Source organism: Hyaena hyaena, unplaced genomic scaffold (assembly GCF_003009895.1).
Source record: "Hyaena hyaena isolate Hyena2069 unplaced genomic scaffold, ASM300989v1 scaffold_1078, whole genome shotgun sequence".
NCBI classification, from domain to species: domain Eukaryota; kingdom Metazoa; phylum Chordata; class Mammalia; order Carnivora; family Hyaenidae; genus Hyaena; species Hyaena hyaena.
In genome coordinates, this window is record NW_024081714.1 from 282,436 (window position 1) to 354,524 (window position 72,089).

A 72,089-nucleotide genomic window follows, 5' to 3' on the forward strand; every position below is an offset into this window, starting at 1 on the left:
GTGTTTAGTGCCACTTTAACTGTGGCATTAAATTCCATATTTGTTTTCTAATACAAAAAAGCAAAAGCATAATTTATATTTATGTAGCTAAGTCAGGAGAATTATATGTGTTTTTAATAAAGATGTCACATTATTTAAGCATGGAAGGGCACCTGGGTGGCTCAGTGGGTTGAGCGTGGGGCTCTTGATTTTGGCTCAGGTCATTATCTCACAGTTCCTGAGTTGGAGCCTCTCATCAGGCTCTATGCTGACAGCACAGAGTGAGCCTGCTTGGGATTCTGTCTTCCTCTCTCTCTGCCCCTCCCCCTCATGCTCTCCATGTATCTCTCTCAAAAATAAAAAAAAAATTAAAAAAAGAATGGAACAAACAGCATAATCTGATTATGACTTTCTTCTACAAATTGCTGATATAAAATGTAATTCTGTATGAAAAAAATACCCAGCTGTGCCCTCTTTTGTTTCCATTCCAAGAATCCTTTATTTTGTTATCATTTGAAGTGAATTACTAAGCTTAACTGTTTAAGATTGACTTTGTTTTAAAATCAAGTCATGAAAGGAAATTAAATATTTCTCAATATTATACATTCTACTAACAGCCATTTATAATCAGAGAGATCAGTTAATTGCCCTATTTATTTCCACTTTGGTACAATAATTAAGATAATTTTCATTTATTGATATATTTTGTGGGAATGTGTAAGGCACTGATTTTCCCAAAAACTAAAATCAAAATTTTAATTCTTATCATAGCCCAAAGAAACAACAACAACAACAACAAAACAAACTCCATTCTGTAACACACAGACACGTTTTCCTAAGTTTACTTGCTTGGTACAATAAACTTAAACTGGACACAAAATAAAGACTTTTAGATTTCCCTCTAATTAAAATGTACTAGGGGGTGGCTCAGTCAGTTAAGCATCTGACTTCGGCTCAAGTCCTGATGTCGCAGTTTGTGGGTTCGAGCCCCACGTCGTCGGGCTCTGTGCTGACAACTCAGAGCCTGGAGCCTGCTTCAGGTTCTATGTCTCCACCTCTCTGTCCCTCCCCCGTTCATGCTCTCCCTGTTTCTCAAAAATAAATAAGGATTAAATTTAAAAAGATAAAGTGTACCAAAATTCATATAACAATTATATAGATGAAGATAAAAATCTTAATATCTTGATTGTTCATGCATATGTTTGTATGTATATATGTACATATGTATGTTTTGTATACATCATATATAATATACATGTTCTTTTTTCCCTTCTTCTTCTACAAGAGTAGAACTGTAGATTGGCTCATAGTTTGGAATTTTCAAAGATGGGTAAAATAATTTCTCCCATTGTATATTCTCTTCATCTAGTACAATTTTGACACGCTTCTCATTGTGTAGTGCAGAGTCTGTTATACCCTCCTGGATCTGGATAAGTGGGTGAATATGGCAAAAGTGATGCTCTGCGACTTCCAAAGCTGGGCCATCAAAGACAAAATGGTTTTCATTTGACCCTATTGAGAAACCTTTTCTTTTAACAGAGCTACTGTGTTGTGTGAACTTTCAAGTAGCCTGTGAAAAGTTTCACATGGAGAGAAACTACATGAGGCTGTCTTCGCCTTACTCCCCACTTCCCCTGCCCCTCCCCGCCCCCCCCCCACCGATACACACAGTGGCCTGGTTGGGTATCTAGGCTGTAGCCATTCCCAGTTTACCAGTTATGTGACTGAGTCATCTGGCCCTCTGTCAGGCTGCTCCAGATGAATCCACATAGAAAGAGATGAGCCAGCCTCGCCAAGCACTGCCCATATTCAGATTCTCAAAAAAACAAAGGATTGTTTTGTTTTATGTCATGAAATTACAGTTACGAAAGGCAATTGAGTTTCCACCTGGTTCATGTGGAACCCTTGCGTTTGGAGCCTTGAGTGCTGTGGAAGACACGCAAGCCTGCCATTGCTGTCAGGATGCTCAAGTCACATATAAAGGCCATTGATAGGTGAATGACAGACTATCAGCTTGTTCCCATCCCACCTGCAGTGACAGCCACCATCAACTCTCAGGTACATATGTAAACAAAAAGTTTCTAGATGAGTCTTGCCTCCATCCTGGCCAGCCATTTCTAATCTCCTTCCCACTCAGTCCTTACATATCAAGGAACAGAAAGAAATCACTGTGCTCATTTTGACTTGCTGTTTCATAGAGTCTGTGAGCATAGTTAAATGACTCTATTCCTCCGTTAACTTTTGAGGTAAATTTTTACACACAAATAGATAGGTGGCCCGAAGGTGGTATCAGTAATGGGGGGCTGCTTTACAGAACCTAAAATATGTTGTAGTAGTTTGCTGTTGGTCAGTGGGAAAAAGCTGGAAAGGCCTCGAGGAGACCATTTATGACAGTCTAAAGGGTTTCAAAGACAGTGTTTGTAAAATTATAAAAGATTGTGAGGGGGTTGTAGGTGATGGTTTTTTAAAGAAAATGAGCAAAATGTTATTGGAAGTGGAGAGCCTTTTAGCAGAGGTATAAAGTATAAAACTGACAGCTATAGGAAAGTGGGGCGTATACTTACTAATGGACTTGATGATCTAGCTAAGGAGATTTCCAGGCAAAGTTTTGAATGTGTCTCACTTTTTTTTTTTTTTGGCTGCCAAATATACAAGGAGAAAGGGAAAAATTTAATTTATAAATGATCTTAGACTTGCGGAGTTTGCAAATGAAAGTGTCTCATTTCTAAACTCCGTTGCGGGGCGGGGGAAGATTCATAAAGTAGGAAATAGCCGTAAGTCATAGATTAACTCTCAAGCACTGTCAGGAAAATGTGTCATGGTAAAGATGAAACTAAGGGTACAACTTTAGAGCCATCTGTTAAACCCCCCCCCGAAAGGCCTCAGAGACCCTTTAACACATACAAAAGACCTTCAAAAGGATCTTAATGGCATGCTCTGTGGTCATCTCTGTTAAAAAAAAAAAGGGGTTTCTAAGAATCTTGAGAGGCTTTGTCTCATGGTAGATTCAGAGGGAGACCCCAGTGACAAATTTTTGTGGATGTGGCTTTTGTCTAATGGAGTATATTATAAATTGATACCCAGAAAGCCTACATGTTATTTTTTAAAAAATGATATATTGAGTTGATAGCAGAAAAGACAATATAAAATAAACGAAGGCTTTCACACTTCTTTAAGGAATGCAGGCAGGCAGCCTGAGAAAACTACTTAGTTGCAAACGCAAGCCATTTCTTATGGGGCTGGGGGAAGGAATGCCTGTAAGGGCAAAACCATGAACTCAGAGCATAGAGCCTAGAGCCTAGAGCCACCAACCCCTAAACAGTGATATATCTGGCTGGATTCTGAAAACACTCTAGAGTGTCTCCTCTTTTTGAATGGGAGTATCTATATCCATGCCTGTCCTGTGTTTGTACGCTGCCTTTATGGAGGACAGATAATTTGTTTCCTTAGTTCACAGGTCATAAGTTTGAGAGAAATTATGTTCAAAGACTTCTACATGAGGGGTCTCATATATTGTTGAAACAGATTTACCTGAGTATATCTTGGGCTTTGATGATCTGATGCCATATTAGGATAAGGCTTGGGGGTTTGGGAGGCAAATATTACTATATTTTGTTTGTGAAAAGGAAGTAGATTGTTTCAGTTAGATGGTAGAATGGTAAATTGTATTTTCCAAAGAGGGTTATAATAATATCTCCCATACCATATGTTCTTTTTATGATGCGATTTTGATACCTCTCTCACTGAGAGTTGGGGTCTATATTCTCTTCCTTTTAAGCTGGACAGTCTTGTTAGTTAGGATAGCAAGAAGGCTATGTCTGGTACATCCAAGTACAGATCATGAAAGGCAACATGGTTTCCATATGATTATCCTGGATCATTTGCTTTTATAGCCATGACTAACCATGCAGTCGATATATGTTGTGAACAAGTCAAGACCACAGGAAAGGCTGTGGGTAGGTGTCCTGGCCCACAACCGTAGGTGAAGCCCTCGCCTTTTGCATTAATATAAATATATATTTAATTGTTTTATATTTTTAATAATCATGACTGTGTTAAAAGTGATGTTTCATACTTTATATTCAGTGCACTTACTTTTTCTCATTTCAAAAAGAGAAAGTTTTCTTTTGCTGATTTGAAAATATTACATATATTTTAGAGCATGATAATTATTCATAATTTATTAAAACTGGATTTCCTTGCCATTTTTCACTCACTGATTTCTATATCTTCTCTTGAGTCAGACTGGTCATTACTTTAAGATTCTTTGAGCCACACTCAACTGTCCATCTCATAATATTATATTGTCTGGTTTTAGTCTACAATGATAGGAATATGATCCCCATTTCTTTTCCCTTTTCAAGCTTGCTATTTTTAGATGGTATTCTTATTGATTTGCTTACTCACCCTTATTTTACATATTTAATTAAGGTTTTTCCTCAGTTTATTTATATCCTTTTAATGCAATATCCTCTAATAAATATTTTATATGTTAAAATTCCTGAGTTCTTTAATTACATCTTTATTTTAAATATCAGTTTAGTTTGAAATAAAAATTATAGTATCATACTGTTCTTAATCATTTACACTTTGAAAATATGATTCCATTATGTAAATGTCCCCTATTGTTGTTTATAAATCAAATATTGATTTGATGAGATTTTTTAAAGAAAATCTCAGTTTCACAATTATGTGTCTGGCTGTGGATTTTTAAAAGACCTTTATACTATGAGACTCTTTTAATATGAAATATTTTTTCTCCCTCTAATACTTGGATCAGTTCTCTTCAGTGCATCAAACATTTCCTTTGCTCTATATTTTAGCTCTTTCTAGGACTCTTAGGGAGTGACATGTCTATTTCTATGCTATAGGTACCTGAGGTTTGTATCCTTTCAATATTTTTTTATTCTTTTCTGATGATTTATGGAAGGGTTTTTAAACTTAATATACCAGTTCAATAAGATCCTACTTTTGGCTGCATTATTCTGTTACAGAATCCTCCTACTGAATTGTTTACAATTCCAATACAAATATATTTTTATAAAACCTATTTCTCTTTGGTTCTTCCTTATAATTTTCTTATCTTCATATTGCCAATCATTTTACAGTAATTTTGCTTTCCTTTTTCAAATTTTTGATGTTTTTATGTATCATAGCCATTATAATCCTTATGATTATATTATTAGGATTATGAACAACTAGGGCAGAAAATATACAGAAATAGGGGCTAAAGCCTAAAAATTTGCTTGTCCTGGTGAATTTAATAGCTGAGTTGAATATAGTCAGGACAAACAGATGCACTGAGAATTTCTATCCTCAGATTTTCTCCCACTCTACCTAAAAGTGAGTATCTCCTGCTTATCAAGGAGATACTATGTATCTACTTTTATGATGTCACTATCTCCTTTGTTTATTACTCCAACTCTTTAGAAATGGAGAGAAGAGGGAGAGAACACAGGCTAAAGCATCAGAAACTCATTTTGTTTTGGTTTTATGCTCCTTTTCCAGCCAGACTCTGGCAGCATATTGGTGCTTCCCTACATTAGGGTCAATTTTTACTATGCAATATTAAGCAACAGTAAAATATAGTGTCTTTTTTATTGAAGTTTAATTGACATATAACGTTATACTTGTTTCAGGTGTTCAATATAATGATTCAATATTTGTATATATTGTAAAACGATCATCACACTCTCAACCATCATCTCTGCAGTTAGGTCAATTTAGACTAAGCAATAATATGCACCTGTAAAATACATGTTCTTTTCACTGTACTCAGACAATTCTTTAAGTAGAAAATTGCATCTTTCAAAATAACATATTTAAGCATTTACCACTATATTCTATATTGGATTCCTTTTCTTTTTAGATTTAAAGAGCAATATAAAGGAAAAGGAGAAACTAAGAGAAAACTAAGAGCGGGTATCTCATGTTTCTTTAATTATATTTCATTGTGGATTAATTCATTCCTTAAGTATTCTAGGAAATATTTTAATTTTAATTATTTAATGTCTTTAAATTGTAATTTTAGTATGTTTAAAAAATTAACTCTGTCCACAAGTTTCTTGATACTCCTGCTTTTAAGAGGTGGAGCCTAATCCTACCAATTGTGGGGGTTGGATTTAAGCACTTGTTCCAACAAATAGAATTCATTTGGAAACAACTATGTATGTTTTTAGGGTCTAGATCACAAAAGGAACTGTAGCTTCCTCCTTATTCTCCCTTCCTCATGGATTGTTCTCTGAAAGGGTGAGTTGCCAAGTGTGGAAGATATTTAAGCATCCTATGAAGACATCCACCTTGTGAAGATGAAGACTTTTTTAACAGCCATATAGAGAAGGCATTTTAGACACAAATCTTAAACCCCCTGTCAAGCCTTCAAAAAAAAATGTAGCCCTATGTGAAATCAGGCCAGCAACCTCTAGAGAGATCCTGAGCTAGAACCATCCAGAGAAGATCTTCCTGAATTCCTAAAAAACAGAATAAATGTTTTCTCACTTAAACCACTAAACTTTGGAGTGATTTGGTAGGCAGCAAGAGATAACTAATAGGGCATCTTGAAAAGTAATAGGCTGATGCAGTTGGATTTAATTATTCTATTTTTAGAATATTTATAAATTATTGTTATCTTTTTAATTAGAAAGAATAATAAGAGTATGCTTATTTTGTAAGAAACCACCAACTGTCTTCCGAAAGTGGTGATGTCATTTTGCATTTCCACCAACAATGAATAAGAATTCTTCTTTCTCCACATCCTCACCAGCATTCAGTGTTGTCAGTGTTTTGGATTTTGGCCGTTCTATTAGGTATGTAGTGGTACGTCATTGTTGCTTTAATTTGCATTTCCCTAATAATATAAGATATGTGACATCTTTTCATATGCTTATTTGCCATCTATATACCTTTTTTGCTGAGTTGTCTGTTAAGGTCTTTTGTGTTTATTCATTTTCTTATTGTTGAGTTTTAAAAATTCTTTTCATATTTTCTATATCAATCCTTTATCAGACACATCTTTGCAAATGTTTTCTTCCAGACTTTCTTCAGCCTTTTTGCTTATCATTTTCTTTTTCTTAAGTTTATTTATTCATTTTGAGAGAGAGAGAGAAAGAGAGAGAGAGAGGGAGAGAGCATGTGCAGGTGAAGGGCAAAGAGAGAGAGAGGGAGAGAGAATCCCAGCAGGGTCTGCACTGTTAGCACAGAGCCTGATGCAGTGCTCAAACTCAGGAGCCTGACTAATAAGTAATTTTCAGTGTTAATTTTCAGATCATGACCTGAGCCAAAACCAAGAGTCCGATGCTTAATGAACTGAGCCACCCAGGTGCCCCCTTTTAATTTTCTTAACAATATGTCTTTTATGAATCAGAAGTTTATAAACTTAATGAAGTTGGGCTTCATTAAAATTATCAATTGTTTCTTTCATAGATCATGACTTTCCCGTTGTATCTAAAAAGTTATCTCCATATTCAAGTTTACCTAGATGCTTCCCTATATTATCCTCTAAAGTTTGATAGTTTTGCATTTTACATTTAGGAATATAACCCATTTTGAGTTAATTTTTATGAAGAGTGTACTGTCTGTGTCTCAATTCTTGGTTTATCTAAGGATGTCCAGTTATCTATTACTGATTTGAAAAGACTATCTCTTGTCCATTTATTACCTTTGTGTAGCACATTTTTATAATGTGGATTTTGTAGCATTATTTTAAAAATATTAATTAATTAACTAATCAATAAATTAATTAATTTTGAGAGAGAGGGAGAGAGAATCCCTAGTAGTCTCCATGCTGTCAGCACAGAGCCCAACATGTGGCATGATCGCACAGCTGTGAGATCATGACCTGAGCTGAACTAAGCCCCTCAGGTGCCCCATGATTTTGTATTTTCTTACCTGTGTGTTTTAAGAAGCATAAATTTAATTTTTATGAAGTCTAAATTTTGTATCCTATGTAGGGAATCTTTGCAAGACCATGGACACAATTTTTTTCTTCTCTCTTTTCTTCTAAAAGCTTTACAGTTTGACCACTTATATTTATTTCCCTGTTCCATTTTGAATTATTTTTGTCTGTAATGTGAGATATGGAATGGAGATTATTCTTTCATATATAGATGTTTAATGTTTTCAGAATTTTCTTTCCTTTCGTAAGGACTACCTTTTCTTTGTTTTCTTGTCGCTTTCATGGAAAATAACCATATATATCTCATTTGGATTCTGTAGTCTCTTCCCATTGATTAATATAGTTATCTTCACTCTAAAACCACACTGCTATTACTTAAGACAAATTAGTTTTTAATTTTGTTTGTAAAGCAAATCATAACTCTACCAAAAGAAAAAAAAATGAAGTCACATTTACAATAAGTATCTGTACTGCTTCTTTGGAAGTGTTTAGAGTACCTTTGTGGACTTCTTTTTCCCCTAAATGTAGAAGGGAATAATCATTTAGCCAATTTTAATAACTGGAAATACAATCATGTAAAAATAAATGTTTTATTCCTTTGTATTTATGTCAATGAAGGTTACAGAATATAAAAATCTAAATATAATGATTGTAGTGATTCATTTTGAATCATTAATATATGATATAGTCAATTTCTGATTTTATAGGCTCTTAAATATTTTAATCATACTTCTCAGAAATAATCTGTTATAAAAGTCATTAAAATATATGATGACTATGTATTTTTTCACACCAAGGAAATAAAATGTCACAAAATCACTAACATTGATCTTAGGTACTCTGTGTCAGATTTCTTACAAAAATTACATGTTTCTTAAAAGTTACATTTATATGTCATATAAGCACAAAATTAAAGACCTTAGTGTTTTCCATATTATTTGTCTTATGAAGCCACATAATTAACGGAGTGAATAAAGAAAAATTATATACAGTCTTGTTTTGTATGAATTAGATTGAGATTCACTAGTCTAAATTCTGGCCTTGTTTTCCCCCGAAACTAGTGTTTTGTTTTGGTTTGTTTTTGTTTTGTTTTGTTTTGTTTTCAAACTGGTAAATAATAAGAGCTAGACCCTGGTATAAGTTTATAAGTAATTTTCAGTGTTAAATAACTGATCATTATTCCAGTTCTGCTCAGATATGGAGAGAGATGAAAAGAGGGTAATTACCACACTTACAATAATATGGAAGGACAAACTTCAAATTAATTAACTCTTCTTGAAGTTTGAGAAGAGACTGATATCACAAGATAAACAATTAACCTGAAATCTAGAGACAGGTCTTCAGGGAAAAGCAGAAGCTGAGTATTTTCCTCCTTGGCACAGATACTCCCTGCAACCATCTAAGCCAGTAAGAAGATACAGCTAGAAACTTTTACAGTATCTGCAAAAGCCTAATGGGAGCCACACAAGAGCTGTTGCAAGTTTTCATTCAGGAATACCCCAAGAAGCTCAAAGGACTCTTTGGCAAAACTGTGGGAAATTTTCCATCATGGTGCTGGCTAGGGGATGAGAAGACCAGCCACTGTCAAACCTGCCTGCAACTCATCTCCCTATCCTCCCTGTGGACCAAAATATTTAATCTTCAGGGTGAATGACAACAAATGGTAGACTGAGGCCATTGGTGGAAATCCACTGCAGTTGGGGTTAGGGAAATAGAGGAAAAACAAACCTCTGTCTCTCATGGGAGGGGATGGCATGCTTACTAGAGCCAACATGTATCTGGAGGAGAGGCAGGAACATTTCCGAAGGCTGTATTCTTAGATCCATGTTTAGACCATCAGAGAACCCTTCTCTCTTTCCCTCTACCCTGAAAGGGGACAACTATCACCAACCAATATTAGAAAACAGCCGGGATATTGGTAATAGAGTCTCCTGAGGAGTAGCACAGAGAAGAAACTCAAAGAAAAGCAAATATACTCAAAATTTAGTAAACTTCAAACCACTAGTAGCTTCTGTCTAGATGAAAACATACGCCACAGGAAAATCCAAAAAAGGCCTGCAAAATGTGGGTATATGTGTATGTATGTATGTGTATGTCTATGTCTCTATGTGTGTATATATTGGTATTGTCTGACCTAATCTACACAACATTTTTAGCTGTCAACAAAAATTTATAATATAGACAATAAAATTGACAATCTAAAAAGACAAACCAATTATAAAACCCATATTAAATATGATACAGATTTTGGAATCATTAGAAAGATGTTTTAAAATAGCGATGATTAGTATGTCAAAGGCTCTAATGGAAAAGATAGGCAACATGAAAGATCAAATTAGTAATTTTATTGGAGAAATGGAAGCTATAAGGAAAAAATTAAATTGAAATGATAAAAATTTTTTAAAAACATCAACATAAATAATGATTTAGATGAACTCATCAGTAGACTTTGAACAGGCTAGGAATACAACCCAAGAAAAGATCAATTTGACAATAATTCAATAGGAATTTCTCCCTATCCCAGAGCAGGGAAATGAAACACAAAGGGGGAAAAAGTGGGGAAAAGATAAGAAAGAGGATCTGAGACCTGTGGAATATCATATACTTTAACATAAATAGAGCCATAACTTCTGAAGAAGAAGAAGAAGAAGAAGAAGAAGAAGAAGAAGAAGAAGAAGAAGAAAGAAGGAAATGGGATGAAAATATACTTGAAGAAATAATGGTTGAGATCATTCCAAATTTGTGACAGACATCAAACAAAATATCTAGTATTCTCAGAGAACAAGAAGTGTTTGCAATCAGAGAAGTGTTTAGCAAAATAAAACTAAATGAAAAAAACAAAAACTTAAGTTATTGGATTCAAACTTGGAATATAAAAGACAAAAACAAAATTAAAGACAAGCAGAGAAAAGGGGGAAATTGGTTGGAAAGAAACAAGGTAAGAATATATCAGACCTCATACCTGAAACCATGCAAACAAAGATAGAGTGACATTTTTAATGTGCTGAAAGAAAAACTCATCCGTTTTTTGATGCAAATGTAAAATGCACAACCACGTTTTCAGTTAGTCTTTTTCTTTTTTACTTCCTTTTGAAAAAACATTTTATTTTGAATATAATTATATTTTTACAAGAATTTGCAAAGATAAAGGATAGTACAGAGAGTTTCTGTGTATCTTTCACCAAGTTACCCTAAATGGTTAGGTTTTACCTATAAATATAGTACCATACCAAAACCAGGAAATTGACATCGGTATAATATATGTATATATATCTCTGCCACTTTATAATGTGTTGAGTCATAAAATTACCACCACAATCATGATAGAAAACTATTTCATTTATGGGCACCTGGGTGGCTCAGTCGGTTAAGCGTCCGACTTCGGCTCAGGTCATGATCTCACGGTTTGTGGGTTCAAGCCCCGCATCATGCTGACAGCTAGCTCAGAGCCTGGAGCCTGTTTCAGATTCTGTATCTCCCTCTTTCTCTGCCCCTCCCCTGCTAATGTTTTATCTCTCTCTCTCTCAGAAATACAAAACATTAATAAAAAACTATTTCATTCACAAATATTTCCCTTGTTCTGTCCCTTTATTAGAAATTATACCTGCCTCCTACTGTCCCTAACCCTTGAACACCACATCAGTTTGTTTCTTATCTCTATACTTTTGTCATTCAAAATATTCTATGAATAGAATATCAAACATTTTGATATAAGATATTTTCACTCAGCAGTGTCTTTGAGATTTATCCAAATTTGTGCAAGTTTCAAAAGTTCTTTTTAAAAATTACTATTTAACACTCCATGCTATAGATTTACCTCAGTTTGTTTAACCATACACACATTGTAGGGCATTTGGATTATTTCTGTTCTATCACAGATAAACCTACTATGAAAAATCACATATAGTATTTCTGTGTGGACTCAAGTTTTCCTATCTCTAAGGATAAATGCACATAAGTAAGATTACTGAGTCATATGGTAAATGCATGTGTAGTTTTTTTTTAAATCCAGATGATCTGCACCATTTTACATTCCTACCAGCAGTAAATAAAGAAAAAATTGGAGTAGACACTGGGAATTTAAGGTATATAACCCATAACAAACTGAAAGGAAAAAAACCCCACAAATCCTCCAAAATGGAAAAAAATATATATATAAATGACAAATATATATATATGCCAAATATATATATGGCAAATCATCCAAGAATTGAATAAAATTGGAAATTAAACGTTTGGAAAGATGGCCAATGGCACTAGCTCACATACAGAAAAACACCTATTTATAGTAACAAGTTGGCAAGAAAATTAAAATCCTCACAATAGCAATTATTTGTGACGAGGTCAAGTCATTGGAACATTTTATTTTTCCTGCAGAATTGTCTTTGGGCATCACTACCTTGGTAGGAGCATTTGGCAATATGTGATAAAGTTGAAGATGCAGCTATAAGATAATTACTGGAAACATCATGTCCTTTTCACCTACCCGAGTCTGCCTACTGGCTACTGTAAATAGCTACTGATCTGCTACCATACTGACTCTAACCTCATTGCCTGGGTTATAGGGCTCATTAAGCCCTTTTAACTGGTTGAGCCCTTTCATTGGAAACAAATGGAGCACCAGTAATGGATGCAGGAGCCATCAGGAAGTGCCTGTGTTATTGCTGAGGACAACTCTCAGCATAGGAGATGGAGAGGCAGTGGCTAAATGTTCCAGCCTCCTTGTACTCTGGCACAATAATCCTGAGGCATGTTTCATACAATCACTAGAGGTTTTGCATCCCAGTTGCTCACTGTGGTATTCGGCTTGATAAAACATACTTTGTTGCCCATTCTCTCTCTTGTTTTCCTTTCCCTATTTTCTCATTTGTGGTGCCAGGGATATTCTCCAAAACAAATTGTCTGTATCCAAATTCTTGACTCAGTTGGATTGGGGAATGGGTACTCAAACTAAAACAAAGTATAAGAATATTCATTACAGCATGGTTTGTAATAGTGAAAAATTGAAGCTGTTTATTTTGTAGTTTCATAGTATCTTAGCAAAATAAATCAAGATTTTTCTCCCCATCTAGAAGAATTAAGAATATGTATCAATTTCATATTCCCTGAATCTTTTAAAGCAAGTTTATAACCTTATACGGGGTCAATACAAGGTGTGCCACAATTTGGTAGAAGTGTAGATCACATATTCAAGAGACTACCAAGTAATGGGATTTAAATGCATGCTTGGAAATAAATACATGTATCAAGTTTTGAGTGAGTGGCCATGTTAATGTTCATTTCAAGACAATTCCAAGAAATCAAGTAGAAAGTAAAATTGTATTTGCTTTGAATCAACAATTCAATTTTATTATACTCTGTATTAGTGTACTCAGGCTGCCAGAACAAAATAGCACCAATTGGGTGGCTTAAACAACAGAACTTTATTTTTTTTTCAGTTCCGGTGACTGGGAGTCCAAAATCAAGGTGTCAGAATGGTTGGTGTCTGGTGAGAGCTCTTCCCTGGGGTTGTAGCAGCTGTCTTTCTGCTTTGAGTTTACGTGACCTCTTCTTTGTGACCTTTCTGGTGAGGGTGGGGGAGGAGCGTGAGAGATGGAGACAGGGAGAGAAGGAACTCATTACCCATTGATTACTAAGAGGCTTTTGAAATTATATACAAATTATTATTTTTTTCTTCTTTTCTTTCAAGTTTTTATTTAAGTTTCAGTTATTAACATACAGTGTAATATTATTTTCAGGATTAGAATTTTGTGATTCATCACCTACATACAATACCCAGAGCTCATCACAAGTTCCCTCCTTAATACTCATCATCTATTTAGCCCATCCCCCAGCTCACCTCCACTTCTGTTTCCCGGTTTGCTTTTCGTTTTCCCCCCATGTTCATCTTTTGTTTCTTCTTTTATCTATTTATTCATTTATTTAATTTTAGAGAGAGAGTGTGTGAGTGGGGAAGAGGGGCAGAGGAAGAGGGAAAGAGAGAGAGAGAGAGAGAGATTAAATCTTAAGCAGTCTCCACACTTGGCATGGGGACCGAAGTGGGACTTGTTCCCATACCCCAGATATCATGACCTGAGTGGAAATCAAGATTTGGATGCTTGACCAACTGAGCCACCCAGACAGCCCTTAAATTATATTTTAATCTTGATTTTGGCTTCTAAGAATTTATTACAACTATAGTTATATGTAGAATACAAGATTTGAAAGAAAACTTCGAGATTATCCAGTATAACCACCTAATGCAAGAGCTTTCTGTATGTATTCTTGGTGAGATGTTAAAATGATACTGTTTCTCTAGGTATTGGAAGCAGTGAATCATATTTACTTGAATATTTAGAAAGTCATCCTTATATTGGCCCATAATATATATTCTTATAATATCCATACTTGAAATCCATATTATTTGTATTATACATCTGGAAAATGCTGAACATACATGTTCTCTGCTTCCACATATCATATAATTTATGTTCATGGTACTTCTAGCCCCAGAGGAACTGAAGTGCCCAAACTGAACACTGATATCCATATTTCCTGCCAATTAATATAATATCTTTCTATGATTTTGTCATAAAGAATGTTAGCACAATATAGAAACTCTTTTTCATTTTACGCCACATCAGACATATTGCCATTTCAAAATTGCAGTTGTTTTTTGGTTGGCTATTGTTGTTTTGGTAAAAGGAAGAGAAGGAGGAAACATAAATAAATCACATGATTTTATTCCCCTTTTCTTTCCTTTGGGATATAGTGTTGCTGCTAATGTTGAATTGATGTAGGGGGAGTCTAAAATATTATAGTATTACGAGTAAAAATTCAATGATTATCACATTGAACATGAGATAGCATTGTTATTTCTATTACTTTATTACTTTCAGGATTGGATTATGACTGCATTTGAATGTAGTTTTTCTAGATATTGTTCCCAATTTATCACCTCTAACTTTCTAAGCAATTTCCAATTTCCCAAAGTTATAAAGACTGGAAACCACATATCCTGACCTTTCTTGCCCTTGGGTTCAACTGGTGAGAAGCTAACTCAGGAGATTGTATAAGAGTAGAAGCCATTGCTCTCAGGTGGTGGTGGAAATAAAATGGCTGGACTTTGGCAGATGGCAGATGTGGGTGTGCGACCATAGATTTAGGGAATCTTCTGAAAATTATCGTCTGTGGTGGAGGCAACTGAAGTCATGAATGGCTTCCTGAGTTTCCTTCACTTAAGGATTTCTTTAATATGTATTGTTTAATGTCTGTTTATTTATTTTGAGAAAGAGGGAACAGGCATAGAGAGAAAGAGGGAGAGAGAGAATCCCAATCCCAAGATTGGACAGGGCTCAATCTAACAAGCCTTAAGGCCATGATCTGAGCTGAAATCAAGAGTTTGATTCTTAACCAACTGAGCCAACCAGGCACCCCTTTACTTAAGGATTTCTTAAAGCAACTCTTCTGTCTTCATCCTCCCACTTTCCAACAGTTGTTTTGGCCTCTGGTTCCATGTACATGTGCACTATTTACGGTATTCAGTGGTGGGTATTTGATTCTTTTAATGTTTTTTTTTTTTTTTTTTTAAATTTCTGAGAGAGAGAGAGAGCAGGGGAGAGTCACAGAAAGAGGGAGATACAGAATCTGAAACAGGCTCCAGGCTCTGAGCTGTCAGCACAGAGCCCGACCTAGTGCTTGAACCCACAAACAGTGAGATCATGACCTGAGCCAAAGTCAGACGCTTAACCTACTGAGCCACCCAAGCGCCCCCAATGGTGGATATTTGATATTCCTTGATACTGCTAGTGAATGCTTCTGTTTTATGCTTCTGTTTTATACATGGTTTATATGGTTATGTCAGAAAATTCCAAGATTAAAAAAAAAAATTGGTCCGATTAACCGTGTACCTTCATCATATCCAAAGCTATCATTTTTTTTTTTACTATTTCAAAAAAAAATTTTTAGAGTTTCAAAAACCCAGTGCTAATGGATTTTGTATTTCATAATGTCAAAAATTGAGAAATATGTAATAAAATAAAATTAATATAATGTTAACACATTTTGACAAGGACTGTCTTCTGGGCCAAACTCTAGACTAGCTCCTTTGAACCTGACTGGGCCTCATACTTAGACATGACCTCAAGAGTCGGGTTTTAGCTAGAATCCTGCTAAGTCAATTTACTGAAAATCCCCCACCCTTATTATGTGATCACCCTTGATATCTGACCAAATTTCTTTTTTTTTTTAATTTTTTTTTATGTTTTATTTATTTCTAGGAGAGAGAGAGAGAGACAGCATGAGCAGGGGAGGGTCAGAGAGAGAGGGAGTCACAGACTGAAACAGGCTCCAGGCTCTGAGCTGGCAGTCAGCACAGAGCCCGACGCGGGGCTCGAACCCACGAACCGCGAGATCATGACCTAAGCGAAAGTCGGACGCTTAACCGACTAAGCCACCCAGGCGCCCCAATATCTGACCAAATTTCTTATCTTCCCTATTTCCTGGATGATATCTGTTCATTCTGGACTGTCCTTAGCAAGATCATGTTAAAGCAAAATCCCCACTTACCTCCGATATTTCATGTTGTAATTTTTCACCCTTCAGTCCCCTCAACCTGATGCTTCAATATAAATCCCCACTTATCCATGTTGTATTTGAAATTGAGCCCAGGTATATACTGAGGTCTCTTCCCCCTGTTGTAGCAGTTGCTGAGTAAAATCTGGTTTTTGTTTTGTTGGTTTGTGTGTGTGTGTGTGTGTGTGTGTCTGTGTGTGCATGCACAGGTGTGTGCACTTTAACTACTCTCTAGCTCTGTTTTTTCCTTGACAACTTAGTTTTACATTATTTTATTTCTTCTTATATTTTATATTTTAAAAGTCACAAGTGAAATTAATCTAAAATTGGAAAAACATTGAAAAATGAGATAAAAATATGACCCTAACCTTAATCTTGGCAAAAGTAATATTAAGGTATGATGGACCACGGAGGACTCCTCAAGTCTTCCAAATAAAATAGCAAATGTAAAGTTACACTGCATCACACAAGGAATGACAGAGGTTAGTGTTCTCATTCAAGACTTAGAAAAGTCCAGTGAAGACTTTTGTGATTAAGTTGAAGGGCAAATATTTAATAAATGACAGAGACCAGCTTTTGCTGAAATAACCCTGGCTTATATAGTTCAATTATTTTTTAAACTATGTCATTGGGAAAAAATAAACTTATTTTAAGATTTCATTTTACTCTTGTATTATTGTTAGCATTGCTGATTTCACCTAAACTATGCCAAGGATTAATTAGAGACCTGAATCTCTGACAGAAGTAGCTTAACTCTTTTTCCAGAATTCACTAACCACAAGTCCTAGAAAACTATGAGAGTGCGTTTCACATTTCTGGCTTCATTTAAGACTGAAATCATTTTGGGAGGAAATTCTGAAGAGCTTAGGAAAAACATCCAAAATTTCAATTTCTTCTTTGAAAACTTGGAATCCTGCCTGTTAATAATCTCCATGCTCTTTGCTTAGAATTTACCCAAAGCATCAACTGACAGGAAACTGCCCATCACCCTCCATCCTCCCAGCAAGATTGTGCCAAAACACTCATCAGAAACCACAATCACAAAAATAGATCCAATTGACGACTCTGCGGTGACTAAGAAACGGATGTACCGATTTAAACTATCTTTATTCTTTTTTTCTTGTTTTGATGGTGGTGGTAAAAAGAAAGAGAAAGCTACGTAATAGCATCTGGGCAAACAGCTTGTACACCAAGTCCAGCCCTATGTAATTTCAAATATTTGAGTTCTTATGACATCCCTAAAAAGCATGGTTTACAATATAAACACGACAGACATACAGTATGGAACATCTAACTATAGTCCCACGGCTGGGCAGAGCTTGCAGCAGCAGCAACAATAATAAAAGAAAATTCTCTTTGTACAGCTGAATGGCTGCACTAGAATTTTCAGTGTTCAGATGTAATTAGAAAACAGCTGTGAAGGAAAATCAATTGTTCTTGGTAGTCAATGGCTAATTTTCTACAATCAAAATAAAGAATGCATTATGACATGTTTGTAATGAGCAAGTAATTGTTTCTCCTTCGTTTATTGTTTTAACATTTTTCCCTTTACTTGTGGGAGCTGTCATTTGCTTGCTTTAGGACAACTTCTCCAAATCTTTGCTTCCCCCACTCATATTTAAATACCAGCAACAGCCAAGCAGGCTATATTGTCCAGCTTGCTTTACTCAGGATTGCCTTGCTTATGTTGGTGATTTGTGGACTAGCAAGGCAATGCTGCCCTTGCTTTTATGAATTCACAATAAAGCTTCCATAAATGGAATGATTATTGAACACTAGCATTTATTCATGGGATTTAACTTTGATTCATCCCGCAAAGGTCTCGTATGTCAAAAAGATGCAGTTCCCAGAATTCATTGACCTGCTGCTCTAAGTGCCTCTGCATTGCAAAACAAAACTCAACTAAAACAACCACACGACCCTTTTTTTATATTCTTCTTCTATCATTAGCATAGACGGGAAGGGATTGCCACAGCAGATGGATAGAAAAGTAAACCTCTATGGTGCACATTTGGAATAGAGATGGATAAGAAATAAACGAAAAATGCTACAATAGGCTAATGAGAGTAAAATTGTTTTATCATGCAAAAGAGCCTCTTTGAAAAACACCAGTAGGAATAACACTCCTATGCTGCTTTCAGCTGATAAAAAAAAAAAAAAAAAAAAAAGAAAGAAAGAAAAAAATACTTATATTATTTGGTGAAATTAACCTCTATATTATTCCTTTTTTATGCTTATATTTTTCTGGAGGCTTCTTTGAAAGCTAATATAATGGCAATTTAAGAGAGTGAAATGAATAGTAATTAAGAGCTGAATCTCAGTTGCTGTGTGATTTTGGGACCATGCTTGTCTTAGTTTCCCTCCATTTCTTTATAAGACAAAGATGATAATAAATAACTGAAAATGGGATGTTCCTTTTCCTAGTAATTATGACATGAAGTCTACTAGTTGTATTAATTGATATTTGCACAAGTTTAGAGACTTGTAGGAAAGGCATCCTTCAGCCTTTCAAAAGTACATGATTATCAAACAGTAACCAATAAGTAATAGCTATTTTCATCACGTCCTTGTATGCCTGTGACTGACAAATGTTGGAAAGTATAGTTGAATTTTTGTCAACTTGTTGTCTTCAGAGAGCGTGCTCCAGAATTTGTGTGGTTTTGTTAAATATACCATTTTATGGGCTCAAAAAAGGCCTTATAGACCAAAGTAGCAGGAAACTATTTTTATGAAGCAATCTAAATTATTGGCTGGAAACTAACCACTGGCATAATTCAAAGATTGTGAAGTATTATAAATTTTAAACTGCAATGCATTTTTTAAATGGTTAAGGCACCATGTGAGTTTTTTAAGGAGATTTTGGGAGGCACTATCCTTTGTGATTATATATCTATCCACCTTTTGTACTTTTGCATTTTAGGAAGAATACCAGTAAACTTAATATTCACAATACTCCAAATGAATCTCACACTTCCACACTTCTTTTTTTAAGTTTTTTTTAATGATTTTTATTTATTTCTGGTAGAGAGAGAGAGAGAGAGGGAGCGAGTGAGCAAGCAGGGGAGTGTCAGAGAGAGAAGGAGATACAGAATCAGAAGCAGGCTCCAGGCCTGATGCGGGGCTCGAACCCACAACCATGTGATCATGACCTGAGCCCAAGTCAGTCGCTTAACTGATTGAGCCGTCCAGGCGCCCCACACTTCCACACTTCTTTACCTCTGCCTTTTGTTACCCGCATCACAGAATGCCCTTTTCTCCTACTTTCCTTTTTTTGAAAAAAACACTGCAGGCAGTGTCTAGAGATGTTTGATTTTAAATTTGCTTTAAGACTGCAATGTCATATGTCACAGTTTTAGACTTGTGTAATAAAGCCAATGGAAATTGGATTGGAAGATGAAACAATAGAAAAGGGATTACCCTTGTCATCCAAAGAATATAGGAAGAAGCAATATGTTTGAAAGTTATTTAGGTGGTATAATTAAAATATATATTATAGGACCTGACAACCAATTGAAGTGAAGAAGAAAGACAAAAGACAAAAGAAGGATGGAGTTCTCTAAATTTTCTAGGATGGCAGCTATTATATATCACATATAACATGTACATAGTATATCACATACTTCGTACTTATAACCACAAGCTCCCCACCTGCTACCCTGGCCAAATATCTGGCAAAACATATCTTCTCTCCTGGTCACAAGCATATGACATAGTTTGTCTTTCAGGATTTAAAAATTATTATACAGGGAAAAATAGTGGGGGAGAGAGATGGAGGCAAACCATGAGAGACTCTTAAATGCTGAGAACAAACTGAAGGCTGATGGGAGTGGGGGGGAGGGGAAGGAGGGTGATGGGCACAGAGGGGGGCACTTGTGGGGATGAGCACTGGGTGTTATATGGAAACTAACTTGACAATAAACTATTTTTTAAAAATTATGATACAATACACAGAGAGTGAAGTCCTTTAGAGTTAAGTTCGAATTAGAGTTACCTCATGCCAATCAGAAAAGGAGACAGACTCCAACACTGGCTGCTAAAATTCCCAGATCTTTTCTTTCCTTTGCTTTCTTGAGGGGATATCTCTTCAGCATTTCCTTTGATTTTACAATCAACCTGAGAACTTTTCCAAGAAGTTCATATCACTTCAATTTCCCCTTTATTTTATTCAGTTGTTTCTGGTACATGGGTCTCACGTAAGTTAACATAATAAAGAAATTAGTACCTGAGAGCTGGTTGCCAGCAGTGGAGTCTAAGTGAAAAGTATATATATTTGGAATCCTTCATATCAGACCACCAGGTATCATAAGGGAAAAGAGAAATAAACAGGAACACACCCCCTGCATAGTAATATAATGGTCATGATTGGCAGTGGTAAAATATACAGCCATATCTTGATGTCTAATCCCCTGAAATTGTATTCCCACTGACAGAAGCTCTGTGGAAAAACAGAGTGTTTCCACAGACCGTTTTTATAAGATCAAGCAATGGCAGAAGCATGGAGAGAAATAGTTGTTTCAGATACAGTGGAATATTTTTTTATAATTAAAAAAAATGTTTATTTATTTTTGAGAGACAGAGAGTGAGCAAGGGAGGAGCAGAGAGAGAGACACACACAGAAGCTGAAGCAGGCTCCAGGCTCTGAGCTATCAGCACAGAGCCCGACGTGGGGCTCGAACTCATGAACCGCGAGTTCGTGACCTGAGCTGAAGTCGGCCGCTTAACCAACTGAGCCACCCAGGTGCCCCGATATAGTGGAATATTTAACATAAAGAAAAACAAGCCCAAATATTGAAAATCTTGCTTGAAATAATGGAATGAAGCTTAATTTGGACTCTAAGCAAGGTGAAAAAATACATACAGACTCCTCTGATAATAGAAGAACAAGGATAAAATGCAGATTCAGAGATTGACTCTAAATATTGTTGAAATATTACAGAAGTTGGATGCAGTACACAGCTCAAGTAGGTTTGTTATGTAAAATGTGGGTGTTGATTAGAATATACCATCAGTTTAGAGTATCTTGGAATATGCAGATAATTTGAGAGGCCTCTCACTTCCAATGACTCGTATTCTCCAGCTGAAGAAGTTTCTGTTTTATATTCTTTGTTAACAAAAGATGTGATTCTATGCTGGAAGGAGACAATTAGTCTCTGAAATTCCATATCCAGGGCCACATCTCCCACTGATGCTCTTTGCTGGGTTAATGAAGTCCAATTTCAAACATGGTCATAAAAATAACATGCGTCACTAACTTGGGAAGAGAGTTACATATATAAGTAATACAGGAATTTGGTACAGTATGTCATCAAAAACTCTTAAGAGATTTTGCTCAGTGAGGGTGAATGTCATTTTTAAACAGGTTGAGCTTTTTTTATACACATGCACTTGGTGGATAATTATCTATTATTTGCTTGGGAAACTATGTGGATGAAACAAACTTGGAATGAATACTGATCTCCATTTTGTTCCATATTTAAAAATTTAAAATTCTCCATGTAGGGGCGCCTGGGTGGCTTAGTCGGTTAAGCGTCCGACTTTCGCTTGGGTCATGACCTCGCGGTTCGTGGGTTCGGGCCCCGCGTCGGGCTCTGTGCTGACTGCCAGCTCAGAGCCTGGAGCCTGTTTCAGTCTGTGACTCCCTCTCTCTCTGACCCTCCCCTGCTCATGCTGTCTCTCTCTCTCCTAGAAATAAATAAAAATATTTAAAAAAAAATAAAAAAATAAAATTCTCCATGTAATATAGAGAATACATGGCAATAACAATGGGAAATAAGGGTGTTGAATTAAGTCCTTCTGTATACTCCACCTGATATACAGTCCCTTCCTGCAGCCCTACCCATATGTCTTCTGCTATGTAAGTTGAAATATTTCTGTTGCTACATAAGGCCAAGTTCTCCACATATACTCTAAATTCCCTCTCGTCCACTCAACAATGTTGCTCATGCAATTAACATTTCACACTTCTTCATTAACTTCTCCTCTTTACTACAACATTTTGGTCATTTATAAGCCCTTCCAATATTAAAAATAATAAAAATAAATCTCACCATGTAATCACACCAAAAAATCCAATGCTGATTCTTATTAGCTTTTATTTATAGCAAAATGATCAAAACATTGTCTTACATCCTCTACCTCCTCTCCTCCCATTCTTTCTTGCATCATCTCCAATTCAGATTTTACTATCATCACTCACTATGAGCAACTATAGTTAAAATCACCAATGGTATCTTCATTGCCAAATTCAAAACTCAAGTCTCAGTCTTCATTTTAACAATTTAAAATACATACCTGAACCTTCTTCAAACAGTTCATGTAGTGTCAGGACATCACTCTTTCTTGGCTCATTATTCCTTCCTAATCTTCTTAGCTTGTTTTTCATCTTATTGAATCTAAACTTAGGAATGCCCAATTCTTGGCCATCTTTTCATTTTTTTTTTTAACATTTATTTATTTTTGAGAAACAGAGGGAGACAGAGCATGAGTGGAGGGGGAGCAGAGAGCGAGGGAGACACAGAATCTGAAGCAGGCTCCAGGCTCTGAGTTCTCAGCACAGAGCCCGATGTGGGCCTTGAACCCACGATCGATAAGATCATAACCTGAGCCGAAGTCAGAAGCTTAACCGACTGAACCACCCAGGCGCCCTGGCCATCTTATCTTTCTATATTTACTTTCTAGCTGATTTTATCTAGTCCAAAGACTGTTATAATATGCATAAAATGATGTGTTCTAAACTTGTCTCTATTTCAAATCTAATTGCCTTATTCTAATCCTGAAATTCAGCCTCCTATTACCAAATAATTTTTGTTTGAATGTCTGATAGACTTATTAATGTTATGATGTCTGATATTAAATTCTGTATTTTTTTTCCTACATCTTCAAATCTTTCCCCAAGAGTTAATGTTATTAAACCACGTTTGTATGTCCATTTACTATTTGGCTTATTTTCCAAATTGTGGCTCTTACAAATAATGCTAACATGAACATTTTTTGAACATCTTTGGAAAATATATATGCTTTTGTCCTAGATTTGTATCTTGAAATGGAATTGGGAGGTATACATAAGATAAACTTTAATAGATAAGGGGCACATACTTTCTGTAATGGTATACAGATTTATATACCATCAGCAGTGTAGGAGCTCTTGACCTGAGGCATGTTCTGACCAATATTTGGTAATTTGTCTTTTTATTTTGTCATTACAGATGATTTATAGTATCTAGATGTCATTTAATGACCATTTCCCTCATCACTTTTTTTAGTGTTTATTTATTTTTGAAAGAGAGAGAGAGACAGAATGTGAGCTGGGGAGGGGCAGAGAGAGAAGAAGACACAGAATCCAAAGCAGACTCTGGGCTCTGAGCTGTCAGCACAGAGCCCTACGTGAGGCTTGAACTCAGAAGCCTTGAGATCATGACCTGAGCCAAAGTTGGACACTTCACTGACGAACCACCCGGGTACCCTCCTCATCACTATTGAAGCTGGATATCTTTACGTATGTCTGTTGACCGTTTGGCACCCTTTAAGTGCCTGTTTAAGACTTTTGCCCAATTTCTATAGAATTGACAATTATTTTGTAGGGTTTATTTGACTATTATGGATCCAAGTCCTTTGTCAAAATTGTTTGCTACAAACATGTTCTCTAAGACTTGTCCTATCATTTTTAAAGGTGTAAATATACTTAAAATTATGTTTTCCTTTCTTATTAATAATATTTGTGTCCTGTTTATCAAGTTTTCCCTACTTCAAAGTTAAAATAGTATTTACCTATATTTATGTCTACCATCCACTTAGAATTAATTCTTGTGTATAGTTTCAGAGTAGGGATTGATGTTAATTTCTTTTGATTGAGATTACACACTGACCTTACAGATCACTTTTAGAAGAGTATAAATATTAATACTGTTAAGTCTTCCAATCTATGACTCATTACCTCTCTTTTTATTTAGGTCTTCTATAATTTAGCTCAATGATATTTTATAATTTCAGTGTAGATATTGGTCTGTCTTTCATTAAATGTATTGCTAGCAATTTAATGCCTAACAAGCTCATTATAAGTTGATTCACTTCTAACTTTTAGCTAATTTTTGTCTATTGCTGGTATATCGATAACATGTGCAAATTGGTCTTCTATGTAACAACTTGGTAAATTATATATTCTAATAATCTGTATAGTAGGAATATTTGTGCTATGACCATATACTTTGTGAAAAATAATTTTATTTCTTCCTTCCTAATCCTTATACCTTTAACTTATCCTAATTGCCTTATCGTGGTGTCAAGAACTTGTACAATGTTCCTAGAAGTAATGATAGAAAATATCCTTTTGCATTCCTGACCTCAGGGTAATGCTTAAAATTTGTATTATTAAGTATGTTGTTTGAAATAGGCTTTCTGTAGTTAACATTTAAAAAGAAATAAAAAAGCTTCCTTTTCCTTATAGCTAAGACTTTTAAAGGAATTCATGTTGAGTTTTATGAAGCCCGTTTTAGTTCGGGTATTCAAAGAATAATATCATTTTTAAAGTGTATTTTTTTGCATGAGAAGAGTTGTCACATTTATTGAATTTGAATTTTTTAATTAAAATTTAATATTTATATATTTTGTGAAAGAGAGAGAGAGAACGACCCAGGGAGTGAGAGGTAGTGGTGGGGGAACAGAGAGAGAGAAAGAATTCCAAAAGGCTGTATACTGACAGTGCAAAGCCAGATGTGGGACTTGATCCCAAGACTATGAGACCTTGACCTGAGGCCAAATGAAGAATCAGATATTTATCTGACTGAGCCACCCAGGCATCCTGAATTTCTTTTTTTGTGGAAATCTTGCATTCCTGAAATATAAGTCACTTTTTTTTTTCATTGCATAACTGGATATGATTAGCTAATATATCTTTAAGATTTCTGCATTTATAGACAATTTTGTCTTTGTGGTTCTTTTTTTTTTTTTTTTTAAGTTTATTTATTTTGAGAGAGACATAAAGTAAGTTAGGGGGACAGAGAGAGAGTATCCCAAGCAGGGACATGGTCAGCATGGAGCCTAACACAGGACTCAAAATCATGAACTGTGAGATCTTGAACTGAGCTGCCACCAAGAATCAGACATTTAACTGACTGAGCCAGCCACCCTGATGCCCCGAGGTTGTTTTTTTTTTATATTTAAAAAATTTTTATTAAGTTTTTATTTTAACTCTAGTTAGTTAACATATAGTGTTATATTAGTTTCAGGTTTACAATATAGTGATTTAACAATTCCATACCTCACACAGTGCTCGTCACAAGTGCATTCTCTAATCTCCATCACCTTTTTCACCCATCCTTCCACCCACCTCCCTTCTGGTAACCATCAGTTTGTTCTCTGTAGGTAAGTGGCTGTTTCTTAGTCTCTCTCTCTCTCTCTCTCTCTCTCTCTGTCTCTTTTTTTCTCCCTTTGCTTGTTTGTTTCATTTCTGAAATTTCACATATAAGTGAAATCATATGGTATTTGTCTTTCTCTTATTGAGTTATTCATATTCAGTTTAGCATTATACTCTCTAGCACCATTCATGTTATTACAAATAGCAAGATTTCTTTCTTTCCATGGCTGAATACTAGTCCATTGGGTGTATATATGTATATATAGTATATATGTATTACATCTCTTTATACTTGGGCTGCTTCCATAATCTGCCTATGGAATAAATAATGCTGCAATTAACATTAGAAGTGCATATTTATGTTTGAATTAATGATTTTATAATTTTTTCTGTAGATACTCAATAATATGATTACTAGATCATAGCATAGTTCTAATTTCACTCTTTGAGAAACATCCATATTGTTTTCCATAGCAGCTATACCAGTTTGCATTCCCATCAACAGTATAAGAGGGTTCCTTTTTCTCTACATCCTTACCAACATTTGTTTTACATGTTTTTGATATTAGCCTTTCTGAGATGTGAGGTGATATCTTATTGTACTTTTGATTTGTATTTCCCTGATAATGAGTGATGTTGAGCATCTTTCATGTGTCTGTTGGCCATCTGTATTTCCTTAGAAAAGTGTCTGTTCATGTCTTCTGCTCATTTTAAACTGGATTATTTGTTTTTTGGGTGTTGAGTTATATCAACTCTTTATATACTTTAGATATTAACCCTTTATTGAATATGTCTTCTCCCATTCAGTACATTGCATATTAGTTTTGGTGGTTGTTTCTTTGCTGTTCAGAAGTTTTTTATTTGGATGTAGTCCCAATACTTTATTTTTGTTTTTATTTCCCTTGTCTCAGGAGTCATATATAGAAAAACGTTGCTATGGCTAATGTCAGGGAACTTATTGTCTGCACTCTCTTCTAGGATTTTAATGGTTTCCGGTTTTATACTTAGGTTCTTGATGCATTTCGAGTTTATTTTTGTTTATGGTGTAAAAAAGTGGTCAGTTTTATTCTTTTGCAGGTAGCTGTCCAATTTTCCCAACACCATTTTTTGAGGAGATGGTCTTTTTCCCACTGCATAATCTAGCCTCCCTATTTGGGGTCTTTTGTGGTTCCATTCAAATTTTAGGAGTTGTTTGTTCTAGTTCTGTGAAAAATACCTTTGATATTTTGATAGAGATTGCATTGGACCTGTAGTTTGCTTTGAGTATTATAGACATGTTTACAATATTTTTTTCCAATCTATGAGCATGAAATGTCTTTCCATTTGTGTCATCGTCAATTGCTTTCATCAATGTTGTATAGATTTCAGAGTACAGGTCTTCCACCTCTTTGGTTGAGTTTATTCCTAGAATTTCTCATTTTAATAATATTTTTATGACATTTAAGCAATAAATGTATCCATTTTCAAACAGTGACTTAGAAAAATACCTCTTTTTTTTCTAACCTCAAAAGAAGTTATTTATGATTGCTGCTACTTCTTCCTTAAAATATGGAAGCATTCTCCAGTAAAACTGAATTATTTTGAAGATTACCTTTTGGGACATTTGAAAGATTCAATTTCTTTAATAAATAATGTCTGTTTAGATTGTGTATTTTTTATCAGTTTTAGAGAATTACGTTTTTCTAAGAATCCACTCATCTCATCTAAATTTTACAATTTTACATAAAATGTTGGTACCTGCTTTTTATATTTTTGTTCATTGGATCTGTAATGATACACTCTTTTTCATGTCAGCTATTTGTGATTTGTGCTTTTATTTACTTTTCTTGATTAGTCTTGCTGAGAATCTATAATTTTTAAAAAGTATTATTCAAACCATATTTGATAGCTTTTAAGTTTGTCATCATGTTTTATTATCCATTGGTTTACTGAATGTTTGTGCCCCCTCCTCTAAATTCCTATGTTGAAACCAAATTCCCGATGACAGTATTTGGAGGTGGGACCTTTGGGGAGTGATTAAGCCATGAGGTTGGAATTCCCATGAATGGGATTGGTCCCCTTCTAAAAGAGCACAAATAGCTCCTTCACCCTTTCACCATATGAGGACACAAAGAGAATATGGCTGTCTGTGAACCAGAGAGCAGGCTCTCACCAGATACTGAATCTGCCAGTGCCCTGACCTCAGACTTTCTAATACCTAGAACTGTTTATTAACAACCCAATATATCACATTGGCAAGCTTTTTTTTTTTTTTTTCAGAATAAAGAGTGGTGAGATCACTTTGCTATCAGAGAAGTGGAGGAAAGTTGCATGGAGAGATTTTATTTAGGGTGATTTTTATGTGTTGTGGGCCAAATTGTGTCCCTCCAAGTTTCATTTATTGAAATCTTAACCTCTAGTTACTCAGTATGTGACTGTATTGGAGATAGGGTCTTTAAAGAGCTAATTAGTGTTAAAGAGGTCATTAGGATGGGTCTCAAACCAGTATGACTAGTATTCTTATAAGAAGAGTAGATTAGGATACAAGGTATAAATAGGGGGAAGATCATATGAAGACAAGAGTTGAAGATGGCCGTCTATAAGCCAAGGAAAAGAAGAAACCAGCCCTGCTGATATCTTAATCCTGGAGAGAAAATATATGTCTGTTGTTTTAGCCACCTAGTCTGTGATACTTTTTTATGCAGCCCTAGCAAACTAATGCAACATGTTTTCAAATGAAGAGGAAAATATGGAAGAAACATGATGAATGAAACAGTATAAAAATGAAGGCAATTTTTGTAGCAAAGACAGAAAGATGATAAAGGATGTGTCAAGAGGGAAAGGAGTGAGATAGTAGTCTGAGAGCATGCTTATTAAATCTTGTTAACAGTTTTTTAGCAAGTATAATTAATAGCCATATCAATGCACAGATTAAACTTCAGCCTCTATTTTTTAATCTTGAACATCTCAGGCTAATTTCTAATACTCCACAATTACTTACTGCTCAGGGAGTTTGGACTTTAGACTCTATCACTTACATAGATGTACCCACAGGAGAATTTCTTTTGTCATTGATGGCCCTTTGGTTACTTTCACATATATCCAATTCAAATCCATTGCCATTACATTCATAGCTCTGAGTAGGAAATATGGTCAATAATATTGAATTGATAGTTTTAACAGTTAATACATTTGCAGGAGAAAATTTTTTTAAAAATAAAAATACAATAGAGGTGAGAAGTACGAAAGAAACCAGGACAAAAAAATGTAAATAATTTAAGTAAGTTCATTGATCTTTAGCAATTTATAAACCTCTACCACCATCACAACAACAAACAGATACTAGAGATTTAGCAGAATTAAGTAGAGAGCCAAAAAATAGTAGCTGAATAGAGCAAACAATATGAAAACTATCAGAAAGAAAATACTATAGCTTTGTGTTTGATCAGCAAGAGAGTCAAAGGAAAATCTGAGGATCTGGATATTGGGTCAGTATGGACAATTGCATTGGGCCAGTATAGTGCATACCAGAACTTGCCTTCTCAGCAATGGTATAAACTCCATCTAGATTGACTAATTTTGGTATATGCACATAAGTGCAAACACAGGTGCAGGTTTATCAAATCTCTAGTTTTGAACCATATCACGATGCATTTTTTTATCTGGGGATTAGTCAGTAATATTTGGTTATGACATGAAAGCTCTTAATATCCCTATCTGATTAGAAATACTAAACGCAAAACTAAGATGTTTTCTCCCTTTTCTACTTACTTCTCACACTGCTGATTTATGTTTACCAATCTATTAACTAGACAGATGTGCACTGGTTTCTGAATAATTACTTTTGGAGAAAAAAATCATTGTTTACAGAAATGTTTGAAAAAACATTTTCTATCTTTCTAATTAATAACGATTTGCATCAGTCAGAAATTCCAAGTCCAGAGTTCGTAACTTCCTCACTTCTGCACTTTCTTCTGTTTCTTACAGAATTGTGACCTCTCTGTCTTTTGCAGGTAATGATATTTAGATTTCAAAATGCACAAAGGGTATTGTAATTCTCTGCAGGCAGTGACTCTCTAGCCATTGATACGTGTGTCACTTCACAACAGTCTCAAGCACAGAGATGCTACCGCGTCTTGCAGCAGATTATGAAGACCTAAAACAGCCTCCCATTCTGATTAATACAGCAAACCCTTTAAATTTTGTTTATTTTGTGTTAAATGTAGCCTGTAGTTGAACATGTATATTCCATTTTGAAAATCAACAAAAATATTTAGTTAATCCCAGCAGCACTTGGAACGGTGGATTCATATACAAAATATTGAATTAACAACAACAACAAAAAGCAAGCATCTGAGTGAAAATATTGAAAAATGGTGCAAAATGAAGAAAGCAAGGTTGGGGGTGCATAAAACAGACACTTGAGAAATGTTTCAAGCATGATTCTTTGTCTTCTTGAACTCCGATTTAAAGGTTGCTTAGCAACAGTGGCAGTAACAGCTGGGACACCCTTGATCTTGTTGTGTAAACTATTAAAAATAGGTGATGGAAAGTGGCACCATGGAAACAATGAGTGTACTGAAGCAGGTGTCTGTGATGCTGCTTCTCAGCTTAATGTTGGAGGTGTAAATTACAAAAGGAAAAAAAAGAAAATAACTCTATCTTTCATTCTCTTGAACTTCGGCAAGGGATATTTTTCTTCCTTTTCCATATCGCTCTTGTGACTTCCCAAACATGTTGGTCCAATCAATTGCTGATATTTTAACTGATTACTTAATATTGTATTTTGATTTCTAAATTCATTTCCAAATGAAATGAATGTGTTTCTAAATGTGTTTAAAAAAAACAATTCCAATATTTTTATAACCAAGTTCTCACGGAATCTAGATCCCAAGTATCCGCGTAAATATGAATCAACACAGAGTGCTTTATGTAAATGTGATTATGCATGCAGTTTTTCAGGTTTCTTATTTATTAACATTAATTTTCAAAGGCTGATAATCTTGCACTTATTGTAAATGAATATAAATCACCCTTGAACAATCCTTGGAGCTTGTTTTACAAATATATGTTTGTAATAATAGTAATACAAAAATATATTTCTCTTATCTATTTCTCATGGACCTACTCTATTATGTTTGTAACAGTAAACAATGCCTCAGTTCTCACTTTCAGATAGCTTTGTAGGATGCCATGTTTGATGACCTAGAGGGTTAGTATAAGCCCAGTGTTGGTCAGAGTGGAGGAGGCCACCTTTCCAATGATGTAATCTAAATCAAGCTTTTTTTGCCATTCAAGTAAATTTTCTTTTCTGAATATTCAACTGAAGCACCATTAAAGGGGGACCATTGTTAAGAGATTTTGTATTTAGAGCATTTCTATAAAATATTTAATCACTAGAAGGGTCTATAAGACCATTTCTATTTTTATTCACACATGAGAAACTGAATACCAAAAGGGTATTAATTCTAAGGACAGAGACTATAGTTTGTAACCTAACATATCTAATTAATAATAAAGCTGAGGTTTGAACTAGAGCACTTCTATCTGTGTTATAATGTTAAATTTAACATATTATACTGAAGGTTTTAATACCTTGCAAAATTGATTATTTTTTTAAAATGTTTTAAATGTTTATTCTTGAGACAGAGAGACAGAGCATGAGTGGGGGAGGAGCAGAGAGAGGGAAACACAGAATCCGAAGCAGGCTACAGGCTCTGAGCTGTCAACACAGAGCCTGATGTGGGCTTGAAGTCACGAACCGCGAGATAATGACCTGAGCTTAAGTTGGATGTTCAACCGACTGAGCCACCCAGGTGCCCCTGATTATTATTGAATAATACATTTAAGTGATAGGTTTCATGGGAATTTCTTCTCATTTCAGTTTTGTAAGTTCATTCAATGAATCTTTTTCTTCATGAAACTCATAGAAACAAATATAAGACATATAAATAAAGAAAATTAAGAAAACCATATTCTTGTTTGAACATAAGAAAATCCATTGACTAGTGTCAATTGAAAGTAAACATAAAGCAGGGGCGCCTGGGAGGCTTAGTCGGTTAAGCGTCCGACTTTCGCTTACGTCCTGATCTCGCGGTTCGTGGGTTCGAGCCCCGCGTCGGGCTCTGTGCTGACTGCCGGCTCAGAGCCTGGAGCCTGTTTCAGTCCGTGACTCCCTCTCTCTCTGACACTCCCCTGCTCACGCTGTCTCTCTCTCTCTCTCTCCTAGAAATAAATAAAAATATAAAATAAAAAAATTAAAAAAAAAAAAAAAAGAAAAGAAAGTAAACATAAAGCAGTGAGGGGTGCTAAACCTTCTGCTCTTCCAAACTCCATGTCTGGAAGCAGGAAGATGTTACCAGAAGGCTTGGTTGTACAGATCAATGGCAAAAATAATTCTTCCATATGAGGTAGGTATTTGGAGCAAGGCTAAGTGTTTAAACTCAAAGCACACAGTGGGACTCTTCATGCAAGAAGGGAGGCAGTAACCACCACTTTGACTACAGTTTACATTTTCCATATAGAAAATGCACTAAAAAAATAAAAATAATCATTTCAGCAAAGTTACTAGATAAAATATTAGCATGTGTAAAGTTCAATAGTTTTCATATAAGGCAATTTATAATTAGAAATTGAGATATTGAGAATATGAAAATCATATGCTTTCAATATAAAGCATTAGGAATATGGAAATAAATATGATGTAAATTATTTTTAAACTATGTACAGAGAATATGATCAGACATTACTGAAGACCATTTAAAAAGTCACATAAATGGGGAGAATATATAATTTTTATAAAATAAGACTCATAAAGATAACCATTCTCCCCCCAAAATTATCTATAAAGTAAAAAGAATTCCAGTTAACCTCTCAATAGGATTTTCCCCAGAACTTGAGATGCTGACATTACTAAATCATATAAGAGAGTGTGAATATAAAAGAAACCTCATATTTATTTATTTAATATATATATATATATATTTGGGGGGGCTGAACACAAGTAGGGTAAGGGCAGATCTGAAGCAGGTTCTGAGCTGACAGGCTGACAGCAGGGAGACCTCTGTGGGGGGTCAAACTCACCAACTGGGAGATCATGACCTGACCTGAAGTCAGGAGGAGACTCAACTGACTGAGCTACCTAGGTGCCCCTAGGAAACCTCATTTAAAAAATAATAATAATGTTCATTTATTCTTGAGAGAAAGAGAGAGGGAGAAAGCATAATCAGGGGAGGGGCGGAGAGAGGGAGACACAGAATCTGAAGCAGGCTCCAGGCTCTGAGCTGTCGGCACCAAGCCAGACATGGGGCTCAAACCCAGAACTGTGAGATCATGACCTGAGCTGAATCGGACACTTAACCGACTGAGTCATCCAGGTGCCCTGGAAACCTCATTTTTAAATGGAGATAGCAAGCTTTGAAGGGAGATCTCTCACACATTATCACTGACTGTAAGAAACTTACCTCACCTTCCGCACCTGGAGGAAGCTTGCCTTATGTACCCCAACAAAAGGAAGGAAAGATTTCTCCTTATCCATCAACAGCTCACCTAGTGAAACAGCCCTTCCAACTTCCTCATTTCCCCTACAAAAAGAAACCACTGTCCTCTGCTAGCCAGACTTGCCTCTGGTTTGCCATAGTTTGCTTGTCCTGAATTACCGTCCCTCTCCTATTCCTGAATAGGAATTTTACTTTGCTGGTAAAATAACTGGCTTTATTTGTTCTTGTTTTTTAAGGTCAGTAGTTGTAAATGATCATTAAGTAACAAGATAATTTTGCAAAAGGACACAACATGTGTAATGGCCCTACCTTACCCAGTATCTTCTGGTTTGGCTCTTTTATCATAATAAGTACGCTATCAGAAAAGTTATTTAATTGGATACATTTCTCAAATTAACTGATTTGAAAAATATTCACTGAATTCATAATTATATTTTAAAACGTAATTATGTTATTCATTGAAGTTGTTAGTGGGTGAAACTTAACTACTAAGAAACCGGACTGGCTTGGCAGAATTTAAGATAGTCATCTACTGTTTCTTATTCCTATCACATTGTGAAGGAAAGTTATCAATAATTTTTTTCTAGGACTAATTTTAAACTTTCTATTATTTTGAAGAAAAAATTAACACAATGACAACAATACATCCCTTTTGAATTGTTTTATAAAATGGTTGGGTATTATCTTACCCTAATTGTGCAGGTGTTTCAGAAGAAGCACTATTGTTCTGTGTTGCTATTTTTAAATCAGCAAACCTATTTTGCTTATGTAGTTTTAAGGGGCATTTGCAACTGCTGGTTCTGTATTTCACTCATAGACAGAATTCCTATTGTTGGAGTCACCTAGGACATCAGGATGGAGTCCTTTCTGATTTGACCCTCTAGGAATCTATGATCCACTTGATATTTTTAATATATTCATGTGGTATATATAGTATACTAAACTATTTAATTCATCTGAACTGAATTTCTTTCTCTCCTAAAATAGTAATTTCCATAGGATCATGTACCAGTACAAAACACACATAATGATAAGCACTCAAACAAGTAAACACTTGGGTCTTCCAGTGTTACAAAGGTGTTTTAAAAATATCTGGGACCCAAGGTTATGCAACCGGACAAGCTGAACTTTTTGTCAGGTATTAAATACTATCAAATTGCCTTAATCAGTGCTCAAGAAAAATTCAAAAAATTTATAGGAATATTTTAGTTGTTCCCAAAAAAGAAGTGACTTTGTTCACAGTTGATGTAGCGATCTATTTTTGCGGGGAGAACACTGAATTCGAGAGCCAGATTGGCCTGCTTCAAATCCTAGACCCATCACTTATTATTGGGCACATTATCAGTGACATGGTAACATTTTCATTTTTCAATTTTCTTCTTGGTAAGAGGGATTATACTATTACTAACGTCTTCATATGGTTCTTAGGAGGGTTAAAGGAATCTATGTACATGAGCCTCCTATGAAGAGTGTCTAACACAGCCAGCACTTTCTGCGTGTCAGTTGTGATGATCTGGTTGACTGAGTTGATGGTCTTCCTGAAGCTCGAGGCTTTCCGTTCAGAGGTACTTCAGATTTTTAGCATAAACATATGAAACCAAATAAATCAGGGAAGTCCTGATTTTATTTCAGGGTGGTCCAAACTGCAAATATTTATTTTATTTAAAGGGAGGGCTAATCTAGATACAAAATATATGAATAAATTTTAATAATGCCAAAGAAACCATCTTAATTTAGCTTTTTACCCTTTTAATTTAACTGAAAGTACTTATATCAATTAGGTATCATTTGAAATCTTTTAAATACATCCCAGCAGAAAATATCTACACACACATATGAATGCATATACATGAATACATACAAGTACAAAGCGTCTGGTATTTACAGCAGGATAACAATTGGTAAGTACACATTCAAAATACTTTACATATGTATTTGCAAAAGAATGTTCTATGGAAAAAAATGCCATGTTTATGTATGATTTTTGAATGCAATTTTGTTTGGAATTGCTATGGACTAAATCTTTGTGTTCCTTACTGAAACCTAATGTACAAAGTGATAGTATTGAGAGATGGGGCCATGGAGAGTTGATTAGATTACAAAGGCAGATACTCTTATGAATGATATTAGTGCCCTTATAAAAGAGACCAGAGAAAGCTCCCTTGCTTCTTCAGTCATGTTAGTTACAGCTAGAAGACAGCCATTTATGAACTGAGAAGCAGGAACTCACTTGTCACAGAACATGACAAGGTGGGTGTTCTGATTTTGGACTTCTCAGCTTCCAGAACTAGAAGTATATTTCTTGTTTATAAGCCACCCACCAATTCTGTGGTACTTTGTTATAGTGGCCCTAGTAGACTTAAAACATAAATAGCTTTAGTGTTAGAGAAAACTTGAAAAGATAGTCAAGGAATTTCTGTATTACCTTCACCCAGTTTCCCTAATGTTAACTTCCTATATGCCAATGATACATTTGTTGAAATCAAGAAAGTAACATTGGTACATTAGTATTACCTGAACTATAGACTTGTTTAGAATTTTACCAGTTTTTCTACCAATGTCTTTTTTTTCTGTTCTGAGATGGATTCTAGGATATCACATTACATATACTCATCATTTCTCCCCAGTCTCCTCTGATCTGTAACAGCTTCTCAGTTCTTTTCTTCTTTTTCATAACTTTAACAGTTTTTAAAAGTACTGGTCAGGTATTCTATAGAATGCTCCAGTTATAAGTGATTTTTATCTGACTGATGGTATCATCAGTTCTTTTTCTTTTCTTTTTTTTTAATGTTTTATTTTTATTTCTAGGAGAGAGAGAGAGACAGCGTGAACAGGGGAGGGTCAGAGAGAGAGGGAGTCACAGACTGAAACAGGCTCCAGACTCTGAGCTGGCAGTCAGCACAGAGCCCGACGCGGGGCTCGAACCCACGAACCGCGAGATCAGGACATAAGCGAAAGTCGGACGCTTAACCGACTAAGCCACCCAGGCGCCCCAGGTCTTTTTATTTTCTGCCTGGTCTCTTTTGATAGTTTTTGCTGTACCTGTATAATGAACTATAATTAAAAGGTATTACTTTTTAAAGCATAATTTGGACAGACATCTCACACCATACATCACAATCTCTTAGCTCACCTTTGTTCTGTATCCCTGTGCCATCTAGCTGCACACAGGGATAAGCGATAGCCACACGGCACTTCAACTTGATCTTGCTCTCTTTCTTAAGTCTTCTGTACTTTGTGCATGGGGATCCTGCCAAGCTTGCTCAACTATGCTGGTACATGTGCACCACGTCACTCATACTTAACCAAGAAGGGTCAGGGAATGATGGATATAAAACTCCTGTGCTTCAGGCAGAAACTTCTCAAGTGTATTTTATATAACTGCTTCATCCTACCCTATCCATCCATCCATCTTTAGTCCATTGTACTTGTATATTCTATGCAGTGTCTCCAGAGGGATCAAGCTCCAGTAGATTAGAGTGATAACCAGTTCAAAACATACTCTTGGATTGGCTTTTATTATTTTTGTGTGATACTCTTCCCAGTTCTGACTCAATTTCCTTTGTTACAGTCTTTTTCTTTCCTTCCTTCCTTCTTAATTCCCTTCCTAACTTCCTTGCTCTCCCCTTCCCCTCTCAGTTCTTTCTTTTGTTCCTTTCTTTCTTTCTCTTTTTCTCTTCTTTCTTTCTTTCTTTCTTTTTTTCTTTTTTTCTTTCTTTCTTTCTTTCTTTCTTTCTTTCTTTCTTTCTGTCTGTCTGTCTGTCTGTCTTTGAGTGGGGAGGTGGTAATCCAAGCTCAGACACAGTAAAACAGAATAATTATTAAATTGTATGTGAGTTCATGAAACATTATGTGTAATATCCTTGGCCCACACTCTTGTTATTTAGTCTAACATTTACTGCATCTTCTTTGTAGGCATAAGAGGATAGACTGAAATTAGGAAAATATACATGTATGATGCCTTTTCAACTTATTCTTTTAAAGGCCTACTTAGGGAAGATGGAAAGATTTGAAATTTGACCATTGAAATTAATTAAGCACAATGAAGTCTCTTGGGCCTATAAAATTAAAGTAAAATCAGAAAATAAAAATCTCAGTAGACATATTTATCTAAATGTTGGCCTCTAAAATTAATCCACAAGGATAAGAAAACTTGTGGAAGTTGACTAGGAAGATAAAAATTGGCTTTTTTTAAATTTTGTATTTACACCAAGAGACTGTTGGAGGAAATAGTAATAATAAATTATTCTGTCAAACACAGGCATTGTTATCTTTTGCAGTTGGAAGAACTCAGTAATAGCACAAATAGGGGTATATATTGGAATTTAGTAAGTGATAGACAATTGTGAAATATTTATTTTGGAGGAGAAATTACAAACAAGGGGTAGGATTTTCCCCATTGTGATGGACTATAAAACCCAACGCTCATTCATTTCTAGAAAACATCTTTCACACTCTGTATAAGACATTATGATAGACCCTTGGTAGAGAAGAATGAACAAAATACATATGGCCACTGACATTATGAATGTACAGTTTGTAAGGAAAGTGTAAACTAAACAGTGGAGGACTCATGGAAGCAATACTTATAAATCTAACAGATGGCTTCAGGAAAGCATTAGGGTACTCTCAAAGAGAATAATAATACGTGTGGATTTAGATTTAAATTAGGTAGTCAGGAAAGATTTCTTTTAGGATTTAAGATTTATTGACACCTTGAAGAATGGTTGATTTTTTTAATGGAAAGAAGGAAAAGGACTTTTGAAAATGAATGAAGGGAAATTTGAGAAACAAGGAGATGATGGGGCATCTGAATGGCTCAGTTGGTTAAGCTTGAAACTTTTCATTTCGGCTCAGGTCATGATCTCACAGTTTGTGAGTTTGAGACTAGCTTCAGTCTCTGAGCTGACAGCATGAAGCCTGCTTGGAATTCTGTCTCTCCCTGCCCCTCACCTATCTCATGCTTGTTTGAGTGTTCTCCCTCTCTCTCTTTCTCTCTCTCTCTCTCTCTCTCTCACTCACTCACACACACACACACAAGAAATATACATTAAAAAAAGAAAAGAAACAAAGAAATGTTGTAATATGTATTTTTGTAGGATTGTTTACTAGAAATACTGCATTATGGCCAGAAAGTTTGAGCATATTAGAGATTACTGAGATTCCGAGTTAACTGATAATAAATTTTGATCCCTTTGACAAAGTGAGGTGATACATTTTCAGTGAAGGAAAGAAATAGAAAATACTAGAAGTGTAGTTATTTCTCTTAAATAATGAGAAATAATTGAAAAAATCCAATGGTTGAAAAAATGAGTTTATACAAAAGATATTAGAGTTGTTTTGCTTAAGGAAAAAGCAAATTTTATAATAGGATTTATTATCAATTGATTTTCTTTTTCTAGTAACTCTACTAGAGTAGCTTATATAAATATGATAACTATTCAGAAACTTTAATATAAACAGTGATAATTTTAAAAAAAACACTCTTTTTTAGTATATGGCTTTTCAGAAAGGGAAGAACTTAAGCATATAAATATTTATTTTTTTATAAAGAATATTCATATATTGCTCCACTAAGGCATACCTCCCATTCATATATTTGAGAAAGAGGTTTGGTTTCCACCCACACTAGAGTTTTCATTTAATAACAACTTCTGTAAGTTTGATAATCAATTGTTATCTTAAACTATATTTATAATTTGGCTTACATGCTATTTTTGTCATCTGCTCTAGAAAACAGGCTTTCTTTTGTTCACTGCATTGGTCCAGTATTTTTAATAGGCCTTTATATTTCATAAGTAAAAGGGGTGCCTGAGTAGCTCAATCAATTGAATGCCTCACTCTTGATTTTGGCTCAGGTCATGATCTCATGGTTTGTGAGATTGAGCCCCAAGTGGGGCTCTGCCCTGAGAATGTGGAGCCTGCTTGAGATTCTCTCTCTCCCTCTTTCTGCCCCTCCCCCTGCTCATGATCTCTCTCTTTCACAAATAAATAAGCTTTAATTTTTAAAAAATGTTTAAAAACTGTGCAGAAGCTTTTAATCTTGATGAGGTCCCAACAGTTTATTTTTGCTCTTGATTCCCTTGCTTTTGGGGATGTGTCAAGTAAGAAGTTGCTGCGGTGGAGGTCAAGGAGGTTGTTTCCTGCTTTCTCCTCTAGGGTGTTGATAGTTTCCTGTCTCATGTGTAGCAACATGGATGGACCTTGAGGGTGTTATGCTGAGCGAAATAAGTCAGGCAGAGAAGGACAAATATCATATGTTTGCACGTATAGGAGGATTAGGAGGAACTTGACGGAGGAACAAGGGGGAGAAGAAGGGCGGAAATGGTGGGGGAAAAGGAGAGAGGCAAACCATGAGAGACTCTTGAATGCTGACAAAAACTGAGGACTGATGGATGAGGGGGGGGAGGGGGGATGGGCATGGAGGAGGGCACTTTGGGGATGAGCACTGAGTGTTATGTAGAAACTAATTTGACAATAAACTATTTGTAAAAAAAAAATGTTTAAAAACATTTATTTTTGAAACAGAGAGAGACAGAGCATGAGCAGGGGAGGGGCAGAGAGAGACAGAGACACAGAATCTGAAGCAGGGTACAGACTCTGATCTGTCAGCACAGAGACTGATGCAGGGCTCGAACTCTCCAACTGTGAGATCATGACCTGAGTCAAAGTCAGACGCTTAACCAACTGAGCCACCCAGGCACCCCTATTTTTTTTATTTCTTAAATGAATGAAACCGTTGCATTTTGTTTATTTCAAGTTTTTATTTAAATTCTAGATAGTTCACATATAGTGTAATACTGGTTTCAGGAGGAGTAGAATTTAATGATTCGTCACTTACATACAACACTCAGTGCTCATACAAGTGCTAATACCCATCATCCATTTAGCCCATCCCCAACTCATCTCCCCTCTAGCAACCCTCAGTTTGTTCTCTCTAGTTAAGAGAATCTGTTTTATGGTTTGCCTCTATCTCTCTCTTTTTCCCCTTCCCCCAAGTTCATTTATTTTGTTTCTTAAATTCCACATATGAGTGAAATCATACAGTATTTGTCCTTCTCTGACTGACTGATTTTGCTTAGCATAGTGCTCCCTAGTTCTAGCCACATCATTGCAAATGACAATATTTCATTCATTTTTATAGCTGACTAATATTCCATTGTATATATAAACCATATATTCTTTATTTATTAGTTGATAGGTATTTGGGCTCTTTCCATAATTTGGCTATTGTTGATAATCCTGCTGTAAAAACTAGGGTGCATGTACCCCTTCAAATCAGTATTCTTGTTTCTTTTGTATAAATACCTAGTATTGCAATTGCTGGGTCAAAGGGTAGTTCTATTTTTACCTTTTTGAGGAACCCCCATACTGGAAAACATTGCTTTTTAAGACTTAACATTGATTTAACAATAGACTTTCACAAAACAGAAGCAAATATAAGTGCACATATTAGCTTCAAAGAAAATTCAATTTTAGACTAAGAAGACTGTGTACCTTTGACTGGAGGAAAGGTGGTTCAATTCTTTTTACACAAATAAAGAAACCAAAGTTGAAGACAAATGGCCCACTTACGGTCATTCAGCTTTAAGAAGTAAGGTTAGAAGTAGATTGAGAGTATATAGTTCTTTCTATTAAAATAACTCATCTTCATTCTACACATTGAATTTATGTAGATTCTTAGGCAGAATTAAAATAAAACTACTGATTGTTTTTATCAAGTAGATTCAAGCCTAGTTATACATTTTTCTTCTTTTTACTCTTTTCTTAATTCATGAGGTCGCTGCATATTTGAGTTATAATTATTATAATTATACTTCTCTCCTGAACTATCTTTACTGTTCCCTTGATGACTGTTGCTTAATCAACATGATGAGACTTGCCTAATAAACTCCTCCTCTTGACATTATAGTTAGGTTCTCAGTGGGGGATAGTGTATTACAGGGGTTAAGATTGCAGGCTCTGGCACCAGACTGCACAGATCCCACTCCTGGCTGTATCACTTACCAGTTGTGTAAGCTTCAGCAAGCTTTTAATCTCTCTGAGCTTCAAGTCTACCCAAGTAATAGGAACATAATAAAAGTATATAGCTCATATAGTTATTGTAAGGACTACATAAGATAATTCATGCTAAGAACCAGAAAAAATTCTGGTATATAATAAGCACTACATATAACATTAAGAATTACTTATTTAATTCCTCAAGAATACTTCCCTGATCTTTCTACAAGGTTAAATAGACTGTACTATAAGCTCTCAAAGCATAATATAGCTCTCTTTTGTACCACTTATACCACTTGTAAATTTCACATTTATTTTGAGGCTTGTTATTACATTTTATACATTCCTAATATTATCATCTCCATGACCACAAAGTGTCTTTTTGTCTTTTTCTTTCTCTCATTAGTTCATTACACGACAGCCAGCACAATGCCCAACACATAGTATATACTTCTTATATAAGTGCTGAAAATAATGAATGGGTAGAGTAATGAATGATTAAATTTACATATTTGGTGACATCCTGAATTTGTGTCATCTTCCCTATTCCATTTTATTAAGACCTGCTTGTGGTAGGCAAAGTGCCATTACTTCCTTCCCCCTTCCTGGTCTCATGCTATTTCCATTGTTCTGACTTATTACATTCAAATTCAATTAAGAGTAAAAGAATAAATATTTATAATATTTTATATACTTCTGAACTACAAGCATGCACAAAATATCACATTCCTTCTAGAATACAGATGCAAGTGACATTTGATAACGTATATTTAGTGAAGGTAATAAAAACAGTTCTTGCTTCTATCATTATAAAAACAATGAACCTTCATGCTAATGAATCTGTTCGTCAGAAATAATGTTTACGAAGTTAAGAAAAGATGTTCTCAGGGGACATTAATTTAACTGTAGATCAAAGCTTAATTTTCAGACTTGAAGACAAGCAAATATACATTTCCTTTCTTTTGTTTATTTATGGCTGAATGAAATTCCTTAGGTCAAGTCACATTTCAATCAATTCTTAACAGACTTTAAAAAATAATGCTAACTTCTTTAGTAGGTAGAAGTCCTTATGGGCATGCTCTAGTTTGAAAATCTAAAAATAAAGTAAACAATATAGCTTATCATTAGGCAGGTGTTAATTGCTTTTTCTAATTGAACAACAGTAAATACATGTTTCCTTTTAACTGAAGAAATTCATACTCTATAAACTTGTCTCCTCATATAATATGAAAGAGAATTAAAATAAAAGTTAAAAAATGTTTCATAATTCCTTAAGATATTTTAAAAATAGCATGTCAAACCATCAGAGGATATATATATACATATATTTGTGTATATATATATTTAACATAATTCATACATCAAAAACTTTAGTAAGTATTGGAATGGGGAAGAATAAAGAGTTTTGACTCTGAACTTGTCTGCACATACTTATGGTACTTATTATATAAGATAGTGTCTTTTGGACCCATTTAATACAAAAAACAAAATGAGTAATTAAGGAAGTCAGACAATAAAATAAATCATCTATGAACCAGTTAGGTGATGGCCAGTTTTTGTTGGATCCAATTTACTGTAAAATACAGGCTCAGTAACTCTATCAGAACCAACTGACCACAAAGAGAATTAGGCATTAGAGGGACTTTCCTTAGGAAAACTTAAAAATATTGTCATGATTTTTTTCCAAATAAAATTTTCCAAGGCATACATTTTACTAAAATGTCTTCCAGATTCTTGGGGGACATGTGTTACCAAGTTTATCTAGTTTATTCCAGATTATAGTAAATAATGAAAGATTGCCTATTCATTTTATGTAGCCAACATAACAACACCAAAGACACATTGTGTAATAAAAAAACTAAAGATATTTATGGGCCAATTTGACTTTATTAATATAAATGAGAAAAGCTTTTATAAATATTAGAAGACAAAATTTAATTGTTTACTAAAATAATTATTGGTCAGGATTTTTTTTTAGGGTTTAATAGTAAAGATCTCTTTGTATCCAGGACATTTCTGTAATAACATATATGACTCTATCTAAATTTCTTTTACTTATTATTAATAACATATAACACATTATGGATCTTTCAAACTTAACTATTGTTCTATTGAATGACATCCATGTTGTTTTAGGACAGAAGTATATTTCCTTCATATGTGTATCAGCTAAATACAAGTAAGAGATAAACCAGCACAAATTATGGAAATGTTATGTCATTTAACTGGAATCTCAGATCCATAGAGTAATTATATGATACACTTAATGCTTAGGCTCCAGTTCTCAGTTTTTCATGGGCTGCTGCCCTTATTGGTAGCATAGCTTTCATCATGATACCACAATTCCTGACAGCTGCTGCGACAAAATGCATTGTTATTTTTGTCCTGTAAGGCACCACCTTCAACAATTCCCAGCTGTAGACTAAAATACCTTCCCTTCGATATGGATAGAATCAGCTTCCCCTAATTCATATAACTTGCATAGAAGAAGATTAGATATCTGGACGAACATGTTATTCTCTTAGGGAAGATGATTAATTGTGTGAGTGAGGTCTAGAGAAGAAAACCACAGGGGCGCCTGGGTGGCTTAGTCGGTTAAGCGTCTGACTTTCGCTTGGGTCATGATCTCACGGTTCATGGGTTCGAGCCCCGCGGCGGGCTCTGTGCTGACTGCCAGCTCAGAGCCTGGAGCCTGTTTCAGTCTGTGACTCCCTCTGTCTGACCCTCCCCTGCTCACGCTGTCTCTCTCTCTCTCTCTCCTAAAAATAAATAAAACATTAAAAAAAAGAGAGAGAAGAAAACTACATAAGCCATGACAGCAACAGCAGCAGTAGCAATGATGGTGAGAACAACCACACAACCACCACCACCACCATCATCATCATCGTCAAACTAGTTAGGTAGAAAGTATAGTGCTCAATGCTGCAGTATTAGCCTTATTTTTTAGTAGAATAATTGTATTCCATATATCTGATTTTATATATATTAGTATACAACCCCAAAACTAGAATTTAACATTGTTCTAGAAGTGCAAAGTAATACAATAAAATGTAAAATAAAAATTAAAGTATTCAAAAGAGAAGATAGATGTAGTCAACAATAAAATTAAATGACCCAGGGGATTATAAATATTCTCGGAAATGATTTTCCTCTAGCCTTCACTCTTTAATTGATGGGGACACAGAGAAATTATCTGTCTCTCCCGGCTCCCAGGTCCTTCCCTCCCTGTTCTCCAAGCTGATACTGAGGAACTGTAAGTGGACATTCAGTGTGCTCAGGGCTCCTACTGACATCATCATTCCCAATATTACACATATCTTTTCATAGATTTGGAGATAGTCCACTGAATTCAGTGGGCTCCTATATTTTGGTCTGCCTCCTTAGACTGAGAGAAAAGTCTCTCTTCACATTAGAAGCACTACTTTAAATTACCCATATCTCACAAACCTTCAGCCATATACACACATAATTATAAAAAGACCATGGGTCATATCTGGAGGGAGGAATTGTCATACTATGTCCTATAACTCTAAATATTCTTTTTCCTGAATAACATGGATCAGACTCTAGGGAGAGCCTTCTTCATGTTTCTTGTCCTATATAGAATCAAATTGCTATGGAGTTTTGCGGATGATGCCTCTGGAAATCTTGAATATGGGTGCTGATAAGAAGGGCAGCGAGAATTTGAATAGCAGAAATGCTTTTGTAAGAAAAAAGATTAAAAAAAAAGAGAAAAGATTAGTGAATTTCCACATGTTCTACTCAGCAAGAATACAGTAGATTCTTGCATAAGGAAGTATCATTTTCAAGTAGCGCTGAACATCCATTTTCCTGTTTAGTTCTTGTTACAGTTATGGTTATATAGGTATTTGCAAATTAACAAATCATTTGCAACTTAGTAAAAAAATTTACAATAATTCAGATAAGAATTATTTTATAATATGTATTCCATATTACATAAAAGATTTATATTTTTATGGTGGTCTAGATTAAACACCTTTAGACTATGATTCTGATACTTTGTATTGGCAACTAGGTGATTATTGGCTTCTAAAAATGTTAGCTTTTACAATATGTTCAATATGTTTGAAATAAAATACAGTGAAACCTTGGTTCCTGAGAATAATTCATTCCAGAAACATGCTTGTAATCCAAAGCACTTATATAGGAAAGCAAATTTCCCAGTATGAAATGATGGAAACTCAGATGACTTGTTTCAGAACCCCAAAATACTGATATAAAAATGATTACTATACTCTGATATAACACAAAATAATAAAGAAAATGAAAAATATAAAGAAAAATAGACTAATGTGCATTTACCTTTGAAAACCTTTGTGGCTGGTGTGAGGAAGACAAAAGAGAGGAGGGTTATTGTGTAGGACGACTTTCACTATCACTAATGGAATCACTGTTATCAATTGTCTCAATAGAATCTTTTTCTTCTTGTCCAACTGTAACAGGAAACCTATCCAATAACACCTGCTTGTGTCTCCTTTCGAGGATTTTTGCAGAAATGTGACATTGCCTTGTGGCTAAACGATTCATTGCTTCCACTGCTACAGCCTTATTCGAGGAGTGCTTTCCTACAGAATGTGTACTGTTTCCCATTTTACCCATCTTCCTAATCTCATTTGAAGTGAGGGATTTCTCTGCCTTTTTCCCCTCTTACTCTGCAGACAAGATGCAAATGTAAACTTCTTATAAAATTTTGCAATTTCGGTCACTTACATACCTCGTTTGTACTTTATAATTTCCTTCTTAACTTTCACTGTAATCATCTCCTTCTTACCACCTTTCTTTCAAACCTTTTTCTGCATCGGGGCCATTATATACACTGGCACAGATGTTGACTACAGTACAGTATTACAAAACTCTTGTTATATATTGTATTTAATGTAACTGGTAATAAGGCAGCAGAGGAAAGGGTCTATATCTGCAGGCAGCCTGACCTAGAATGAAGCAAAGCATTCCTAAGCTTATTCTTGTATGGAAAAGCAGAGGGCTGTCCATAGGTGCTTTGAAGTGAAAAAAATATATACTAGTGCCAGTTGTGGGCAACTTCCAATGTTCTGAAAAATCACTAATTTCTGCCAAACACCACAGCCTGAGATCAAGCATCTGAGCATGGGAGACTATCTCCCATATTCCTACAGAGAAAGAGAGGGAACCATTGGCTCAGTTGTGAGCATATGACATTCTGCATCATGTACTACTCATGTTACAAGATATCACTCATTTAGCAAGTTAAAAATTATTAGAAATGTTTGCTCATCTTGCAGAACACTTGCAGACAAGTTACTCACAATCCAAGGCTTTACTGTATTTTTAAGCCAAAATAAACCTTTAAATTTTCATTAAATAATTTTGATTTGTAATTTTAATTCCTTATTTGCTTTTTATTCAATCATAATTGATAACTTACAATACTTTAGAAAGAATGTTTTTGAAGACACATGAAATATATTTTTAAAACTTTACATCATCATAGTTCCATTTTATGAAAGTATATAGAGTTTACTCAAGCATCTATTAACAAAATATCATAGAGTAGATGGCTTAAACAACAGAAATTTATTTTCTTACAGTTATGGAATTTGAAAGTTCAAGATCAGGGAACCAGCATCATTGGGTTCTTGTGAGAATTCTCTTCCTGACTTGGAGACAAGATACCTTCTAGCTGTGTCCTCATATGGTCTTTCCTCAGTTAATGCTCATGAGAGAGAGAGAGAGTGAGCTTTCTTCCTCTTCTTTGTTATTTTTTTGAGAGAGAGACAGAGAGAGAGAAAGAAATAGAGAATTTTAAGCAGGCTCCATGGAGCCCAAAAAGGGGCTTGATCCCACAACCCTGGAATCATAACCAGAGATGAAATCAAGAGTCGGACACTCAACTGATTGAGCCACCCAGGTGTCAAGAGAGAGAGAGAGAGAAAGAGAGAGAGAGAGATCACTTTCTTATAAGACCACCAATCATATCAGATTAGGGCATCATCTTCATGACCTCAGTTACCCTCATAAAATCCTTATCACCAAATATAGTCATCAGGGCTTAGGGTTTCAAAATATAAATTTTGAGGAAGACACAATTCAGTCAGTAACATATATTATTTCAATCACTTTTCTTTATAATCACAGAACTCATATAAACTTAATTAGAACAGCATAGTAATGATTTTTCTGGAATTAGGAAAATAAATTTGGTGAAATAAATGTATAATGATGCTAAAATAATGGATATCTTCATTTTATTACTCATGCAAATATATCTGTAACATCAATAGAATATACACAGAAAATGATTATGTTCCATAAGCTTTAATATTTTATTAACTCTTGGTCATTAAAAACATTTTACATATTTTATCATATAATATGCATTCATAAGAATAAAAGGATAGAATAAAATTTATTAACAGTTTGTGAACTTGATTTAAATATGAAAAACATATAGGCATATGAAGTCTTCTAGCCAAACCCTTCTCTTGCAGACTACAAAATTAGGGGTCGACCTGATTTTATCTATGGCTTTAACTGAAACATGGCTAATGTGTGAGGGCACTCCAGTACTTATTTTCCTCTTTCAGGGCTTCTAAAACAGGACCTTGTGCTTCTTGCTGATACTTTGAAGTTCTCCATTCTCCTTCACAGTCCTCTCTAATAAACAAAGAAACAAACAAAAAACCCAACAATAACACAAACCAAAGACATGCCTCATCATTTCCTACTACTCTAGTATTTCGTACTCACCCAGTTCACTCTCTCTCATCGTCAAAGATTTGGAAAACTGGTTTATTTCTTTCTATCATTATTGTCACAATTCTTGGGGATTTGATACTGTAGTTTGACTTTCCCAGCACATGATCCCGTTTTCCGCCACATCTCAGTCACTATCCCGTAAGTCATAACCTAGATCTGCAATCCTTCCCCAGTCTTAAATTAAGGGCCTGACCACAGCATCTTAATATTTCAAATATTTCTTCCATTTATCCAGTGGCAGTCCTCCCCCTTCTAGACTTCTGATTACCTGACTTAATAACATTTCATTTTTAATTTCATTTACTGAGTCTTATATCTCACCTATATTACATTGTCTTAAATTGTATTTTAGCAAAAAGTCATCACCCTCTATACCATTAAGTCCTTATACTTTCTTCTCCTTATCATTTATGCCTACTCAACTCTGTCCTATTTATAGTATACACACCACACCAGCAGTCAAAAAGTTGAACATGGCTAGAGAAAATCACGACTCCATGTTGATTTGTTTCACATCGAATTGGGACCACAAGCACTAAGCAGGTCCTTAAGGCTGACAAATACACTGTTGGTTCCCTTGTTAACCTAGTAGCCATTCCCATTGATGACTCTCATCCATCCTCTTTTTTCCCAAAACTCCACCTTCATATCTTTTCTTATGATCATAAACCAATAATCTTATTTTACTGATAGGAAATTCTTCTATATTCTTCTTGCATCCACTCCCTTACTTTACTGTGTCAACACGTATTCATCTGTATTCATACACACTTCTTGCCCTTCTGTTTTTTAAAGTGAATTAAATTTAACTCTTCCATTTGTACACACAGTTCTATCCTTCCTTCCTTTTTCTGATGTTATTCCTTCTCTCCAAAAACCAGCATTATTGGCTCTCTATTGAATTATTTTTATCACCATAGAAACCAAGTATAACATCTCTCATCTTAAAATAAACATATCCTTGTGCTCACATCCCTTCCTGGTGGCCATTCCATTTTTCTGTCCCATATTAGAGCAAAACTCTTTGAAAGGATTTTCCATATTTCTGGTCTCTACCTCCGATTTTTGCAGCATCCCTTGAACTTAATTCGTTAAGGTTTTTATCTCACCACTTCATTGACATTCCTCTTCTCAGATCTTAGTCCACATCTTACTGGTCATATTAGCAACACTAAAAGTTGACCTCTTACCCCTCCTTGAAGTACGTCCTTCACCTGACCTTCACACCAACACTCTATTGAAATCCATTCAAACCTCCATTTATTTAAGGAAAAAATCCAAAGTCTTTATAATGCATTACTAGTACTTACAAGATTTAATTATCCTACTAATTTCCTGACCTCACATCTGTTTCTGTTCTCCCTAGGGTTCACATTGTCCTATATGGCGTAGCCTGTTTTCTATTCCTAGAATACACCTACAACCTGGCTACAATTTCAAAGTCACTCACGTACTGTTCACTTTGAATAGAAAACACCTTTAGGAAAAATCTACAGAGCCCACAATTTTACTTGCTTTAATCCCTATTCAATTCTTAATTTATTAGAAAGACTTTCACTGATAGCCTATCAAAAAAGCTCACAAATCACTCTTTCTATGTACCGTACTATGTTTTATTTTTTTCTAGAATGGATACTACCTGTTCTGCTTTTTTTTAAATTTTATAATAATTTTCTGTCATCCGTCATATTAGAATTTCTGTTCTAAGACATCACTAAATTTTTGAATAAATGTATGAGTGAATACACATTTGAAATTATCATACCCTTAGACAACCTAAAATCATTAACTTATAATTTTTAAAATTTAAATACTATTGAAAAAGATAAACCAGGATGTGAGGAGAACACTGGGGTGGTATACAGAGGACAGATGAATCCAACTGTACTACAGATATCTAATATGACCACATTGAAAAGTAAGGGAAAAACAAACAAAAAAAAATGAAAAAAGGAGCTTACCTATATAACTGTTTTGACTAGGAACTGTTAAACTAAAGGCAAAAGGACCTATACACACTCTACTCTAATTGGTCAATTTGGTTTTGATGAAGGTATAGGTTAGCAATTCTGAGACTATTGCACATATATATTAGGGTTGAACAAATAAGTAAATGGATAATGGATTTTGTGAGCCAGGTTTCTCCTTTTCAGAAAGGGAAGTTATAAATAGTCCAAAAAGGAAGGCTAGAATAAACCTCAGGGTACTTGATTAGAGTCAGACACCTCTAATGTGCTTAGGTTTAGCTTAATATGCATGTACAGATGGATAGATACTGAATCAGGTACTATAGAGTGATTATGTATAGGTTGGTATAATATATACTCTCTGACCACCAATAGATCCTAAAAGTGATGGCACTCCAGTATCAACAAGCCCATCAGTGTCCAGACTTGGTTTCTAAATTACATTCTCCAATAAAAGAAATTAGAGAGACTTGAGAAAAATGAAGCATTCTAGGCCTGGGACAGGAAGAATACAAGATGGGCCTTGAGCATTATAGAGGAGCAGAACGCAATGAGGTGTTCAAACAATAGCAACAACAGTGTGGGAGTAGAGAAAGGACAGAAGAAGCAGTATTAACTATTCCCAATGGCTATAGCTTAACAAAAATTTGAGCAAAAAAATAGTGTATATTGGATTATAACCTAATATATAAATATGTAAATATGATTGAATAAATAAATAAGTGTGGGAGAAGACACAAATCTTTCTCAGAGAATGACTTCAATAATATATCTGGATAGTCCCCCTCCAGGAGGTAAAACTTAATCAACTCCCAAGGTGTGTGTGTGTGTGTGTGTGTGTATGGGTGGTAAACTTAGTAACTCATTTCAAAAGCAACAACAGTAGCTTCAGTCATAGTACAGAAACCTTAAAAATACTACCTGAACCAAGTAATGAAGTTTAATATCACCAATAATGTCATGTAACCCCAGAAACAAAGTAATGAGAAGCACTTGTCTCCTCTCTGCTATTCTCTTTTAAAGACCTACATCCCCATCTAATTAAGACACAAAAAGACATCAGACAAACTAAAATTGAGGGACAAGCAACAAAACACCTAAATAGTATCCTCAAGTGTCAAGGTTATAAAAAGCAAGGAAAACCTGAGACACTACCACAGACCAGAGGCAGCTAAGGAGCCATGCAATGTGGTAACATGGAACACAACAAAGAATAACTTACTGAAAAAATGACTGTATAATTAATAGTAACAGATCAAAGTTGGTTTTGTAATTTAATAACTCTGACAAATGTTCCATGATTATATATTAATAGGAGAAACTAAGATTATATAGCACCTCTGCACTAACTTTGCAGCTTTTATGTATATAGAGAATTATTTAAATTATGAAGATTATTAAGGCACCTGAGTGTCTCAGTTGGCTGAGTATCTGACTCTTGATTTCAACGCAGCATCATGGGATTGAGCCCCACATCAGGCTCTTTGCTGAACATGGAGCCTACTTGAGATTCTTTTTCTCTCCCTCTGCTCCCTCTCCTGCTTAAGCTCTCTATAAAAAAATTAAAAATATAAAGATTATTAAAATAATAATTTAGTTAAATTGAGATAAAATTAAATTATTCAAATAAGTGATTAAGATTAGAATTTAGAAAAATATCAGCAAATTAGATGGAAATAGCTAGAAGTAAATAAATAATAAAGATAACAAAAATGAATGATTTAGAATGTAGAAAAAGATGGTCATATTGAACTGAAAATCTGGGTCTGTAAAAGAATCAGTAAAATTGATAAGCTTCTAGCTAGACTCATTAAGACACAGTGGAATTGAACAGAATCAAGAAATAAACTGACATAGTCAATTGACTGCGACTAAAATACTCAAGGAATTCAATGTAAGGATAGTCTTTTCAAAATAAGGTAATAGCTTCTCGGCCTTCTGGCTAAGATCAAGTGCAAAATAAGTAATAGAATAATTGTGCACCTATATGGAAGATTAAATTTAATTCTAACCTTATGGTTTATCCCCAAATTTACTTGAAGTAGATCCTAGACATAAACATAAAAAGAAAACCTATAAAACTTCTAGAAGAAAACCACTTTTGGAAATAGTTTGACAACTTCTTACAATGGTAAAAATTTAATTACCATAGGACTAGCATTTCTAGCCCCTCAGTATTTCTCCAGGATAAATAAAACCCTATGTCTGCACAAAGACTTGTACATGGATACTTAAATTTTACGCATAATAGTTGAAAATGGGAAGCACTCAATTGTCCATCAGTTGGGGAATAAATAAATTGTGTTATGTCCACAAAATAGAATACTACCCAGCAATCAAAATCAATAAGCTTCTGATACTTGCAAAACAAAGATGACTATTAAAAATATTAGTTGAGTTGAATAAGCAAGGCAGAGAAGTACATACTGTACTATTAAATGTATATAATACAACTGACATTGCATTAGGAATCTAGGAATAAATAATTTAGTTATTGTTACAAAGCAGATCAGTGTTTGCTCAGCATCAGCAAATGAGTTTCTTTATTGTGGAGTAATGGAAAGAATACTTACATTATAGAGATCTAATCTATTTAATCCATATACCAATTAAATCTAATTAGTTAAATCTATAGATTTTCATGTTCAATTTTAAATATATTTGTATTAATCTTTATTTAGAAAAACACTACAAAAATTATTCTACACATACAAAAACTTATGTAAATTTTGGGAAGTTATTAATTTTAAGTATATCAAGGGAAGAGATAAATTTACACATTTCTGACCGCACAGTGCTAAACAAGGCAGGATGTGTGGGCTAGAGACATTTTACATAAGCTGAACTAACTCGGGCACAAGTGGGAATTCAGAGTCAGCTTCTTAGGCAAATATCCTCTCCTCCTTTCCTGAATATCATAGGAGATTTTGTGGCCTTCAGGGAGCTACCTATACCTTTGATAGAATATAAATGATTATTTTGGGGGGGCGCCTGGGTGGCTTAGTCGATTAAGCGTCCGACTTTCGCTTGGGTCATGATTTCACGGTTCGTGGGTTCGAGCCCCGCGTCGGGCTCTGTGCTGACTGCCAGCTCAGAGCCTGGAGCCTATTTCAGAGTCTGTGTCTCCCTCTCTCTCGGACCCTCCCCTGCTCACGCTGTCTCTCTCTCTCCTAGAAAAAAAAAAAAAGAAATATAAATGATTTTTATTTAGCCTCAATTGCATTTGATAAAGAAAGAAATTCATGGCAGTAGAAATCTCTATACACAAATTAAACTGGAAGCCACAACCCTCCATTTTACTACCCAGTTAGTAAACGATTTATCTATTTTTTTTAAATACTCATTTTTGGTGAGGGAAGCTCACTTGATAAAAACATTGTATCACTGGTATTATGGTTTCCCAGCATTGTTAAATTTGTACTTACCTATATTTTCTATATAATAAAAATATTTAGGGACACCTGGGTGGCTCAGTTGGTTAAGTGCCCAACTTCGGCTCAGGTCATGATCTCACAGTCCATGGGTTCAAGCCCCGCATCGGGCTCTGTGCTGACAGCTCAGAGCCTGGAGCCTGCTTCAGATTCTGTGCCTCCCTCTCCCTCTGCCTTTCCTCTGCTCACTCTCTGTCTCTGTCTCTCAAAAATAAAATAAAGACAATAAATTAAAAATTTTAAAAATAAAAATATTCATGTGTTTTATTATTTTTATTATTTATTTATTTATTTTTTGGTAAAGGAACTAACATGGTTTAGTTTGTGGAAAGGATTTCTGACTAGATTATTATCTGATAAATTCCAAGATATACCACTCCACTCCATAGAACACACTAATCTGATAAATATTTATTGAATGCCTGATATATTACAAACTCTACAGATATGGCAAAACCACTCTATTTTGAAATTTTTTTAAATATTCATTTTTGAGATAGAAAAGACAGAGACAGAGTGTGGGGGGGGAGGGAGGGCAGAGAGAGAGGGAGACACAGAATTAGAAGCAGGCTCCAGGCTCTGACCTGTCAGCATATAGCCCAATGCAGGGCTTGAATTTATAAACCATTAGATCATGACCTGAGCCAAAGTCAGATGCTTAACCTACTGAGCCACCCAGGTGACCCTGGAGAAACCACTCCTAATCTATTTCCTCTTTTTTATAATGAAAGCAAACCTCTGATTTATTCAAAGGATAAATTACCATTATTTACATTCTTAATATTAACTGTATTAGAATAATTCTTAAATATACTTTGTGTATGATAGATAAAGTCCTTAAATAATTGGGCCTCATTTATCTTCTTATTTTTCCAGTATTACTTAAAATAATTAAAATATCAGATTATTCTATTTCAAAGCAAAAACGTACTAACATTTATAGAATGTCAGAAATTCACTTAAGTTTTTACAAATATGGAAAAAAATTATCATCTATGCTACTTACAACAAATTGTTTTGAACTTAAACTGTACTCTGTCCAATTTTTCTGTAAACTTAAAAGTGTTCAAAAAATAGTCTTATCATTTAAAATAAAATTTAAAAGTCAGAAAATATTAATAAGATAAAACACAGAATAAATTATCAGAATTTTTTTCAGGTGACTAATTATTTTCACCCATATTTTGTTGTAGGGAATTATTTCTCAAAATTTGCATCACTTTGTTTATTTGATAAAGTATTAGCTGTCTAACTTAGGTCTGCCAAATCAGAATCCTCTTTGTACAGGCCTAGAGTTCTCTAATTGTATCAAGTATCCATACATTATTATTATTATTCTTAGATTATTAGACAAATTTTGGAAATTGATGAGAGAGAAATTTCCAGTGGCCCTAAATCAATAACTGTTATATTCTTACAAAAAATATGCTTTTCTGGGCCCCCTGGGTGGCTTAGTCAGTTCAGAATCCAATTCTTGATTTCAGCTCAGGTCATAATCTCATGTTTTGTGAGTTCTAGTCTGGCTTTGGGCTCTGTGCTGACAGAGTGCAGCCTGATTGGGTCTCTTTCTCTCTCTCTCTCTTTCCCCCTTACCTGCTGGCATGTCTGTGTGCACATGTATACATGCATTCTCTCAAAAGTAGATAAACATTTAAAAAAAGAAAAATTTATCAAAAAATTTTGCTTTTATTAGAGATCAAAAAATTAAAAGAACTAATTTATATATATAATTATATACATATATATAATACATATATTAGCATGGGAAATCCCTATATAAAGACATTAAAGAACATTAAAAAGTTTATACTAGATTGTTACTCACCAAATGTTTTTTTCCTTTCTCTGCATGCGATCAGATAATATATTCTCAACACTTTTACATTAGGAATGGCACTGTGACCTTTTTTGGGCTAAAAAGTTGTGAGTGAAAGGGGTGTGTGTCAGGGCCATGAAAGCTTTGAAAGCCTGTGGAAGATTTGCCATTTAATCTTTTTACTACTTGGAAATTGTATCATTTGTGTACAAGGTTGGGCTGAGTAGGCAAAATAAGCACATAACACTTCCATATATAGCAGGAATGAAAAATAAATATTATTTTGTGAAGATGCTATGATTTGGATTTGGTAATTACAGCAGCAAAACCTTGGCCAATGTGATTGATTTAGATAATAGCGAATTTAAATTCACTAACAGCGAGTTGATTTCTTAACAGAAAACAAATGTAGAAACAAACACTGAAAGATGTTGGTGGTGGTTTACATGGTGAGTAGTTAGTGGTGATGCATCTGTTACAGAAGTCTGAATATATAGTGATCAGTGTCCTTCAGTGGCCAAACATTTGGTTAAACTATGACCTGTGATCACATGGAAGCCTTTTTGTGTATGTAAAGAACTTGAATTCTTTGATGAAAAGCTTGGAAAATGAAGTTATTAGAAGTATCTGTTGATATTCCCTGCACAGTACAAGGCAAGGTATTATTTATAAGAGATAAATTTAAGAAAGAACTGGCCAGTTTGCTATCAGATACAAAGACTAATGGAGAGATATAGAGATACACAATTCCAGGAAATTTTAGAATTAAGTAAGGCAACTGCTTTCCAATCCAAAACAGCAAAAGATAAAGATTAGAAATGTTTTGAGTGCCAAAGGCAATTTAAGATACTGAATGGAGTACATTGGCACCAGAATTTTTTGTTTTTTCTTTTGGATTCCTGGTCCTAGAATAAAAACCTTAAGAAGTTGCTCTCTCATCAAAGACTACCACAGCTAAATTGACAAAGACAAGCACAGAGCAAAAAGGGAAGAAATGTAGGAATTATGAGAATTAAGTCTAGAAAGGATTTTTTGTATGGTTATTGTCCCATGATCTGACTGGGATCCAAAAGATAAGAAGCTGAGTAGGATTTTAAGAAGGTTATCCTGCCAAACAAACCATCCCCCTAAAGTAAAGAAGGCTTTAACTTTTTGAGACTTACAAAGACTTTTCAGACCCCAAATTTATATGTGGAAATATGTTTAAGAGGTTGCTCAGTCCCCAAGAAATGTTTATTCTCCACTGTCTGCCTTAGATATGTTCAGTGTAAAAATATGGATAAAAGAATCTTCCGGAGAATAATATAATGGCCTCAGGAAAAATTCAACTAGGAAATCCCTCTTGGGGGGAAAAAAAACAATTGGACTGCTTTCAAGGAATGTTCCCTACACTTAAGGGAAAGGAATTCTGAGAATTTTCCTAATAATCAGTGTTTACTGTGTCTGTCTTTCTAAAGATGCAAGACTTTTGTGAGAATTCAGTGGTAGTTAACTGGATAATTAGTTAATTAATTTATTTACTTTAGTTGATCAAGAGAACACCTAGTTTCAGTTCATCAAGAAAATGTTCGTTTGTTTTGCTTTTCTTGATTCAGTTAATTAAGAGGAGGCACTACCAAGGATCACCCAAGATTAATGGACTTTGAGTTGGTTCTGTGATTAGACAGAACTTGAGGTTGTATAGCTTGGGAAGATATGGATGCTTTTGTGTGAGATGCGGAAATTGTATGAATAATCAATCATAAAAATGCTGACCCTGGACATTATGGCTGTTTACCAAATATTTCAAATTCTCCCCCTCTCAAGTGTATAATGAGATTACACTTCACTACCCACTTGAAACTCTCTGTGATTGCATACCTTACTTTGATCAATTCAAGGTGAGCAAAGTGATATATCTCACTTTTGGTTGGAAAAGCTAGTGTGTAATTCACCATATTCCCTTTAAATTGACCAAAACGCTATAGACGCTTGTGGTAAGATAGAGGGTCAGTGTTTCCAAACTGAGTGAAATAAGCAGTTATTTTTTAACCCACATTGTACACATAGAGCAAACAAGAGATTTTTTTGTTGTTGTTAATCCACTACGATTAAGGACTATTTCTTTCAGCAGCATAACTTAGCCTATCCTGATAAAATATTACTAGATTAATTATTCAAGACAAAAGACTCACTGATAGGTCTTTTCAATATTTATCCCCTTAGTTCATCTAATTTTCATATATGTATTGCTTTTTATTATCAGGAAAGAAGATTGGAAGGAGAGATATGTGACAAAGAAATTAATAATTCAAGGAAACATATCACTGGCAGTTAAATATCAATCAGAAGCTAAGATTCTGCTTTCATTTTAATTCAATGAAACTTTAATGGACTGTTCCTGGCAAACGCACATGAGTTTAGGCAGCTGACTTTTTTTTTATTTTAAAAAAGTGCATATTTATTTTTTAGAGAGAGAGAACATGAGCAGGCAGGGCACAGAGAGGGAGACTGAGGATCTGAAGTGACCTCAATGCTGACAGCAGAAAGCCCGAAGTGGGGCTCAAACTCACGAATGTGAGACCATGAAAGTTGGTTACTAAACCAAATGAGCCACCCAGGAGCCCCTAAGAAGCTGACTTTTAAGTATATTTGTATGAACTTCATATTTACTCCTTTTCTTTGAGTGTGATACGTATATACTCTTCTATCTTATATGCTCCTGGTGATATGAGTAGATCTATTTCTTCAACTATCATCTTAATTTAGTACTATTCAAAAAGATGTTCTGTGAAAAATTCAACTTAAAAATAAAGTTAAGGGACTCCTGGGTGGTTCAATTGCTTAAGTGTCCAACTTCGGCTCACGGCTCATGAGTTAGAGCCCTGCTTCGGCTCTCTACTGTCAGCTTAGAGCCCATGTCAGACTTTCTGTTTCCCTTCTCCCTGCCCCTCCTCTGCCTGCATGCTCTCTCTCACAAAAGTAAACAAAAAATAAATTTAGTATATGGTATACTTTTGTGGTATTTATTTCCTTTTTCCTTTATCTTGTGATAAAGAAGTATTTTGTTTATAAATCTGGAAAAGACCTGGCCCATTAAAGAGCCATATACAATTTGAATATACTTCTCATTAGTACTATCTTTAAACGTTATGAAGGAATAGAGTTCTTTGAACCAACCGCCCAGTTATGAGATCAGTAAGTAGTGCAGCATGTTCCTATGTAGTATTGTCCCATCCAAAGGACATTGGCTTGTATGTGTACTGGCCATGCAGCTATTCTGGTATGCTTCACATGAAGGAACATTGAGAAATATTTTCTTATGTATTAATCCCCAGCATTGATGGATGAAATAGCTAAGCATAATTAATGTAGCGCTTTAAACAGATTTGTATGTATCAGTTCTGTCATCTTTCATTTTGTTGAAAGAAATTTGGAAGACTTGTATTAGAACAAATAAAGGACAGATAAATTCTGGCATAAAGAAATTAAACAGAGCTTACCTTTGAGGTCCTTTAGAAAATAGTGGCAGAAGGTTTCTTAGCACTGAAAGGAAAATGCTATTAATCACAGTCACCAGTCTGGTAAGATTTAGTTTCAATTTATGGATGTTAAACATTAAAAGAATAAAACTAAAATTATGATTGATGAAAAGAGGCTAATTAATGTGCTTATTCACTGGTTAAAATAAGTGTTAAAACATGGAGGTAGTTTAAAATCTGTTCTTGGGGAAGAACTTGTATTTCAATAATACATTTCAGAATATATATATACATATATATTCATATATGCAATCCCATATACATACATATAAATGCAATTCTCTGTGTACATATATATCAACTGTGTATCCTTTTTGTTGATATTCAGCTTCTTGTATTACTAAACATAAACCCCATGTGATGGCAAGAAATAACTCTTCAAAAAAAAATACCAATCTGTAGGAGGGAGGTAAAAACAGGCCAAATGCTATTAAAATTCAGAAGTTTAAGTGTCTTGTTATTCATTATCCTAGTGATTTAGACAAGTAATAATCTCCTTTTAGGGTCATTTTTTTCTGAGGTTTTTTTTTTTTCAATTTTTTGACATCTTATTTCAATATCTCTGCAAATATCAATTCCTTTCACTTTTTTTAAATCAATCTCACTTGTTTTACAAAATTAATTACATACTTAGTTTCTTGCTATAAACAAAGCAGATGCAGTTCAAAGATAAAATTTAGAGTTAATAAAAATATTGCAATTTAGAATAAAGATGTGTTTCAAATCAATGACGAAAAGATTTTCTACTCAACAGGTGGTTTTTCTTTTTCTTTTTGGATTGTTTTATATCATCTTTATTTTTTTCTTTCATAGTTTATTGTCCAGTTGGTTTCCATATAACACCCAGTGCTCATCCCAACAAGTGCCCTCCTCCATGCGTATCATCCCCTTTTCCCCCTCCTTTTTTAAGTAGGCCACCATATCCAAAACACTTTTTAAAAATATCTCTAGACACATACACACTGAGATAGAAATATGGACTTTGAATGCAATATTGATTTGAAAGAAAATTAAAAATATCCCATATCCATGAATAAGATAACTGTAACAAAAGATAAACACATATAGATTATTAACACATATACTATATATGTATGTATATATGTATATCTCATGTATGTGTGTATATATGTGTGTGTGTGTATATCTATCTATCTATATATACCATATTATTTTTAATCATTGTTTCTTTATGCCTTTCTTTCGTCACAATTTCTCAGTCTTCCCTTATTTTTGATAACTTTGCCACTTTGGAAGAATAGTGGCCAAATTTGTGTAGAATGCCCCTCAATTTATTTATTTTTTCTTCTCTTTTTTTTTCTTTCTTTTTTTTTTTTAGAAACATGGGTTAGAGGCAAAGAGAGAGGGAGAAAGAGAATTTTAAGAAGGCTCCACACCCAGTTCATCTAGCCCTACGTAGGGCTTGATCCAACGACCCTGGGATCATGACCCGAAACAAAAATCAAGAGTTGGACTCTTAACTGGGGCACCCCAGGTGCCCCTTAATTTTTTTTGATGTTTTCCTTATTTCTAGACTAGGTTTATGTATTTTGAGGAGGAAGCTGCCACTTCCACAACAAATCAGTGAAACTTGCCAAAATAATTTATCGATTATGTTAAGTTTATCCATCTAAAGTAGTATTTGTCAATCTTTTTCCACTGTGAAGTTACTCTTTCTGAATTTTTATTCTATACTCATTGGAAGAAAGTCACTATGCACAGCTGGCACATAAGGAATGGGGAGCCATGTTCCATCTTCATTACTTATCATTTATAAGTAAACAACTTGGAATACCTCTATGCATGAGATTTGTTTGTTCTCCCCAATCATGTGTTTATTCTGTCATCTGTTTATATATGAACTCCAGGTTATTTGGTTCTTTGGGACATAGTTGGTCTTATTTTATTTACTTTGTTGCTCAATTTGCTACAGATTTGGCCAGTGGGAGCTGATTAGTTGATTCTTTGTTCTTTTGATATACTCCCACCCCTGTTGTCTATGTATGTATGTAGGTATGTAGGTATGTATCTGCATGTGTGTGTGTTTGTGTGTCTGTGTGACATTCTCTTACTTTCAGGCACAACATGATACATCAAGCTCATTTGTATGTTCCTTACAAAGCCTCCAAATCATCCAATTCTCCAAAGAGCCCACAATCCTTTTTTTGTTTTAATGTTTTTTATTTATTTCTAGGAGAGAGAGAGACAGCGTGAGCAGGGGAGGGTCAGAGAGAGAGGGAGTCACAGACTGAAACAGGCTCCAGGCCCTGAGCTGGCAGTCAGCACAGAGCCCGATGCGGGGCTCGAACCCACGAACCGCGAGATCATGACCTAAGCGAAAGTTGGACGCTTAACTGATTAAGCCACCCAGGAGCCCCGAGCCCACAATCCTTTGTTGGAGAAGTAGTGTTAGAACATAAGACATGGGACTGTTAGATATGTATGCTTGTTGCTACTGTCCTAAGAAAGGCATCTATCTAAGTTGACAGACCAAGGAAATATATATATGCAGAACAAGGAAATATATGCATCTATACTAATCCATGTATATAAATATACTTATCTATGTTTCATCTATATCGGTTTGAAGTTAAACATGAGTTCATACTCATGTCTCTCAATGCAGATCCATTACCACATGGATAATTCTGCCTTATTCCCTTGATTTTCTATAAGCTTTTCCTCCAATGGCTATAAACCTGGCTATCACCATCCACTGTCCATTATTTCATTGTTTGATTCCGTTAAACATGAATAATGATTTCAGAATTGTTAACCTATTCTTTCATATAACACAACTGTATCAGCAATAGTACAGTGCTTATGTACTGTTCCTTTTGCCTTCAGTCTTATAGACTAAACTTGTTTACAGAGTTATTTTGGTCACAGTATTTTTTCTGTACGCTTTTCAGTGAGGTATTTCATGAATTTTTATTGCTGTTAGCTTGGATTTTTTGTCATAATCTGCATCCCACCCTGTGATCCACCACTCTCCTAAATAAATTTTCACTGCATAAATTGAGTTCTTTTTGCACTTAGAAGTTACATAGTGTCATATATAGACCATTGCAATATTATATAAAATATTTTTACTTCTGTAAAATAATTCCTGTGATTCATGTATTTAATCTTCCACCCTTTTCAAACACTTGACAGACACTTATTTGTTTACTATCTCTAAGGCTTTGCTTTTTACATAAGATCCCGAATTGGAATCATACAGTATATTGCCTTTCCAAGTTGACCTCCTTCACTCAGCAATATGTATTACAGATTCATTTGTGTATATTTGTTATAGTATACTGCACTTATTTTTTTTATCACTGAATGATATTCCGTTCTATAGATGGACAGCAACTTTTCTTTTTTATGTATTTGCCTATTGAAGGACATCTTGGTTCCTTTCTGTTTGGGTCAATTATGAATACATTTCTATAAATATTAACATGAAGTTTTCTAATGTGGGTATGGTCTCATATCAGTTGAGTGAGTACATAGGAGAGTGATCACGTTATATGGTAAGACTATGTTTAGCTTTGTAAGAGACTTCCCACCTGTCTTCTAAAGTGGCTGTACCACTTGTATTGCCATGACAAATGAATGGGAGTTGTTTTTCTTTTTTTTCTTTTCCTCCACATCCTTACCACTTATTGGTATTTTCAGTTTTAAGGTTTTAGCCTTACTCATAGGTGTATAGTGATATCTAATGGGGTTTTTCTTTGTATTTACCTACTAATAAGTGACACTGATTTATCTTTTGATATGCTTATTTGCCACCTTTATATCTGCTTTGGTGTGATATATGTTACTATTTGTGCCCTTTTTTATTCCTTTTTGTTCACTGCTTTTCTTACTGTTGAATAATAAGAGTTTTTCTTATTTTTTTTCCTCATTTTTTTCTTCAATCAAAAACATTAATTCCAGTGTGGTTAACATACAGTGTTATATTAGTTCCAGGTGTACAAAAAATTGCTTTAAAGTTCCATATATTACTTAGTGTTCTTCAAGATAAGTGTGTTCTTAATCCCTTTCACCTATTTCAATCATCCCCCCACTTACCTCCCCTCTGGTTGTTCTCTGTATTTAAGAGATCGTTTTTTGGTTTATCTCTTTTTTCTTGGTTCATTTGTTTTGTTTCTTAAATTCCACATGTCACTGAAGTTATATATTTCTCTTTTTCAGACTGGCTTGTTTTGCTCAGCATTTTATGGTCTAGATCCATCCATGTTGTTGCAAATGGCAAGATTTTAGTTTTTTATGGCTGAATAATATTTCAATATAATATTTGTGTATATTGATTTTGATTCCTGTGTTTTTACTGAATTAATTTATCAGTTCTAGTAGTTGTTTGGTGGATTCTTCCAGGTTTTCTAAATAATTATTTGGGAGCTGAAAACTACAAAAGCTTAAATAAAAATTCATGATGGTTCAACAGCAGGTTTGGGCACACAGAAGTCTTAAGATGTTTATTATGTTGAGATATGTTCCCTTTAAACCTATTTGTTGAGGGTTTTTATCATGAATGGATGTTGTACTTTGCCAAATGCTTTTTCTGCATCTATTGAAATGATCATATTTTTTTTATGCTTTCTTTTATTGATGTGATGTATCCCATTGATTGATTTGTGACTATTGAACCACCCTTGCATCCCAGGAATAAATCCCACTTGATCACGGTGAATGTTTTTTGTTTTGTTTGTTTGCTTGTTTTCAATGCATTGCTGGATTCAATTTGCTAGTATTTTGTTGAGAATGATTGCATCTGTGTTCATCAAGGATACTGACCTTTAGTTCTCTTTCTTTATTGTATCTTTATCTGGTTTGCTTTCAGGATAATGCCTGTCTTGTAGAATGAAGGTATGAGGTAGTAAGAGTCCTCCAGCTTTGTTGTTCTTCAGTACTTGTTAACTATTCTAAGTTCTAATATACCAATCAATTTTAGAAGAATTTACATCTTAAAAATACTTATAAACTTCTATAATTATGGAATATTCCTTAATATTTAGTGTTCTTTCATATCTCCTTGTTACTTGTTAAGATTTTAAACATATAACTTTTTCATTGTGAATATTTAGGAATTAAATTGACTCTTTACCGATCTTGAATTTGCCATCCCGCCACACTTACATTTCAGTTCCAGGAGTTTATACTTTGGCTTTTTCTTTTTCTTTTTTTTTTTCTTTTTCTTTTTTGCTTTATGTTTTCTATATAATCATGTCATATGTGAAAAAAGACAGTTTTAGATCTTTATTTCAATCTGAATATATTTTATTTCCTCTTTTTTAGTCTTTTGCTCTAACTAGAATTCCCTGCATGATGAAAATAATGAGTAACTCTGGTAAAAATGACCCAAATAGTGTGGTTTTATGATGAAAATAAGGTGGTTTTATACTACATTTGTGGTCAATCACATTCATGTTACACTCACAATGGTTTTCTTAGACATTTGACGAATAAATTTTATACATAGTTTACCCTCCATAACACATAGTGACAAATTCCCCCCAGCATAAGATTGCTAATCGCCAGTCATTTTTAATTCCATTGATTTGCTTACCTATGAAATGAAAGTTGTTTTTATCCTTTTACCTATTTAAACCAGTTTTAGCTTTTTTTATATATACAATCATATTAGCAGATTAAGTATTAAACTACTACGACATGAATTAGTAAGATGGAATGGCATGATTTATGTAAAAAACTGCAGATTTTCATTTGGATATGGTAGATAAATGTGCTCCATTAAGTAAATTATATTAAGGGTGAATTTCTGTGAAGATAAGCAAAATCTTTGTAAAAATCTGGAAGAAAATTATAACCATGCATCATTTTTCTTCACTTATACTGTTACAATGTTGTCTTCAACTTATCAGTACACTTGAGATAGAGTAAAACTGGAAATCTGAAGTCTCAATAGTTTATTTTTACTTTTGTTTCCTTTGCCTTAGGAGACATCTAGAAAGAAGGTGCTATGGGTGATGTCAAAGAGGTTACTACCTGTGTTCTTCTTTAGGATTTTTATGGTTTCATGTCTCTCACTAAGGACTTTAGTCCATTTTGAATTTATTTTGGTGTATGGTATAAGAAAGTAGTCCAGTTTTATTCTTCTGCCTGTTGCTGTACAGTTATCCCAATACCATTTATTGAAGAGACTGTCTTTTTCCATTGGACATTCTTTAATGCTTTAATGCTTTGTCCAAAGTTAATTGACATATAGTTGTGGGTTAATTTCTGGGTCCAATAAAAAGCTTCTGCACAGTGAAAGAAAGGGCAAAAAGAGTACATTTGAAATATTACACACCTAGTGGTGATACATACTTATAAAAGTTAGACTTTTCAGCAAAATAACTTATAGAATTTTAAGCAAAAGAACATAGAAGATGTCACTGAAAATGGTGGAGTCTATGGCTCTAAGGGTCCACTCTTCTATGAAAACAACCATTAAGCTGGCAAATGCCATCAGAATCAACTTTTTAAAAATTCTAAAAAATCTAGTAAAAAACTTAAAACAGCCAGGAGAGTGCATAATGAAGAAAAAGGTAACTAAGTTTTGGTAATAGAGCATGGTGGTAGTTTATCCATATACCATCCCCTAGACCCCAGTTCAGTGACAGTCATGGAGTCATGATCCAAGTTTTTGATGTAGATCACTGGTGCCACAGTGGGCAATAGAGACCTTGCTCTCAGAGAATTATGGTTTTGTGTTTTGGCATTGGTTCCCTAGGGGATTTTCCCAGAGGCTTGCCTTTATTTTTCCTTTCTAGAAAGCTCTTAGGGCTGAAACACCCTCCTAGACAGCATTGGTTGAAACCATTTAAATGTATATACTACCTATAACTATCAGGATTGGAATAGTTTATATGACAAACACATAGAGACTGAAAAGCTTTGGCAGGAAGGTGCTACACATGGAAGAATAAGGATTTCAAAGGGTTCCATGTGTACCAGGAAATCCTGGGAGCCATGTGCATGACCAGGGCTAGAATCATATCCAGAGAAGACTTGAGAAGACTGGAGGCTTGTATATATGACTGATCTTTGAGGTCTGTGTAAATAAGAAAGAGGTGAGGGCTAATGCAGAGTTTTACTCAGCTATCCACAGCTTGGAGCCCATCTACAAAGACCAAGGAAGTTTGTTTTTTGTTTGTTGGTTGGTTTTATTTTATTTTGGGAGACAGAGAGAGTGAAAGAGGGACAGAGAGAGAGAGAGAGAGAGAATCCCAGGCAGGCATCATGCTGTTAAGTGCAGAGCCTGATGCAAAGCTCGAATTCATGAACCCTGAGATCATGACCTGAGCCAAAACCAGGAGTCAGGTGCTTAACTGACTGAGCCACCCAGGCGCCCCAGAAAGAACTCTTAACACTCAACAAAAATAGTGGGGGAGAGGGAGGGAGACAAACTATGAGAGACTCTTGAGTGCCGAGAACAAACTGAGGGCTGATGGGAATGGGTGGAAGGGAAGGGGGTGATGGGCATGGAGGAGGGCACTTGTGGGGATGAGCACTGGGTGTTACATGGAAACCAACTTGACAATAAACTATTAAAAAATCAGGAAAAGCAAATCTGGTAAAACTCACATAAAAAAAAAAAAACCTCAACAATAAGAAAAAAACATTATAAAATGGACCAAAAACTTCGACAGCTGATCAAAGATATATAGATGACATGTAAGCATATGAAAATATGTTTTACATATTTCATTAGGGAAATGCAAAGTAAAACAATCAGATACCACTGCGCTATCTATTAAAATGACCAAACTCTAGAATACCAACAAGACTATATGATGGCCAACTTGTAGAGCAACAGGAACTCTCCTACATTGCTGGTGGGAGTGCAAAATGGCACAGCCACTTTTGAAGACAGTTTGGTAGTCTCTTAGGAAAGTTAACATAGTCTTACCATATGATCCAGAAATTGTGCTCTTTGTATTTACCTAAAGATATTGAAAATCAACATCCACACAAAAACCTGCATACAAGTGTTTACAGCAGCTTTATTTATATTCGCTCAAACTTGGAACCAACCAAGGTATGTTTCAGTAGGTAAATTAATAAACTGTTGTACATCTAGAAAGTGGAATATTATTCAGCATTGAAAAAATGAGCCTATCATGGAAACACATGGAGGAATCTTAAATGTATATTTACTAAGTTAAATAAGTCAGTCTGAGAAGGCTACATACTATTGATTCAACTACATGACATTCTGGGAAATGCATAACTATGGAGACAGAAAAAGCCAAAAATTGGTTCTTTAAAAATATTTTCTTTCTTTTTTAAAAGCGTTATTTCCCCCAGAAAGCCATACAGGCCCAGACTGTTGTTTTTGGGAGATTTTTGATTACTCACTCAATTTCTTTACTGGTTATGAGTCTGTTCAAATTTTCAATTTCTTCCTGTTTCAGTTTTGGTAGTTTCTATGTTCCTAGAAATTTGTCCATTTCTTCCAAATTGCCCAATTTGTTGGAATATAATTGCTCATAATATTCTCTTATTATTGTTTGTATTTTTGCAGTATTAATTGTAATCTCTTGTCTTTCATTCATGATTTTATTTGAGTCCTTTCCTTTTCCTTTTTGATCAATATGGCTAGGGGTTTATCAATTTTGTTAATTCTTTTAAAGAACCAACTCCTGCTGTCCTTGATATGTTCTACTGCTTGTTCTTGTTGTTGTTTTGTTTTGTTTTTTAATATTGATAGCATTGATTTCCACTCTATTCTTTATAATTTCCATTCTTCTGATGGTTTTGGTCTTTATTTGCTGTACTTTGTCTAGCTCCTTTAGACGTAATGTTAGGTTGTGTATTTGAGACCTTACTTCCTTCTTTAGGAAGGCCTGGATTGCTATCTACTTCTGTCTTCTGACTGCCTTTGCTGTAACCCAGAGGTTTTGGACTGCATGTTTCCATTTTCATTGGCTTCCATGTACTTTTTAATTTCCTCTTTAATTTCTTGGTTAACCCGTTCATTCTTTAGTAGGATCTTCTTTAATCTCCAAATATTCTTGGTCTTTCCAAAATTTTTCTTGTTTCAAGTTTCATAGTGTTATGGTATGAAAATATGCATGGTATGATATAGACCTTTTTGTACTTGTTGAGGGCTGATTTGTGACCCAGTATGTGATATGTTCTGGAGAATATTCCATGTGCACTTGAGAAGAATGTGTATTCTGCTGCTTTAGGATGAAATGTTCTGAATATATCTGCTAAGTCCATCCTGTCTAGAGTGTCATTCAAAGACATTATTTCCTTATTGATTTTATGCTTAGATGATCTGTCCATTCCTCTAAGTGGGGTGTTAATGTTCCCTATTCTTATGGTATTATTATCAATTAGTTTCTTCATGTTTGTTATTAATTGATTTATGTATTTTACCATGGAGGCATAAATATATACAATGGTTAGGTATCCTTGATGGACAGACCCCTTAATTATGATATAATGTCCTTCTTCATCTTTTGCTACAGTTTTTGTTTTAAAATCTAGTTTGTCTTATATAAGTATGGCTACTCTGGCTTTTTTTTTTTTTTTACATCCATTAGAGTAATAGACTGTTCTCTCTATCCCCTCACTTTCAATCTGCAGGGGTCTTTAAGTCAAAAATGAGTCTATTGTTGGCAACATACATACATATGCATAAGTCTCTTTTTAATCCATTCTGATAGACTGCTTTTTTAAAAATGTATATTTATTTTTGAGACAGAGTGCAAGTGGGGGAGGGGCAAAGAGAGAGAGAGACAAAGAATCTGAAGCAGGTCTCAGGCTCTGAGCTCCAAGCCTGACACAGGTCTCAAACTTGTGAATCATGAGATCATGACCTGAGCTGAAATTGGACACCCAACCGACTGAGCCACCTAGCCACCCCTAGCTATGTCTTTTGATTGGAGCATTTTGTCCATTTACATTTAGAGTAATTATTGAAAGATACTAATGTAGTGCCATTGTATTGCCTGTAGAGTTGATGTTTCTGGTGATATTCTCTGTTCTTTTCTAGTCTTTTTTGCCTTTGGTCTTTTTTGTTTTGTTTTGTTTATACTCCAGTCAATGATTCCCCCTTAAAATTTTTGCAGGCATGGTTTAGTGGTCACAAACTCCTTTAGTTTTTGTTGTCTGGGAAACTATCTTTCTATTTCTAAAGTTGTTAAATATCTAGGAATATTGACCAAGAGACAGAGGCACAGAGAGAGGAAGAGAGTCTGAAACTAAGGGAGAGAGGAAAACCCAAAAGACCAAGAGACCAGTATCAGAAATTAAAAGGAAGAAAATCAATTTGGATATTATGTACTCCTAAATATGACAGCTTCTTTAAAATGAAAAAAAAAACTTGAAATATATAAATTACAAGATAAAAATAGAGAAAATATGATCTCTTATAGAGCACTGATGGAATCACTGAAGAAATACCTTCACCTTGAAGACTATCTTGGTGAACTTTGGGTAGGCAAATGTTCATTAAATAGCACATAAAAGTATGGACAAGAAGAAAAATAATTCATAAAATGGGCTATGTTATGTTATATTTGCAAACTTCTGTTCTTCAAAAGACGTTATTGAGAGAGATAAACAGCAGCCCAGGTAGGGAAAGATGATATTCACAACACATGCATCTGATAAACAATTCTTTATACAGTTTTTTTTTTTTTTTTTTAATGTTTTATTTATTTCTAGGAGAGAGAGAGAGAGACAGCGTGAGCAGGGGAGGGTCAGAGAGAGAGGGAGTCACAGACTGAAACAGGCTCCAGGCTCTGAGCTGGCAGCCAGCACAGAGCCCGACGCGGGGCTCGAACCCACGAACCGCGAGATCATGACCTAAGCGAAAGTCGGACGCTTAACCGACTAAGCCACCCAGGCGCCCCAATCATCTGATAAACAATTCTTAATTAGAATATATAGACATCTCAAATTAAGGAAAGGTACAACTCATCATTAGTTTTCAAGGAAATGAAAGCTGCAAGTGCCATACCACACTTATACATGCTCACCAGAATGGCTAATATAAAACAGGCAATGGAAAATTTGATAAGAAACTAAAAATGTCAGAGGATGCAGATGAAATAAATATATAGAATTATTTACACAATTCATAAACCCTTAAACAATCTTTTCTAAAGTTGAACATATGCATACGTGTGACACATTCCTGAATATATATCCAAAGAAACATGGTCACGCATCCCATAGAAAACATGTATTAAAATGTTTTTTAGAGCATTATCCAAAATAGCCCAAAATGCCTATCAATAGTAGGCTGGATAAATAAATGTTTGATAAAAAGAACAGAATACAAAAATAAGAAAGAATATCTTACAAGTACACAAAACAACATAAATGAACTTCACAAGTAAAATATTGAGCAAAGGCAGCAGATCAAAGGATTGTATTCCATATGTTTCTGTTTACATGAAGTATTCAAACTAGAAAGGCAAATTTATATCTTCAAAAGCTTTGTTTAGAGAAGAGAGTTGTGAATGGAAGGGTGTAAACAAGTCTTCTGGGAATTTGCTAACATCCAGTTTCTTGATTTGGTTTAAACAGGTGCACTGAGTTATACACTTATGCTATATTAACTTTCAATATGATGATATAGCAAGTTAAAAAAAAATCTCTGTTTTTGTATAGTATATTTTTATTATTGGCTTTGCTCAAATATTAAATATGTGTAATTTAAATAACATTAATGTTTCTATTGTAGATATCTATGTACACACAGCATTCTAATATTGAAATACAGAGCTGGTGGTTTCAGACTTTGAAGTGGTTGAAATCACCTTGAGATTAATTAAAATCTCATTAATGTAAGAGAATAATGTAAAAGAAAACTTCAATAATTGATTCTTTGGAAATACATGGAGAATGGAATTTAGTACAGAGATATAGCTAATATTTTTTTAAAGAAGTAGCAACATCAAACACAGACAAACCATCTTCTGGTAATAATAAGCTTCACTAAGCATATCCCAGCAAGTATGATAAGGGAAAATACACTTTTTGTTCCTACAACTATCATTTTTAATATTAATTCAACCTTCTGTATCTGTCCTTTTTAAATGCAGGACTAATTAGGTTTCCTGTCTCTCATCTCATTATTTCAGTCCATCTTCCCAGAGGATATTTTAGAACAGGCATATGATCTATTCATTCCCAATACTTAAAACTTCAAATATTCCCCTATTGCAGGAAAAACTTTAAATCCTATAGTCACTCCTAGAATATCTCTGTATTTGGCCTTCACTTAAACAGATAGTCTTATCTTTCTCTCATATTCAAGTTCCGTGATTTTGAAACAAGAATTGATAACATTTCTATGAATCATGTATTCATTAAGTTTATACCTTCTAATAGGAGGCTTGCTTTGTCTAAAATGGTCTCTTGTCCACCTGGGAATAACTGTGACGTGTGTCAATTTATTGGTCATTTCCCTGATGAATCTTTTATTAGACCTTATTTTGTAGTATGACATTTTTGGGTAGTATTGCAACATTTGGCACTATTGCACTAATTTTAATTTATTTAATTATTATATTTAATTAATTTATTATTTATTTATATTTATTATTTAGCTTGTTTATTATGCTATTTATTGCATTAACTAATTTATTTCTCAGGCCCTAGATTGTAAGCTTCTAGAACACAATGGGCCATTTCATGTACTTTCCAGCTCAGTGTCCAGCACATGGGAGGTGAAATGAGCATTATATTAATCAGGATAGGATTAACTGAAAAGAAGGTAGAAATAAAAATTGTAGTATAAACAGGATAGGCATTTATTACTTGCTTACACAAAAATTTTTAGGGTAGGTAATGGGTTTGTATGATGGTTGCATAGTGGTGTGTCTCTTGACCCCTTCTGTCTTATTTCTCTGTTGCATATGGTTTCCATTCAGAAAATCTCCCCAGGATTGAGGAAAAAGGAAGAAGGGCCTGAAGTAACATTTAAGGGAAAATACCAAGAGTTTCATCAAACATTTCCAATAGCACTGTATTGACCAACACTTAGTCACATGGCTTTATCTGTTTGCAGTGGAGACTGGGAATTCAGTGCATATCTGGGTCTCCTCCCTACTCTTCCTCAGAGACGCCTTCGACATCCTTTTCTACAACTTCTATGTTTAATTTCCTTCTTTTTCCTTCCCCTAGTCGCTCCCCAGCCTTTCTCCCTTCCCTTCTAATTTCTCTTGACCACACCTTTCAAGAGAGTCACACTGTCATTGAGAAGGAGGGATAAGTGGTGCAGACCATCAAGAAAATGCATCTGAGTATATTGAATTTAAAAAGATGAATACTCAACTGAAACACAATGCACATAAATTTTATACTGGTAGATATATTACTATTTAT